Genomic DNA, 72089 nt, shown 5'->3' with positions numbered 1-72089 from the left:
CTCCTCTCTTCTACCTTCCAAAGTATTTAGATCAATGCTGTCTTGTTAAAATGTTTATTTTATTTTTATTTTTCCTCTAACTCTACTTTTCACTTCTCTATTACCCTCCAGGTACTTTAGTTAGATTGTGAGCCTTCGGGACAGTAAGGGAATTTTTCAAGTACCTTTCTTATTTCTAATCTTAATGTATATTTTCTGTAAACCGCTTAGAACCTAACGGATGTAGCGGTATATAAGAAATAAATTACATTACATTACATTACATCATCTACTATGTTACTATGTTAGAAAAAAGACTCGTATTCCATCCAGTCTGCCTGAAAGACTCTCAAAAGTCATCAGCTATAATCAAAAAACACCAAAAACATGGCATGTTTTGAAAATCGGCAAGATAAATGGGAAATTGGCGTCTAGAGGCAGTATTACTGTTTACTGATAAACATTGCTGCGCATTGAAAATATACTATGGAAAACATCTGCAGTATTACATGCATAGAGAACATCAGCGATGACTTTAACAACATTCCCGTGATGTGCTGAATGTGCATAGCACTACATGTGGAGAAATGTTTCCTTGTGGGAGTGAGGGGATAGAGCAGTAGAGGAGGAAAAGTGGAGGTAACGAGGCAAGAAAGAGGGGGAGAGATTGTGATACAGAGAGAAAGTGTGTGTGAGAGAGAGATAGAGAGGAGGAGGAGGGGATAGGTAGACAGAGGTCGGAGAGAGAAGGGACAAAATAGGACAGGAGAATGTCTCTTAGGAGTATAGGAACCAGCTCTGTGGGTGCTGTGGGTAGAACCAGTGTTAGGTGGGCAAACAGGGCAGCTGCTCTGGGCCCCACAACTCCAGGGGGCCCCATGGTCCTGGCAACACCAGCACTAATTCAAGTGACGAAGAGCCCTCCTCCTTCTTCCGCTCCCCCACTGCCTGCCACAGAGTCCAGAGTCCATACATGACCCAGCGCTAGCTTACATGATGAAGAGCCTTTGATTCTATCCACTCATGAGACCCAACTGCCTGCCACAGAGTCCAGAGTCCATACAAGGCCCGGCGCTAGCTTACATGATGAAGAGCCTTTGAGTCTATCCACTCGTGAGGCCTTGTTGGTACTGCCCCTCTGACACATACATTTCAAAGTGGTTGGAGGCTCTTTGTCATTAAAGTTAGTGCTGGTGCCGGGCCTTGTATGGACTCAAGATTCTAGGTCAGGCAGTGGTAAGGCAGCAGAAGAAGCAAGCTTAAAGGAGGAGAAATGCTGGGCTTGCCTGGGGGGAGGAGAGAGGGGGGTGATGTTGGACTGAGGGAGATGGGGAAAATGAGAGTTGGTAGGGCTGGATGGATGGGTGGGTGGGTGGGTGGTAGGGGAAAAATACTGGACATGGATGGAGGAGAAAGGGAGAAGGGATATGCTGCATATGGATAGAGAGGAAGGGAAGAGGAGAAAATGCACATGGATGGAGGGGGAGGGAAGGGAAACTAAAGAGAAAGGGAAGATATGCACATGGATAAAGAGGGTAAAGCTGGATGGGTGGGTGGGAGAGGAGAGAGGAGAAATGCTGGACATGGATAGAGGAGAAGGGACATGCTGCATATGGGATGGAGAGAAAGGGAAGCAAAAAAGGAAATACACATGGAGGGAAGAGAACAAGAACTGAAGCGAAAGGGAGAATATATACATGGATGAAGAGAGAGGAAGGAGATGCATGTGGATAAGTGGAATGGAAAGAACTAGAGGAAGGAGATGCACATGGATGGAGGGGAAGGGAAAAAACGCACGTGGATGGAGAAAACAGACAAAAGTTGGATATCCAGATCTGCTGAATCCATGGTAAACCTCCTCCAGGATCCAGTCACGTCGACAGAGGACCCAGCTTTTATTTATGCACTGCTCTGGATCCTCTGCTGTCTCTGACATGGGGCTTCAACTTGCCCTGCTTCCTCAGTCTGTCCCAGATCCTGTATCTGCCCTAGCCATATTTCTGATTTTTTTTTAATATTAAAGTTGGATCTGGGAATCTATGTATCCAACTTTATTACTGAAAAGTCAGATCCAGAGAAGACCTCTGGATCCAACTTTAATATAAAAAAAAAAACCCCAAACCCTAAAGCTCCTGAGCAAGGTAAGTCCTGCCGAAGCAGAGCAGATTAGGATGGAGAAGCAGCCACTGGATCTGGGACAGACCGAGGCAGCAGAGAATCCAGGGCTAGAAAGAGAGAGTCTATCTCTAGATGCATAAAGCATTGTTTTTGATGTTTAATGCCAACATGTTATCATTCAGCCAATTTCTGATTTGTTCCATTTTTGAATCAATCTCAAGTATCCTTTTAGGCTTATCTGGATCTATCTGATGTACTAATTGGATATCGGCTGTGTAAGCAAACATTGAAAACCCAATTGATTGACCTAAGTTACTGTAAGTAATGGTACTAGGAAGATATTGAATAGGAGAGGTGAAAGAATTGCTATGCCAAATTCATTGGGGAACCAGTCAGATGATGTTTTATTGAAGATAACCTTAGAAGGTATGAAGTAAACCAGTCCAGTACTTGCTCAGTTATACCTATTGTCTGAAGACGATTTAACAGTAGGTCCTGATCAAATCCAGATAAGTCCTGTGATATTAAAAGGGCTAATTTATGGTGATCTAAATGATATAGAATGGTGGAAGTCAGCCCTATCAGTGAGTATTCTGTCGAGTGATGTTGTCTGAAGCCCGTTTGATTGGGATGCGGTACCTTTGTTTTTTCCACAGATTATGAAACCTGGTTAAAGACTATTTTTCCCATGAGTTTTGCTAAGAATGGAATGTTGGATATTAGTCAAAACATGACATAGAGCAGTGTTCTCAAACTTGCGGCCTGGAGGCCACATGCAGCCCGCCAGGTACTATTTTGAGGCCCTCGGTTTGTTTATTATAATCACAAAAATAAAATAAAACAGTTTCTTGATCATATGTGTCTTTAGCTATAAATGATAATATTATTATTAAGACTTAGCCAAAAGGAAAGATTTATAAACTATAAAGAGTTTTACCTCATGCAAAATTGTCATTTCTTTAATAAGACATTAACTTTTTTCTGAGGCCCTCCAAGTGCCTATAAATCCAAAATGTGGCCCTGCAAAGGGTTTGAGTTTGAGACCACTGACATAGACAGTAGGGGATACTGAACCCAAGGTGAGAGGAGTTAGAAGTGGTGGAGACAGAGACTGTGTCTGATTTCATGAAAGTCTGGGTTAGTCACGTGGGATCTCTTAGAGAGAGGAAGAGATAATGGTTACTGCGGATGGGCAGACTGGATGGGCCATTTGGCCTTCATCTGCCATCATGTTCTCTATTTTTATGTTTCAAAGAGGTGGGCTTTTAAACGGGCCTTGAATACTGCCAGAGACGGAGCCCACCGTAGGGATTCGAGCAGCTTGTTCGAAGCATACGGTGCAGCAAGACAGAAGGGATGGAGTCTGGAGTTGGCAGTTACCAGCTGAGTGGAGTTCACGGGAGGAATCATAGGGGGAGATAAATAAAGAGAGATAGTGAGGGGCAGCTGAATGAGTGCATTTGTAGGCCAGTATGAGGAGTTTGAATTGTATTCAAAAACGGATGGGAAACCAATGAAGCAAATTTAGGAGAGGAGTAATGTGAGTAAAGTGGCTCTCCCAGAATATGAGTTGTGCAGCCGAATTCTGGATGGATTGGAGGGGAGCAAGATGGCTAAGCGGAAGGCCTGAGAGTAGTGAGTTGCAGTAGTCTAAGCGCAAGGTGATGAGGGCGTGGATAAGTGTTTTGGTAGTATGTTCAGAGAGAAAGGGTCGGACTTTGGCAATATTATAGCGGTAGGTTTTAGCGATATGTTGTATCTGGGTGGTGAAGGAGAGAGAGGAGTCAAAGATGACCCCGAGATTATGAGCAGACAAAACTGGAAGGATGAGAGTGTTGCCCACAAAGACGGAGAGGTAGGTTACGGTGGGAAGATGAGCAACTCTGTTTTAGCCATATTCAATTTTAGTTGGCGGTGAGACATCCAGGTGGCAATGTCAGACAGGCAGGTTGAGACTTTGATCTGGGTTTCAGTAGAGATATTTGGGGTAGAGAGGTAGATCTGGGAGTCATCAGCATAGAGGTGATACTGGAAGCCATGGGAGGAGAGCACCACTCAAAATGAGCAAGTATAGATTGAGAAAAGGAGCGGTCCCGGGACAGAGCTTTGAGGTACAACAATCGATAGTAGGAAGGCTGTGGAGGAGGAACCACCATTGCATACACTGAAGATATGATAGGAGAGATAGGAAGAAAACCAGGAGAGGGCAGAACCCTGGAATCCCAACAAGGACAGCATATCAAGGAGTAGGCTTCCAGTATCACCTCTATGCTGATGACTCCCAGGTCTACCGCTCTACCCTAAATATCTCTACTGAAACCCAAACCAAAGTCTCAGCCTGCCTGTCCGACATTGCCGCCTGGATGTCTCACCGCCATCTAAAATTGAATATGGCTAAAACAGAGTTGCTCATCTTCCTGCCGTAAGCTACCTCTCTGCTTCCCTACACTTTGCATATATAAACATATTTTATAAAGTACATTTTTACATTGCAACTGTGCCTCTGTTATAGCCAAACTGTGCTTCCAGGAACACCAGGGCTCAGATTATGTAAAAGTAGGTGCACACAAATTTAAAAAGACCCTTTTGTATATGTTAAATAGCTTTTACACATGGAAATGCTGTATAAAATTAATTCAGTGGGGACTGACTGAACTGGGATAATTATCTGGGATGTTTCTCTCCTTTCCCCCTCACCTTCTGGTCTAGGAAAAAAAAACATTTTCTTCAACAATGACCTTGAATGGCTTCCTCAAAGTTTTCTCTCTGCTACACTCTGTCCAGGTGAAAACAGGACATTGCATCAGAGGAGGGCCAGAATGTGGCAGAGAATGGTCCTTTTGAGCTCCAGTGTATTTACTGTAGATGACTTTGCAGAACACCAAGCTTTTCAACAGGTTTTTTGGCAGCCTCTAGTTACAGATAGTGCTACCAGTGGTGCTGAATATGCTGCTTGAATAGTGACTGATTGGCAACAATTTAAGTAAACCACAGCCATTTTACATAATGCTTTCCAGATGGTTCTTCTCTTTTCAGCCAAATATACAAGTGGGTACCCATTCTTCTTTTGTCTTTTTAATAGTCATTTTTGAGTCTTTAGGTTGAACAGCAGTCTTCTGCAGTGTCCTGTAACTGACCAACAGAAGTCTTATTTACCCTGCTGATGAATAGCACCCATGTCGGCTTTTCAAGGGAGCAAAATGAATAGAATCATCAGATAACGTACAGTCAATTTAATATCCAATTTGCAAGTTCTTCCGGAATTAATCCAGGTACCTCTCCTCCCTTGTAACCAAAAAAAAAACCAAACCCCAAAACTGTTGTAACTTCACTGGAAATGTCCAGTTAGCTCTTTTGTAATCCGCCTTGAACTGCAAGGTATAGGCGGAATAGAAGTCCCTAATGTAATGTAATGTAATGTAATATCATTGTGGAAGGAGTTCTTACATGTCATTAATACAGAAGGAAATTCATTATAGGTATTTCTACATCTATATCACACCTTTTAGAAGTGAAATGTTGTGGTGCCTGTGTGAGTCCACTTTCCAAGGTAATATAAAGAAATAAAACAAAGGGAATAAGGTGATACCTTTTTTACTGGACTAACTCAATGCATTTTCTGATGAGCTTTTGAAGGTAAACCTTCTTCTTCAGATCAGAAAAAAGCAAATGTAGACAAATGTCAGTATATATGAGGAAACCATTTCAGGGATAGGAAGAGGGAGGGGTGGGTGGACAGGAGACAGAAAAGTGGCAGAGCAGTTTTAAATGACTTTATAGTGGGAAACAAAGCCCAGATCTCTGTTAAGTTCTGCCTGGTAGATGTCAAAATACCTTTCGGAAGAAAAGGACAATAGGATGAATAAAATGTAATATAAAGATTCTAAACTTTTGCTCTCACCAAGGTTTGGAAAGTGGTTTCTGTACAGGGCATCATATACAGGTTTTACTAAACGGCGGTATAGATTTCTTCTGCGGGCCAATGAGGTAAATTCTCAGACGCTCATAGAATTCCTATGAGTGTCGGAGCATATACCGCGCTGGCCCATGGTAGAAACCGTTTAGTAAAAGGAACCCATAATTTTTTCTTCTCCGATTTATTATTCAGTTATTACTTGAAGGGCGTTACTTGAAATGAATCAAGCACGGTGTGTGTAAATAGTAAACTCAAAGATCAATTTCCTTCAAATTTTTATGTTGTAGGATGACCTCAACAATTTAAAAGTTAGATTTTTGCAAAGGACATTTGGGTCAGAAAAGATAAGCACAAGGCAGATTGATCAAAATTTCTCAGGCACTTCAGAAAGGACTCACTAAACATAGAGCCTTTTAGTTAATTAACTTTTAGCAATGTTCTGAGGGGTTATTCCTTGCATCTTTCTGCCTTTCCCTGACCTTCATTTTCTATGTATGCCCCTGAGGCGACTCAAGGCATTCTGCTGCCTGAGGTGAGGGATGAGATGGCACCCCCCCACTTCCGCTCACTCCTTCCTCAAAACTACAGTCAGGGGGGGGGGGGGTAAGGTGGGTGGGAGTGATAGAATACAGCAAACTGACAGGAGCCAAACAGTTAGGCTTATTACAAAATCATGAAACTATATAAATCATATATTTATTAGGGCTGGATATTAATTACATTAATCACAATTAAAATTTTTAATCGCATAAAGTGTCCCTCCTCAGCACTGCAAATATTCTAAATACCAGCACACCTCCAGGGATCAGGGGTGTGGGTCTTTTATTAAACACAGGGGGTGAAGAGCTCTTTTCCAGTTTGAAAAGATGGGGAAGGGGCAGAAGGCAGAAGAGAGAGTGAAAGAAGAAAAGCACAAGCCAACACTTAACAACAACAAAAAAATAAATATATATATATATATATATATATATATATGAGATCACAAACTAGAAACATAATATAGACAAAAAAATGAAATAGAAAACAAAAGAAACCAGACTGCGAGCAGTGGAACTTCAGAGATACAGATGCATATGGGATGATATGGGTAGGCAATTCCAGTCTTCGAGAACCAGAACCAGGTCAGGTTTTCAGGATATCGACAATGAATATGTATGAGATGGATTTGCATGCACTGCCTCCTTGAGATGCAAATCTATCTCATGCATATTTATTGTGGATATCCTGAAAACCTGACCTGGCTCCGGCTCTCGAGGACCAAAATTGCCTAACTCTGGGATAGGCAGACTGGATGGGCCATTTGGCCTTTATCTGCCTTCATTTTCTATGTTTCCACATCATACAATAGTAGCATTAATGCTATGATTCAAACAAGAACCCTACCTAATACAGACTAGCCCTACCTAATACAGACTAGAGATAAGAAAATAGAAATCCCCAAAAGTTAAACTGAACATATACTGCAACATTGGAGAAATAAAACAAAGCATTTCCTTTTTGTACTGCAATGCGTATTTCCTAAAGCATATTCCAGTTAATAAATTCAAAATAAAACAATTTTTCTACCTGTTTTTTCTCTGGGCATTTTATTTTTCCATCACATTGATCCCTTTCTCTTTTCTGCTTTCCTTTCCTGCTAATTCTGTTTCCAGTGACCACTATCCATTTGTTATTTCTCCCCTGTCTTATTCCATTCCTTCACTACACATGTTTCTGATATATTGATCTTTCTTTTAAAGCTCTCTCCTTTGGGTTTTTTTGTTTTTTTTCTGCCTCTATCTACTCAAAGTTCACCCTCTTGCTCTATTCTATTTATTTTTCATGTACTTCTCAACCTTCTATCTCCTTCTCTCACATTTTCCCATCTCACTCATTTCTCAGCCTCTTGTTGCCTTTTTATCTTTCATTTATTCCCCATTACCACATTTCTACTCTCTGCACACACTATCCTCCTCGTACTCATCTCTTTGTCAACCCTCCCATATGGATCCCCCATTCATAGCATCTTCCCTCCTTTACTCCTTGTTCCACCCTTGTAATCCAGGATCTCTCCCCTTCTACCTCTTCCCTTTAGTCTGACATTTCTCCATCCCACTTCTGCTCCCAATTCCTTCTCCCTACCCCATTTTGCTTCCTCTGCCTTTCCCTCTTCTGCTCCTCCTCTACCCTTCTGTGTCCCTCTGCCTTCTCCATCTCTCCCTCTTCCCATTTGCTTCCTCTGCCGTCCCCAAGTCCATTTCTCCCTCAACAACTTCAGCTCCCTCTGCCCTCCTGAGAACATTTCTTTCACTCCCTCTTCTGCCTTTCAACTCCTGAGCCCATCTCTCCCTCTTCCTCCCCTCCATCCTCCCATCTCTCCCTATCCCTCCCCACCTCCCTCTGCCCCACTCCAATTTCATCTCTCCCTCTCCCACCCCTCCCTTCCTTCTATTATCTTATCACTGAGTCTAACATCTATTCCTCCCTTCTACCATCCCCTCTCCTGAGCCCTTCTCTCTCTTTAGATTCTCATCTGCCATTTCTCCTTTTCTCCCTTCTACTCATCGAGTCTGCCATTTTTTTCCTCTTTACTCAAAACAGTTGAGCTCTTAATTAATGAAACCCCGGAATTCATTGAGCTCGGACCCCATCCCTGCCCAGTCCCCACGAGCTCGCTTCCTATTCTTGCCTCATCCCCGCAAACCATCTGATCCCATCCACACAAGCCTCGAATAGTTATGATTTTATACTGAACTTATTTTATTAAAGTATAAAAAGTAGTTGCAGTTGAAGCAGGCCATTCAGAAGGGGTTCCCTGATTTATCAGTATAGCTTGCCGGGCCTGTGCTTCCAAACAGATTTGCTAGGGCATCAGGCTGCCAAGTGGTATAAATTAATATCTCAATATTTGAACAAGAAACCTATAACTAGTCTAAAAGATATTTGGAGCATTGAGATAAAGCAGCAGATTTCTGCTGCTCAGTGGCCACGGATTTGGTCTTGGAGGATGAGATGTACAACGTCAGCATCTATGAGACAAACTTGGATTTTTCTGTTACATAGAGTTTTTTGGACCCCAGTTTGTTTACAGAAGTTAGTTCAAAATCTAATAGATGCTGGCATGGTCATCTTGAATTAGGGACACTGGATCATTTGTTGTTCTATTGTCCTTTGATACTCATCTTTTGGAAATCAATATGGGGACAAATCAATTTGATTTTGGAGTCTTCGATTCCGTTATCTTATGAGGTGGTTATCTGTGGCACATTGTTGTCACCTAAACCTCCATTAGATAGATATAAAAGCAGACTATTGTATTTGCCATAATGTCTGGGATAGCCATGCAAATGGTTACTAAAAACTGGAAAAATTGGGATAGACTTAGGGCTCCTTTTACAAAGCTGCGCTTAGCGTGCGCTAAATTGCCACGTGCGCTAGACACTAATGCCAACATTGAGCTGGCGTTAGTTCTAGCCATGTAGCGTGGGTTTAGCGCGCGCAATAATTCTGCGTGCGCTAAAAACGCTATCGCAGCTTTGTAAAAGGAGCCCTTAATTTTTCCTTTTGGTGGAATTCTTTATGCTCATGCTATAAATATGAAAAAATGGATGCAGAAATTTCATGTAATAAGATATTTAAATTAACATGGGGTCCATTGACAAATTTTGTTAACACTGATTAGCTGGATTATCCTATTCAATTTGCACATCCAGGGAGGGGGGTATTATATTTTGTTGTATTAATTGACCAAATGAGAGAGTTTGGGTTCTTGAATAGGGTGGGGGAAAATGTTTTGTAGTATTTCTTTGAACGATTGTAAGTGCTGTCTTGAAGTCAATTGTATGTATAATTCAATGCACTGTTTTCGTGTGGAAAATAAAAAAAAAAGTATAAAAAGAAGCAAATATTCTATACAATTGTCATTTTATAAATCACAAATAATACAGAGCAAGCAACAAAACCACTGTCTCCCCTCTCTTCCCCCTCACAAATATCCCCTCCACTGTTGAGAAAAATGAAGTCAAATCGGTACTACAGAATGCTACATAGAAAAATCAAGTTAACAGAATACTTCAGTCACAAATGGCAGGAATAGTGTTAGGGGAATGCAACTAGGGCAACTAGCCCCTGTTTAGAAAGAGCCCATATCCAGCTGGAAGCTATAGAAGCACAGCCTGGACTTTGCAGTCCCCAGTTATGTCTAACACCTGCTCTAGTATGATTCATATTTCAAATCTGATATATTCTAATCACAAAATTAAAAAAATAAATTTTTTCTACCTTTTCTTGTCTGGTCATATTATTCACATCACATTGGTCTCAGGCCTTGGTTTCTGTTTCCGTCTGTCTACTCTCAACTTACCTGCCAGGGTCTCCTGACCATTTGACATGTCTTCTTTCTCCATGCTCACCATTCATCTTCCATCTCTATGTATGCTTTTCCCCAATGTTTAGCAAGCATCTCCCTTCTCTGTCTCCTATACTTCCCTTTCTAATATTTCCCCTGTGCCCATCTCCCTGCCTTCATCATTAACACTATTCTGTGTTCCTATCCTCTCTGTGCCCAGTATTAATCCTCTGTGTCCCTATGGCCCCTTCCCAAGTCCATCTCTCTTCTGTGTTCTCTTCTCCCTCATGTCTATCCATCTTCTGTGTCCATATACCCTCCTGTGACTGGCATTGCCCCACTGACTGTATCCATATACCACCTCCATAAAGCGTTCCACCTTTATGTCCCTGTTCCTATGCTTTCATCCATGCCCACATCTCCATTCTTTTATAAGAACATAAGAATAGCCTTACTGGGTCAGACCCAGTAAGCCCAGTAGCCCGGTGGCCAATCCAGGTCACTAGTATCTGGCCAAAGCCCAAAGAGCAGCAATATTCCATGCTACAAACACAGGGCAAGCAGTGGCTGCTCCCATATCTTTCTCAATAACAGACTAAGGACTTTTCCTCCATAAAATTGTCCAAACCTTTCTTAAAACCAGCTACGCTACCAGCTCTTACCACAACCTCTGGCAATGCGTTCCAGAGCTTAAGTATTCTCTGAGTGAAAAAAAAAATTTCTCCTATTGTTTTTAAAAGTATTTCCCTGCAACTTCATTGAGTGTCCCTAGTCCCTAGTCCCTCCATTTTTCAATGGAGTGAAAAATCGATCCACTTGTATCCGTTCTACTCTACTCAGGATTTTGTAGACTTCAATCATATCTCCCCTCAGTCGTCTCTTTTCCAAGCTGAAGAGCCCTAACCATTTTAGTCTTTCCTCATACAAGAGGAGTTCCATCCCCTTTATCATCTTGCTCACTCTTCTTTGAACCTTTTCTAGCACCACTATATCTTTCTTACTCCTTTACACAAGTGTCTCTCACCCTCTCTTTCCTCCCTCCACCCCTCCTTTGTGTTAAATATTTCACAACGTTCATCCCCTTGGTTCAGCATCTCTTTCCCTTCCCTCTCCTTCTCCCTGCAGATCCAGTACTTCTCTCCCTTCTCTCAAAACTCCCCAAGGATCCAGCGCCTCTCTCCTTTCCCTCTAACCCCAGAAATTACATCAAGAAGGGGCTCGGTGGCTAAAAGAAGGTCTTGGCGCAGGCTTCTCAAGACTTTTCAGCATGCTGTGGCTGACTCAATTGGATAAGGTAGGCACAAGGGGAACTGTGGAGTAGATGCTGAACTGAGGGGATGTTGTTGCGCTGACCCTGCTGCAATTTTTGCTGTGGGAACAAGGTCGTTTACCATGCTAGCGGGGCGGTGGAAAACCTTGTTCCTGTTCCCGCTGTAAATTGACTTCATTGTTTCTCATTTTTGTGGGCTAACTGCAGGAATCCTTCACCGTGTCGTTCTCTAGGCTGCAGTGCAAATATGTGATGGCTCATAGGCTTCATTGATCTGTTTATTACAGCTATGTTCTGGAATAGAGAGTTGCGCGGGGACAGAAATCCCGCCTGTCCCCACCAGTATCCCATCTGTCCCCGCCAGAATCTCTTCCATCCCCACCCATTCCCACGAGGAATCCCCTCCATTCTCGCTCGACCCCATGAGGAATCCCATCTGTCCCCGCCTGTCCCTGCGAGGAATCCCCTCTGTCCCCGCCTGTCCCCCCATAAAAGTTACCTGTCCCCATAAAAAAGCAGCAATTACTTCTGACAGTTTTGATTTTTTTTAAAGTCTTAGTTTATTTAAACCAACAATAAAATTCAATATAAAGAAATAACAGTGAACAGAAATAAGATATGCATACATCACCAGAAAGAATTAGAATAGATATTAGGTCATGTGACTGTAGGCTTGACCATTTCTTGTTAAAAGAAATACGAGTTGGATTTTTTGGCAAAATAAAGCTCATATCTGTAGAACAAACAAATTTGGTTCCACCATCTGGCAAAGGTAACTTGTGAGAGGTCCATCCAAGATCTATAAATGGTTTTTAATGCAGCAATGAGTAAAGAATCAAACAATATAGAAACAAAATCATTCAAAGCAGAACTGAGAAGGCACTTTTCAGAACAATGGTTGCATAAGAAAAATGTGCCAAAATTGAACTAGAAACCCCAAAACAAATTCAGCAAGTACTTCATTTTGTACTAAACACAATTGGTGGCATAACCATGAGAGGGGGCTGGGCCTCTCACTTTGAGCTTAGCCTCCCTCAAAATGAACATCTCCCTTGCTGTAGCTGGTGGGACATTTTGTTTTTCCATCATCTTGGTTCCAGTTTCTGCTGTTGTCTATCTTCTACTAATTCTCTTTCCAGGCCTCTCCGTGGGAGTCCTGTGAGCCTGGGGTAGGGTTACCATATGGCTCCAGAAAAAGGAGGATGGATTGAGACATCTTGGCTTTACTTCTACTGAAAGCAATGAAAGTAAGGAGGACAGAGAGAAACATCTGAGCTTTACTTCTATTGAAACAAATGGAAGTAAAACTCGGATGTCTCAATCTGTCCTTGTTTTTCTGAAGCCATATGGTAACCGTACCTGGGGGGGGATCCCTGCGGGAGTCCCATAGACCTGGGGAGATCCTTGTGGGATTCCCGCAATCACAGTTCCCATGCAGACCTCTACTCTGGAAGTAAGGTGAGGAATCAAGAAAATGCAGGGCAGGGGAGGGCAGGGCAGGGCAGGAGAAAATGGTGAAGACCTCTAATGCAAGGGGACCCCATTGTACACATCAAATCTGGGTGGGGGGAGGGGAACATTCTTACCTGAGTGTGTCTGTGGGGAGCAGAGACTGAAATGTAGTCCTATGTGCCCACTCTAGGAAAGGGAACGGGATCGGGGCTTGTATACTTCCTTTTTGTAGTTTTACAACCAGGTACAACCGAAACGGTTTATATTTATTATATACCAGTAATTTCTCTGTCCCTAGTGGGCTCACTCACAATCCAAGTTTTGTTGTACCTGCTGCCCACTACATTAACCATTTCACTGGATTAAACATAAGACAGTTGTTCTGTAATATTAGGCACCACATACCCTGCCATTTACAGCTTCCTATATCTTATTACCTGTAATTTATTTACCTTTCACTCCCTCTTTTCTAGCATTCTATATGTGAGAATGCACAGACTGAAATTAATAAATGCAAAAATATATGTTAAAGAATCTTCTACTGCTGCTTCTTATCACTTCTACAATGCTACTCGTAGAGGCAAACTCATCAATTCAGAGCTAGGAACAAGGGTTTTCCTTGCTTTGGAGTTAGATACTAACAAGTCCTAGAGGTTATTATGAACAGATTGGTGACTCTTTTCACAGCTTTTGTAGAGGGAGGGGGGCCAAGTGCCTCAGCTCCAAGAATGAATCACCTCTTGCATAAATTCATGCTGGTTTTGGATTTGGCCCAGCAGAAAGATCTGGCTTTGAACAGGGGAGGGAAGCTTTTAGAAATGAGAATCTGTAGGGGTGCCAGACATCCAGTTTCTGGCTTCAGGGAGGCAAAATAAAGACTGTTGACAAAAGCAAAGCTACGAGCAGCAAATGTACAGTAATCAGAAAGAGAAGATTGCACAATGACAATAAGCACTCAAGAAAAGAAAAAAGCCGAAATGCGAAGGGCAATTCTTTAACTATGTGAGTGTAGTCATGCATGATATAGGTGTTACGCTTATTTGTGCACTACATGTTATTCTATAAAATAGCGCATAACTGCACAGAGGTGTACACATGAGTGGAGCATAGGCAGTATGGGGCATGACTTTCCTTTACACATGTAATTACAGACTACTATAAGTTACATGCGTGACATGTAGCGCTAAGCATACCCAGTTACTCCTGCCATTGACAGCATGAATGAGTATGTCTTTCTGTGAAGTGGGTTTATACCTGTACTAGACTTTAAGCCCATTACATTAACGGGTGCTAGAATAGATGTATCTTTCTTTCTTTTTCTCTCTCTCCTTGGCTGCTTGCTGTCTGTCTGTCTTTCTGTCTCTCTCTCTCCTTGGCCGCTGTCTGTCTTTCTTTCTTTCTGTCTGTCTCTCTCCTCAGCTGTCCACCACCACCCCTTCCCTGCTCCCCCTATACTGCAGTAGCCCTTCTCCCTTCCTTTTATCTCCCCCCTGTCCAGCAGCGCCCCTTCCCTGCTCCCCCCTGTCCTGCAATAGCCCTTCTCCCTTCCTTTTACCTCCCCCCTGTCCAGCAACACCCCTTCCCTGCTCCCCCTGTCCAGCAGCAGCCCTTCTCCCTTCCTTTTGCCTTCCCCCTGTCCAGCAGCACCCCTTCCCTGCTCCCCATGCCGCATGCACTGCAAACTGCCACAGGCCGGACGCATGCACGCGGCACACGCGCTGCATGCTGTAGTACTGTACCATGTTTCTGCCACAGAGCTACGGATCATGGAGGCAGGGATCACGGCATGTCAACTGCGCATGCGCGCTTAGGGTTTTATTATAGTGGATTCTTTAATGGTATCGGTGCACCCAGTTGCCATTATAGAATTGCCCTCAAATTCTATATAGTGTTCCCTCTGCTTCCTGTCCCTGTAGAGGCAGAATGTTACAGCAGAGCGAAAGCTTCCGGGGCCATCAAAGACAGTGTGTTCAGCTCATTAATGCTGCCGGCAGCCCGAAGCTTACCGGACTCTGGACTGGAGTACCCCCCTCCTCCGATGAGCTGTACCCAGAGCGGACCGGCCACCCCCCTTGGTATGCCACTGTAGTAGTAGTGCGTCTTTGGTCATATGAGGTCCCCAAAAATGCTTGGGCACCCACAGAGCTGGTGTATATGCGACAGTGCATACATTCTGCACACTCAGGCATCCATGATGCCTTCCAGAGGGAAGAGATCAGAGGTGGATGGCTGGTCAGTGAGTACCATCTTCCTACCAAAACAATCTTTGCATCATTGACCACATCTAAGTTTCCAAGTTTATTACATATTTGATATACCATCTATCAAAGGTTACCTAGACGGTTTATAATACTAAACTTTAAAAAGAAAAAAAAGAAAGAAAGGGGAGGCATTCATAGATAAAATATCAAGGACAGATCAGACATATGGTAACAAAGGGGCCCATGGGTAAGGATAAGTAAAGTACATTGAGATAAAATAAATAAAAGGGAGGTAAAAAGTGGTGGAGATAACAATAGGGAGGGGATAGCACTTCTTAAAAGCGGTTTGTGGTTAATACTCTGGCCAGGAGTGCTGATTTTGACATCTTTTTTTTTTAATAGCTGGTAGGCAATAAGAATGTCTTTAATTTGCTTCTGAATTTATCAAGGGAGTCTTCAAGTCTGATATCTGATGGTAGAACATTCCATAGGGAGGGGGCTGTGACAGAGAAAATAGTGCTGTGCGTGTAGAATAGTCCTCTTATGGATGGGATATTAAGTAAGTTTTGATTGTTGGATCGTAAGATACGTGATGGGGCATAGGGACTAAGGAGTTTATTGAGAAAGGCTGGAGAGTTTGTTTGTTTAATCTTAAAGCCAAGTAGAAGAATTTTGTATTTATGTCTCTCCTTTCAGCATAGGGGTATGAACAACATTGTCCCAGTGGACTGATGAATGACACAAGACATAGCTGTGGGAACTGAAAACACGCAACAGACAATGTGTGTCCTTTTTCTAACATATTCTGTCCTTTCCTATCCTCAATGCAGGTGGCCATGCCTATCCCCTCAGGACCTGTTTCATGACCCCCATTGTCTGTCCCCAGAGGAGGTACGCTACAACAGGGCACTCAGAACCACCCAGGTCATCATACAATGAACTTTTGGCTTACTCAAGTCATGCTTCAGATACCTGGATAGGTCTGGGGGGAGCTACTGTAGAGGCCACAGAAGGTGTGCCAAATATTCATTGCATGTGGCATACAGTGAATCTGGCCACTAGACGGCAGATACCAGAAACCCCATTCCAGGCCTCAGTAGACAGTGATGATGTTGAGGAGGAAGTAGTCATTGTGCCATGACAGTAGCTGCCTCCTCACCAGGAACATCAGAGAGGGCAGGAGATCTGGAACCACATCATAGAGACACTTTATTTGTGATCATAGAAACATGATGGCAGATAAAGGCCATATGGCCCATCTAGTCTGCCCATCCACAGATAACCATTATATCTATCTCTCTCTGAGAGATCCCACGTGCCTATCCAAGGCCCTCTTAAATTCAGACACAGTCTGTTTCTTAGTGGTGTGCTCATAACTGTGATTTGTCACAACCATTTTACTCCACTCCACTGTTGCTCCACTCCCATTATGCATTATAGTCAAATAAGCATCACTAATAAATACATGTAACCATAGACACTGGAACAGGAGGGGGAAGGAGAGGGCAAAAGAGCCGTGGCCTCCCCAAAAATTTAATCCCTGGTGGTCCAGGGGAGCAGCAGCCAGAAGCGAGCTTTCCGCGCTCCTGCCCGCTGCTAACCCGGTCGGTGGCAGCTGATTTCTTCTGCTGCTGAGCGGCAACCAGCAGGGGTGTGCTTTGGCACTGCCTGCTTGGCGCTCAGCAGCTTCTTTGACTGGCTCCTGTGAATTCTTGTGATTTGTGACTCGCAAGAATTCAAGGGAGCCAGTCAAAGAAGCCTCTGAGCGCCGAGCAGGCAGCACCAAAGCGCACTCATGCTGGTTGCTGCACAGCAGCAGAAGAAATCAGCTGCCACTGATCGGGAGGAGGTAGGAGGATGAGGCAGGGTTCACTGCAGAGCCTGGGAGGGAGGGGGGCTGGGTGCAGAGCCTGACAGGGGAGGGAAGGAAAGAAGGGGCTGGGTGAAGAGTCTGACAGGGGAGGGAGGGAAGGAAGGCAGGAAGGGGGTTGGGTGTAGAGGGAGGGAAGGGAGCCGGGTGCAGAGTCTGAGAGGGGAGGAAAGGAATGGGGGCTGGGTGAAGAGCCTGACAGGGGAGAGAGGGAAGAGGACTGGGTGCAGTGCCTGACAGGGAGAGGCTGGGTGCAGGGCGTAAAGCATTGGAAAGGCAGGGAGGACAGATGCTCAGGGGATTGGGAAAGACAGATATTGCACGTACTGGGAGAGGGTTGGGAAGGCCAAATGCACAGGCTGGAGGGGGGAGTTAGGAAAGGAGGAAAAGAGAGATGCTGCACAGGTAGAGTAGTGGGAAGGGAGAGAAATAAATGCTGCCGGTGGGGGAGGGAAAAGGAACGGAGAATTGTTGGACATAGGTGTGTGGCGTGAGAGGGAAAGAGAGATGATGTATATGGGGAAAGGAAGAAAGAGGGAGAATTGTTGGACATGATAATGGTGGAGAGGAGGGAGGGAGAAATATTACACTGGGAGGGAGGAGAGATGATCCAAAGAAGGAAGAAATGTCAGACCACTAGAATGGGAAGGAGAGAGAGAGAGATACCAGACCACAGAATGGAAGGGAAGGAGGGGAGAGAGAGATGCTAGACCGCAGAAAGGAGAGAGATGTTAGACCTAGGGAAGAGGGAGGGAAGGAGAGAGAGATGTCAGACCATGGGAGAGGAGAGAGATTCCAGGCTATGAGAAGGAGAGGAGAAAGATGCCAGACCATATGAGGGGGGAAGGGGGATGACAGAGATGTCTGACCATGGGAGAGAGATGAGATGGTGTATAGGGATGGAGGGGAAGGGGAGACAGAGGGAGGAGATGGTGTACAGCGATGGGTGCGACAGGGAAGAAATAAGAAGAAATGCTTCTTATGGATAGATGGGAGTAGGGGAGAAGAAAGAGGGAGGAGATGGTACACATGGATAGATGGGAAGGGAAGGCATGGAAAAGTAGATTTTGAGAAGAAAGCAGAAAAATGGAAGAAAGTTGAATGTTAAAAGTTAATGTTAAAGACAGATGTATGGCAGAAAGTGAAGGAGAGAAAAACAGCTAATGGATAAGGTGGCCCTGGATACACAGTTAAGAGCACTGAGAGAAGGATGTGCAGCCAGATACTGGGAAAGATGGTTTGAAAAGCAAAATCACCAGGCAACAAAGGTAGGGGAAATGATTTTATTTTCAATTTAGTGATTGAATTGTGTCAGTTTTGAGAAATTACATCTGCTGTCTAAATTTTGCACTGTTCAGGAAGAAATGAATTTGTTTCTATTTCTCTGGGGTTTATAATACCTGCAGAGTCTTGCATCTTAGGGTTTTATTTGTATAAATTAGTACTTTAGTTTCTGGTCTTGTATTTGCATAGGGGTTATCTGTGTTCTGCATGTGTGACCAAGGCCAGGTGTTCTGGTAGGAATGAATGTTGAGAAACATACAATGTGCTTTGTGTAGTTTAATTTTGTGGTTAACCTTTATGTATTGTTAATAAGATTATATTGTGTGTGTATATATGAAAAATGAATGGTATTACAACTAGTACTATTATGGGGGTGGGGTCTGTGGTGGAGACTGGGCAGGGTCTGAAGCAGAGCATGTGGGCCCCCCGAAACAAAAAAACATTTCGCTGCCTATGTTAGAAATTAATTTGGGGAGAAGCTGAGGAGTTGGGAGAAGGGATCAAAGGGCAGAAAGAGATTTGGAGCTGGAAGTCTGGTGACATCACACGGGAGAGGGCTGAGAGGCAGCCTTTTCTTCTGGCTCTGCCCCTGTTAGTGCTGATTGGTCAGAATGGGCCCTGGGGTGGGAAGAAGAGTAAAAGGGTAAGGCCCCTAGCAAGGAGAAGGTAGGAAGGAAGAGGAGTTTCAGGTCCATCCGGTGCTGCTTTTGCTGCCTGCCCTGCTGCTGCCTCCTTGCCGTTTAACTTCTTGCAAAAGCGCTGAGCCGCCCTGCTGCTGGACCGGCGTCTTCTCTCCACTGCGGCCCGCCCTCTCGGACAACTTCCTATTTCCGCTAGGGCTGGCCGCAGTGGAGAGAAGATGGCGGTCCAACGGCAGGGCGACGCATCATTTTTTAAGAAGTTAAACGGAGATACACGGTGGGCGAGCAGGCAGGTGTGTGGGGGGGAAAATAGTAGTAGTAGATGCAGGCGAAGGGGTGTGGCAGAGAGTGCCTACCAGCAGACATGCTGGCAGGTAGTAAGATGCTGCTTCCAGTCTCACAAGAAATGGGGGGTTTCCCCTCTACTGGATCACCCAAAGGATGGGCAATTTTTGGGGAGGCCATGGCCCCTGTGGCCCCCCTCCCCCATTCTGATGCCTATGATTTCTAATCCTGTAAAGAAGAAACTGAGGGTGGAGATTTCCCCCTCCCCCCAACAAACACTGCTGCAGCTTCCAACTTGGGATCCTGGGGCTGAGGAAAAGCACTTTGGGAGCCAAGGGAGGTTGTTGCCAAAATCCTGCTCTGGGCCAGTGAATTCTCTCTCCCTCTGCTCTACTAAATCCCAGCACTGGGAAATCTCCTGAAACAAGTAGAACTCTCCTCTGTGACTGAATTAGATACAGCCCAAAACAGCCCTGGCAGCGGCAAGGTGCCAGCAGCAGGGCGGCACAGCGCTTTTCAAAGAAGTTAAATGTAGACACGCAGCAACGGGCAGGAGGGAGAAGGGGAGAGAAATATATGCAGCAGGCACGCTGGTCAGTAGCTTGGTATAGAAAACCAGTAGAGAGGAGCTTATGGGACTGGGAGAAGGGAGAGATATTGGACTTAGATGAGGGAAGGAGGGTGGGAGGGAATGATGTCGGATGTGTGAAGGTTAGGGAGATATGCATTTGGGGATGATAGAGGGGGTAGGAGGAGTACAGGGAGAGGTGGCAGACGGGGACAGAAGAGGGACAATAAAAGATGGATTTGGAGAAGGACAGAGAGAGTAAGAAAGGGAGAGATGGACATGAGGGAAGGCAGAGGAGGGAAGGGATAAATGGATGTTGAGGGGGCAAAATGGGGAGAGGGAGACAGATTTGGTGGAGGGGGCAAGATGGAGAAAGGGAAAGAGATTCAGGGGAGGGATCAGAAAGAGGCGAGAGAGATGAACAACTTGGGGAAAGCAGAGAAGGATAAGAAGACATGGCTAGGGAAAGGCTGAGGGGATATGGGCTGGGGGCCGAGAGAGGTGAGAGATATCATGCTTGGGAGCACACCAGGACCTCTGGCCATACTCTGCTGTTGCTACCTGTGGCTTTGTGAAGAAAGCAGTGCAGCTGGAAAGAAGGAGGAGGAGGAGACCTACTTGGATGTTTTAGAGCAGTGGTCTCAAACTCAAACCCTTTGCAGGGCCACATTTTGGATTTGTAGGTACTTGGAGGGCCTAAAAAAATAGTTAATGTCTTATTTTCATCCCATCCATAAAAGAATTTTACAATACACGAAAAGTAAATTTTGCAGTAACTGCCCCAACCCTCTGGAACTCCATACCACTATATCTCCGCAACGAGCCACGAATAGACAAATTTAAGACAGGACTTAAAACCTTTCTCTTCCGCGATGCATTTGATATCATTTAGAGTCTCACTTATCCCCTCTTTTGTAAACAATAAATAGCTCTGAAATTATGACTCCCCCTCTATGTTTTATCCAAACCCCACTGTCACCCTTTTCTATCTCCAATATGTAACTTTTAACCTTCCCTCCCTAGCACCCTCACTTTCCAGTTTGTCTTGTAATGTTATTTATGTTCACACAATACTGCTAAATTAATTATATATATACTTTTATTTTATTTTTTATTTTTTAATAATTTTTCTATCCTGTAATCTTATTGTAAACCAGCTAGATATTAATTTGATAGTTGGTATATCAAAATCAATAAAACTTGAAACTTGAAACTTATTAAAGAAATGACAATTTTGAACATAAGAATATAAGAATTGCCGCTGCTGGGTCAGACCAATGGTCCATCATGCCCAGCAATCCGCTCATGCGGCGGACCTCCGGTCAAAGAACAGCACCCTAACTGAGACCAGACCTACCTGCGCACATTCTTGTTCAGTAGGAACTTGTCTAACTTTATCTTGAATCCCTGGAGGGTGTTTTCCCCTATGACAGATTCTGGAAGAGCATTCCAGTTTTCTACCACTCTCTGGGTGAAGAAGAACTTCCTTATGTTTGTACGGAATCTATCCTCTTTCAACTTTAGAGAGTGCCCTCTCGTTCTCCCTACCTTGGAGAGGGTGAACAACCTGTCCTTATCTACTAAGTCTATCCCCTTTAGTACCTTGAATGTTTCGATCATGTCCCTTCTCAGTCTCCTCTGTTTGAGGGAGAAGAGGCCCAGTTTCTCTAATCTTTCGCTGTATAGCAGCTCCTCCAATCCCTTAATCATCTTAGTCGCTCTTCTCTAGACTCTTTCGAGTAGTACCGTGTCCTTCTTCATGTATGACGACCAGTGCTGTATGCAGTACTCCAGGTGAGGGCACACCATGGCCCGGTACATGAGGTAAAACTCTTTATAGTTTATAAATCTTTCCTTTTGGCTAAGTCTTAATAATAATGTAATTTATAGCTAAAGAGACATATGATCAAGAAACTGTTTTATTTTACTTTTGTGATTATGATAAACATACCAGGGACTCAAAATAGTAACTGGTGGGCTGCATGTGGCCCCCGGGCTGCGGGTTTGAGCCCACTATTTTAGAACGAGCCAGAACACAGGTACACACTCTTGGGAGGGGGCATGAACTTGGGACACAAAAGGGAGGGAGGCAGAGAGGCACATTGGGTCACAGGAGGGGGGGAAGGAGAGGGGCATGTTGGGACACAGGAGGGAAGGACACATTCAGACAAGGAAGGAAGGGAGCATGAACTTCAGACAAATGAGGGAGGGGGCATGGATTTGGGACACAGAATAGAGAGAGGGGATGTGTTAGGACACAGAAGTGAAGTAGGGGGCATGAACTTGGGACATAGGATGGAATGATGGGGGAATGAGATGCTGAGGTGGGGGAGGAATAGAAAGGGAGAATTATTAAGCATGGGTATGAGTGAAAGGAAGAAAGAGGAGAATTAATGGACATGGTAATGGGAGAGGAGTGAGGTAGAGAGAGAGATAAGAGGGTGAAATGTTGGATGTAGTGGTGAAGAGGAAACAGTGGAACAGATGGAAATGGATGCAAGAAGGAGGAATGTTGGACATGGTGGTGGAGGGAATGGAGGAAGAGATGTGGCATGGAGCTGGAGAGGGGTGATAGAAGCAGAAATGTTGGACATGGGGCTGGTGGGCAGGGGTGAAAGATGCTGCACACAGTCCAGGGGATAAGAGAGGGAGAAATATTGGATGTGGCAATAGAGGGGCTGGGAGAGAGACACCCTGGATCCCTCTTTCTCTCTGTCCCCACTCTTTGCAGCAAGGGAGCGAATGAGAGAGAGAGAATAGTGGACAGTGAGAGAGAGGAAGACGTTGCACATGGGGATGGAGGAGAGGGGAAGAAATGCTGTGCAGTGGTGGGGAGGTGAAAAAGAGTGCACTTTGTGTAGTTTAATTTTGTGGTTACCATTGTATATGGTGGAGGACTATATTAGCAAGTCAGATGACATCAAAGAGCGATTCCGGGAAAAATCGGTGATCCAGAAAGCTTACAAAAGGGGGCTATTTGCAAATCGCTCCCTATTGTTAGAATCTCATTCAAAATTGGAAGAGCAACCTTTAGTGTGTGTTCTACCATATTCCCATCTCGCCTTTCATATTAAACAAGTCATTAAACAACATTGGCACGTCATGGAATACCATCAGGAGTTTCAAGACCCACCATGTTTTGCCAGAATGGATATTGAACTGGTCTGAATTACAGTATGGAGTTTGTTAAGAAAATCAGCACTGGTGTTGAGATGGGATAACACCAAGGCCGGATTATCATATCCAGAGAACTGTTGATGCAGACTGTTCATGCTGCATGTAGCTTCTTCAATTTATTTTTTTTAAACCTCTGATCCAAGGAAACTATCTAGAGACTAATTAAGGCACTTTATTGTCTGTACTTTAGTGCATTGTGCTAAATATATTTCCTCCTTTTGATGTCAACATCAAGCTAATTCTTTTGAGCAGCTGATACTACATCAGTGTTTCTAATCAAATAAAAACCTCCAGTTCAACAAGTCATAATACAGTGTGTGATATAGTGAAAATCTTTAAAAAAAAGCACTAATGATCATCCAGATTCAGGACTTAAGATGAAGTTTATTCTGAGACCGGACACGTGCTGTGTTTTGGTGAAAAAACGCCTGCATGGGGTCTAAAATAACAATATATTAAAAATGAATAATACAGAAAACATATAGGCCACCTTTTATCAAGCTGCGTTAGGGAATTTTTTTTTATTGCAGACCACGGTGGCAAAAGCTCTGACACTCATAGGAATTCTATGAGCATTGGAGCCTTTACAGCTGTGGCTGATGTTAAAAAGCCCTAACACAGCTTGATAAAAGGGGGCCAATAATGCACTGGCATAACATGAAAAGAGTATATAAAATAAAATTATTATATTCCACAAAAAGTAATAAATAAATGTCAATGTAAATAAATACAAAGATATGATTATAAAACACTCAATAAATCATGAACCAATACATTAATCCCCCCTTTTACAAAACCGTAGCACGTATTTTAGCGCTGGCCATGGCGGTAACAGCTATGATGCTCATAGAATTCCTATGAGCAATGGAGCTATTATCGCCGAAGTCAGCACTAAAACCGTGCTACAGTTTTGTAAAAGGGGGAGTAATATAGTAAACTAAAAAACTAATACAGGCGTTATGAGATTTAAAAAAATGAGAGGATATAAATTATTACATAAAAGAGTAGTCTTTGAAACATGCAGATCAATCTGACTATATTTGTATGCAGATAAAGAATTCCTTTTGAATTCACAGATCACCTGGGAAACACTAGATATGTATAGTTTATTTCAAGTTTTAAAATTTATCATGTGATATCCAAAGAATACTCAAAAGAAACTGGCATATACTGTATTAGAAGGTCATTCATATTTTAAGGATAAGAAACTGGCATATAATCTATCATAATAAAACCCTTAGCGCGCATGCGCACTTTAAACTCCGTGCCTCCGTGCTTTGTGCTTCCGTGCCACCACATGCACAGTAGAAGGAGCGTGTACATGCAGCGGTTTCATGTGGCGGTTTAATAATCTCGCCTTCTGTCGCCAATCACCCATGCCAGCGTGGCTTATAAAAATGTTGAGATGATTGCACCCTCTTTCCTGCCCACACCTGAATCTATTTTGTCTTGAGACACAAAACAGATTGTAATACTGATCAAGCAATATATATAACTAATCTTTAAGCCCGTTACATTAACAGCTGCTAGAATAAGAGTTTTTATCTCATGCAAAATTGTCATTTCTTTAATAAGACATTAATTATTTTTTTCTGCGGCCCTCACAGGTAAAGTTTAACATCTTTCCTTTCTCAAAACTGACACATTTCAATCACTGTATGGAAAATAAAATCATTTTCCCTACCTTTGTTGTCTGGTGACTTTATTTTTCTGTGCTTTTAACTATGTTTCCAGGGCCCCCTGCATTCTTCTCCTTTGGTCCTTCTTCCCTCCCCCAACCAACATCTATCTTTCCCTCCCTCCATTAGTCCAACTTTTCACTCTCTGTCCTCTCCCCCAGTGTAGCATTTCTCCTTCCCTCCTTTCTGCTCTCTCCATCTATCTCACCCTCTCCACATCCAACACTTTTTGCCTCCTAGACACTTTCTCTCTCTGTCATTGTCTCTTCCCTCAGTGGCATCCCTTTTTCCCACCCTCTCCCCAACCAACATGCTCTCTCCCCATGTACCATCTCACTCTCACCTCCAGTGTGTAGCACCTTTCTTTCCCTCCCTTTCTGCCAGGTCCAGCAGCACCTCTTCTCCCTTCCTTTTACCTCCCCCTTGTCCAGCAGTACCCCTTCTCCCCTGTCCAGCATCACCTCTTCTCCCTTCCTTTTACCTCCCCCCTGTCCAGCAGTACCCCTTCTCCCCTGTCCAGCACCACCTCTTCTCCCTTCCTTTTACTTCCCATGTCCAGCAGTACCCCTTCCCTGCTCCCCTCTGTCCAGCAATACCCCTTCTCCCTTCCTTTTACCTCCCCCCTGTCCTGCATCCGCTAGCTTTAGTTTAGCTTTAGCCGCGGTTTCATCAGGCAGCCTCGAGGCTTTAGCTAGGCCGGCCTACCTGCATTATCGAAGTGGGCCGGCCTAGCAAATGCCCCACTGCTGCTTGATGAAACCGCGGCTAAAGCTAAACTAAAACTAGCTGCCACTGCTGGTCCGGCAATGAGAAGAAGAGGAGTCCCAGTAGAAGGCAGGAAATCAGCTGATGCCGGCACGGGTGATCGGTGGCAGAAGGCGAGATGATTAAACCGCCACATGAAACCGCTGAACGTGCACGCTCCTTCTACTGCGCATATGGCGGCACGGAGGCGCGGAGTTTAAAGTGCACATGCACGCTAAGGGTTTTATTATGATAGATTATATGCCCTTGTCAACTTATTTACATTGGAAAAACAAAGAGAAAAGTGAAGGTTAGTTCAACATACTGTAGTATAGAACAGTTCTTCAACCGCTGGTCCATGCCGGTCTGCAAAAATTTCCTGACAGTCTGTGAAGAATTAGTGTCCCCTGCAAGCGCATGTCCGTCTTCCTTCTGGCTTGGCTGCTCCTTATCTTCAGCACCAGCTGCACTTGTTTGCTGGGACAGCGTACAGTGGCTCTTGCACGCTACAAGTGGCTGTGTGAGAGGGAAAGACGGTGCACAGGGGGAAAGGAAGAAAGAGGAAAATTGTTGGGCATAGAGAGAGGAGTGAGGAAGAGATACATGGGGAAGAGAAGGATGAGAGGGAGAAATGTTGGATATGGTGGTGGAGAGGGAACAGAGGGACAGATTGAAGGGGATGCAAGGGGGAGGAATGTTGAACATAGTGATGGAGGGAGAGGTATGGCATGGTGTTGGAGAGGGGTGGTAGGAGAAATGTTAGGCATGGGGCTGGTGGGCAATAGTGAAAAATGCTGCACATGATCCGGGGGATGAGAGAGGGAAAAATGTTGGATATGGCAGTAGAGGGAGTGGGAGAGATGCACCATGGATCTCTCTCTCTCTTTCCCCACTCCCTGTACAAGGGATGGAGATGGGGACCGAGTTCACGGGGAAGGGATGGGGACTGAGCTGCGGGGATGGGGTGGAGGCTTTTTTTAATTTCAGTTTTAATAGTTTGCCAGTCCAGAAAATAATTATTTTATTTCCGTCAGTCCATAGGTGTAAAAAGGTTGAAGAATACTGGTATAGAACATTCATCATGTATATTTGCAGACCTTAAGTTCCTAGTATTTAAGACAACTGAGATTAGGTGGCATGGTGGAGATAAAATTTTGCTTCAAGAGGAGCAAAAGTTGATTTTTAATTTAATTCTGTTTCTCCAGCAGGTCTTAACGCAGAATCAGATCTTTCATATTTTCTATAAATTGATATGTCATTTCACATGCAGCATACACAGTTCAGTCACTTCATTATTTGCATATTCATTATTATATTATCTTGGGTATATGGAACTACATTATTATTAATTTAATTAACAAACACTATCCTGTGACCTTTAAGATAAAGATCATTTTGCTTTAGACACAATTGTATTGGCCATACAGCCCTTTATTGATATGAAACTACATCATGTTGGCCAATCACATCCCACTGTCAAATATTAATTTTATTTGCCAATGAATTTTCAGATATGATTACATAATTTTTTTGGGTGTCCATATTGTTCCATTATTTTCAGGGTTAAAATTCTGCATAAATAATTACATCACTATATCGACAACTTTTACTAAGATGTGCTAGCATTTTTAATGCGCGCTCAAGATTACCACACATTAACCACGTGCTAAATGAAAATGATGACGTCATCAGAGACACGGAAGAGCAAATCGGGGCAGTAGAGGCCGCGAAGCAGCGTATTTACAGTGCTTCATCCGCTGCTCGAGCCAAGAGGTTTGTCGACCGCGGGAAGGGAAGAGGGTGGCGGCGGCGGCGGCAAGGGACTAGGGGAGCTGGCCAGACCGCGAGAAGAGAAAATCGGGTGGGCCACGAAGAGACAGGGAGGAACTGGGAAGAAGGAAGAGGAAGAGGGAGGAAGAGGGAAAGGGGCCTGCTTTGGGGGAGGGGTGTGCTTGGAGGCAGACAGCTTTGCTTGGGGGGGGAGACAGAAGGGGGGCCACGGAGATACAGTCAGGGAGGAACTGGAGCGGGAGAGGGAAAGGGGCCTGCTTTGGGGATAGGGGTGTGCTGGGAGGCAGACAGCTTTGCTTGGGAGGGGAGACAGAAGGGGGGCCACGGAGACACTGTCAAGGAGGAATTGGAGGGGTAGAGGGAAAGGGGGCTGTTTCGGGGGGAGGAGTGTGCTTGGAGGCACACAGCTTTGCTTGGGGGGGGAGACAGAAGGGGGGCCACGGAGAGACAGGGAGGAACTGGAGCTGGAGAGGGAAAGGGGCCTGCTTTGGGGAAGGGCTGTGCTTGGAGGCAGACAGCTTTGCTTGGGGGGGGAGACAGAAGGGGGGCCACAGAGAGATAGGGAGGAACTGGAGCGGGAGAGGGAAAGGGGCCTGCTTTGGGGGAGGGGTGTGCTTGGAGGCAGACAGCTTTGCTTGGGGGGAGAGACAGAAGGGGGCCCACGGAGACACAGTCAAGGAGGAACTGGAGGGGCAGAGGGAAAGGGGTCTGCTTTGGGGGAGGGGTGTGCTGGGAGGTAGATAGCTTTGCTTTGGGGGGAGATAAAATGGGGGGCCACGGAGAGACAGTCAGGGAGGAATTGGAGGGGTAGAGGGAAAGGGGGCTGCTTTGGGGTAGGGTTGTGCTGGGAGGCAGATCATTTTGCTTAGGAGGGGAAGACAGAAGGGGGGCTACGGAGAGACAGTTAGGGAGGAACTGGAGGGGGAGAGGGAAAGGGGGCTGCTTTCTAGCACCCGTTAATGTAACGGGCTTAAAGACTAGTATGGAATATACTAATATCCCAAAGACTGTCCTGCCTCAAATTTGATATTGAGACAGGAAACACATCCTAGGTCAAAAAAACTCCATTTAAAGTTCAAAATATTACACAAAAATTGAAAGTCAAAAAATCATTGATATATTGAAAAAAATAGAAGCACTTATCTGCAGATAGTCTAAATCAGTGGTCTCAAACTCAAACCCTTAGTGGGGCCACATTTTGGATCTGTAGGTACTTGGAGGGCCGCAGAAAAAATGGTTAATGTCTTATTAAACAAATGACAACTTTGCATGAGGTAAAACTCTTTATAGTTTATAAATCTTTCCTTTAACAATTAAAGGAAAGATTTATAAGCTATAAAGAGTTTTACCTTAAGTAAAATTGTCATTAACTATTTTTTTCAAGGCCCTCCAAGTATCCTATTTTTTTCTGCAGCCCTCACATTTAAAGTTTAATATCTTTCCTTTCTCAAAACTGACACATTTCAATCACTATATTGAAAATAAAATCATTTTCCCTACCTTTGTTGGCTGGTGACTTTATTTTTCTGTGCTTTTAACTATGTTTCCAGGGCCTTCTTGTCCTTTGACTGTTTTTCTTTCCGACTTCACTTTCTGCCTTGCATCCATCTTTGACATTAACTTAATATTCAATTTTTCTGTTTTCTTTTCAAAATCTATGTTTTTTATGTTTTACCTTCCCTTCTATCTCTCTCTTCTTCCGTCCCTATTTCCATGGTCTGACATCTCTTTCTTTCTTTTCTCTCCCTCCTTCCTTCCTTCCTTTCTCCTGGTCTGGCATCTGTCTCCTTCCCTCCCCCAACTTTTTATTTTTTTTCACCCTGCCCCCTTCTTTCTTTCTCTCTCTCCATGCCCCCTTTCTATATGTCTGTCTTTCTCTCTCCGTGCCCCCTTTCTTTTTTTCTTTCTCCATGCCCCTTTCTGTCTGTGTCCCGTCTCCCTTCTTTCTTTCTGTTTCCCTGTCCCCCCCTTTCTTTCTTTCTTTCTCTCTCCCTGCCCTCCCCCAAGCCACCATTGGAGAACAGGCCGGCGCCGAGTTCTTAGTTCTCCCTAATTATCTTCCCCAGCACGGGGCTGACCAATTCTCGCCACCCGTCGTCAATTCAAACATCGGAGAGGAAGTTCCGGGCCAGCCAGGCAGCGATTGGCTGGCCCAGAACTTCCTCTCCAACGCTACAATTGACATTGGGTAGTGAGAATTGGTTGGCTCCACGCTGGGGAAGATAAGCAGGGAGAGCTAAGAACTCGGTGCCAGCCTGTTCCCTGATTGCGGCGGTGTTAGCCTATTCCCTGATGGTGGCGGTGGTAGCCTATTCACCGGCTGTGGTGGCGGCCTGTTCCCAATGGCGGTGACTTGGAGGAAGGCAGTGAGAAGGGAAGCATGTTGGGGATTCCTGCTTTAGGTGAGCCGCGAGCCGAACTCAAGTGGCTAAAGAGCCGCAGTTTGCTGACCACTGACATAGGCCAATGTGAAGAAACACCACCACAGGTGAAATCATAGGGGGGGGAGATTAAAAAAAAAAGTCTGTGTGACAGACAATTGTAATAAATCAAAGCCTATGTGAAGAAACACCACCACAGGAGAAATCATAGGGGGTTAAAAAAAAAAATTTCTGTGGGACAAATAATTGCAATTTCCAAAGAAACACATTTTTCACATACTTGCCAAAGGCCTAAAGCCCTACACTGCAACCGCCACCACAGCCTGGGATGCCTCGTTGCTTGGTTCCGGTGCTTGTGGGTGAGCTGCAGGGAAGAGTGAGCCGTGCGCTCCGGATCCGGGCTGAGAGGGACGGAGGGAGGCTGAGATCGCAAGATGCACAGCGCAACCCGGAAGCCACTAATGCTGTGTAGAGATGCAAGCCAAAGCGGGTGGAGGGAGGCTGAGGCTGGGAGAAACACAGCGCCACCAAGAGGCCGTTTGCTGACATTCTCTCTGACGCAAGAAATTTACAGCACTTGCGGTCTGTACGCGATTGTCCTCTCCACAATTGGAAAACTTGTGTGGAGAGGACAGATCGTGGGCTGCAAAATAGTCCCTGGGGGGCCACATGCGACCCACAGGCCGCGTGTTTGAGACCGCTGGTCTAAATGATCATCAGCACATAGAGAAAGTGGCAGAATTCCAAAGTTCTGGGACTTGAACAATATATTCAATCTTTGCGGTAAAGTAACATCACTATTTCCAAAAATACAAGCTCCACATAATAGGATTCAGAGCAGGGCCCCTGTTTCGCGATTGCTTTGCCAAGGGAAACACTTTCAAAGTAAATTTTCTGCTTCACCATCATCTCCCTCCTTTCTGTCTCTGCCACCCCTACTTTGAAAATGTTTCCCCTGGTGAATCAATCGCGAAACAGGGGCCCTGTTGGGAATCCTATTACATGGAGCTTGTAGTGTCCAAGAAAATTTTGCAATATGTACTAGCTACCCTGAAGAAGCCGGTGCGATTAGGTGAAATGGGATCTGTAAGTTTGAAATTAACTATAAAGCTAAGTAGATTTCTTAGAAGTGCAATAATGAAATTTTAAATGTATAAGGAAAAAGAAAAACAGAGGGGTTTTTGGAAACTGACAGATATATTTTTTATTTTAATCTGCAGTCTGGTTTTCTGAGGTCCTTTCCCCTAGGTCAGGGTTTTCCGGGCCTACATTTTTGACACCTGTCTTTGCAAGAATCATGCCCAGATAGGTGCTTGAGGTGCAATTCTCTAACCGGCACTGTCGCATGATTGACATGCGATTGGTGGCCGCTTTTAAAGTGGCCATGGAAATGGTTGCCAGTTAGAGAATCCGGGGGTAAGTGCTAATATTATGTAGTCATCTCACGCTGAATATTAACACCCAGTTAACTCCTATATAAGGGAAAGGGAATGGGGACTTATATAATGTCTTTTTATGGCTTTGGCATTCAAAGCGGTGGGCACTAGAGGATTGAGTACCAGCTAGAAGCCATTCGTGGCTAGTTAAATGTGCTGAATATCAGGTGGTTTATTTTTTTCTCTCTCCACCCCACCCTAATATCCTCTCTAGAAGATCACATGTGCTTTTACCTCCTCCCTTAGCCACTCGTCGGCAGGAAGAAAGTCATAATTCATAGTCCTACTGAGCAAATTCACTTCCGTGGTTTGAATCCTATATGACATTGTTGATATCACACTGTTTTTGTGGGACCTACTAGTATAAAACACAAAATGTTTTCTATGAAGTGTTGCTGTCCTCCTGTTAGCTGGAGGAAGGGGTATGATCCTCAAAGATTGGGATAGTAGGCGGGTAGAGGCTCAGATAGAAACTGCGGGGATTTTTTTTTGGGGGGGAGTGAAACGTAAGAGAAGGCCAAGAATTGGGAGAGAGTATAGAGGAACTTCATATATAGCTGATGGGTAGGGAAAAATTATACCGCAAGTGGAAAGGGGAAGGGAAAAGACAGGGAATCAAGAAGGGAAGAGAGCTGAAGATGAAGATACTAGGAGGTGTAGACTGGACATATACGTATCTCTATATAGCCCTGCATTTTCATTATCTTGGTTCAGCCTGTGGACATGGGATTAAAAACACCCAGATATTGGAACAATGAGAAGAGACAAACAGAAAAAGAAAGGAAAGGAAAGCAAAAAAAGATAAAAGAAACAAAGGAAAAAAACATAATGTTGGGTGGACAGCAGTAAACAAGAAAATGGGATGCAGAAGAGCAGATAAAGCAGAACAGAAAAAGATGGAAGGAACAGAGGCAAAGGGGAACAATGAGGTAGGTAAAAAAGGAGGATCAAATAGATTAAAGTGGGAAGAAAAGTTTCATGGAGGATGGGAAAAGAGAAAAGGAGAGGTGATAACAGACAAGAAGAGACAGAGAGGTGATGTGATTAACAAAGCATCTAGCCTGTGACATTTTTTTTTATTGTGGGTCTCTCTTTTTCACGTGATGTCTTTATTTTTCATGTAGTATTTTGTTTGCCTTAAATTTTTTGGCATGAAACTGTTCACAGCACATACCCCAGACAGAATATGATACCAAACAGCAATCTCAGAACATAGACACATTAACAGGCATTTTATAATCATTTCCAAAATTTCATTTTGTATTAACCTCTCCATTTGTTTGACAAGTTATAGTTCAGAAAACTTTAAGAAGCTGCAACAAGCATGATATACAGGTCCTCAAAACAATACACATACTCTTGGGTCACAGGATTTCTGGACTGTACAGGATTCTGGACTGCCCACCTCTGTTGGTTGATTGTGCCATGATATTGGATTTACAGACCCATAAATCTATTACATCAAATAGTTTACATATACTAGAGACAGTGCCTTATCTGATTACACATGCTTTATTAGCACCAGTGTTGTCATAATAGAAATTTGTAAAACAGCAAAAACATAGAACTGACAGATATCTGAAGGAGGTTATAGAAAAGCCAAGTTCCTAAAACCAACTTCTCTGTTCGCTCATGCAGGAAGAAAGTTGGATCCAGTTTTACCTTCAGATCTTAGTTATTGAGTTTTATAGTCAAATCCTGTATTAGAAATGTAGATTCCAACTTAACAATGCAATTTCATACTGATCAAGTGATATCTACATCTTTTTTCCAACTCCGATTACTTAGTAAATTGAAAGCTATGTTGCTATTGTCAAACTTAAGGATGGTGGTAGTTTAGTATTGACAAGAACCGATTATTGTAATTCTTTGCACTTAGGGTTGTCTTCTGCACATTTTCAGGCTTTACAGATTATAGTATTTGAATGCAGCTGCATAACCAATTGTTGGAATGACAAAATCCCAGACTTTACATTGGCTGCTAGTCATATTTAGAGTGTAAGTTAATATCTTAGTTTTGATCCATCAAATAATTTATGCAAATGTTCCAATGTATGATGCTAAGACTATGAATATTTATACTGTAGATCTAATTGTTCTCTATGCTCTGAAGACAAACAACAATTGATTATTCCAAACACTGTATCTTACCATTACAAAGGGGTGCTGACATTCAAAACAGAATTAATACACATGGCCCTTATCACCTCTGTAAAATGAATACATACTATGGAAAACTTCACATGTTTTAAGCTAGATTGAAATGTGCCAGTCCACAGAGGCAAGCCTGGAAGAGTAAAAATGAATGTGCACATGTCATTTTCAAAAGTATGCACACTATTTTAACCTCCTGGACTGCTCATTCAAAATAGCAAAAGCGAAATACATGTAGGACCAGATTCTATAAACAGCACCGTTATTGGTGGCTGTCTAAAACAGTGTTCTTCTACCACCGGTCCATGGACCGGTGCCAGTCCACAGAAATTTCCTGCCGGTCCACAGGGTCAGCATGTGCATCAGGCCCATAACTGTGTTCTTCAACTGCCGGTCCGTGGTGCGATCGATGCGTTGTTAATCTATATATATAAAATCGGAGGTATGTATGTGTGTATGTATGTATGTGTGTGTATGTGCCGCGATCACGCAAAAACGGCTTGACCGATTTGAACGAAACTTGGTATGCAGATCCCTCACTACCTGGGATGATATGTTCTGGGGGTCTCGCGGCCCACCTGCACACGTGGGTGGAGCTACAAACAGAAAATCAGATTTCACCCATTCATGTCAATGGAGAAAATGTAAAAAGCTGCCATTCTCACAGTAATTCAAAAACGGCTTGACCGATTTGAACGAAACTTGGTATGCATATCCCTCACTACCTGGGGTGATATGTTCTGGGGGTCTTGCGGCCCACCTGCACACGTGGGCGGAGCTACAAACAGAAAATCACATTTTACCCATTCATGTCAATGGAAAAAATGTAAAAAGCTGCCATTCTCACAGTAATTCAAAAACGGCTTGACCGATTTGAATGAAACTTGGTATGCAGATCCCTCACTACCTGGGGTGATATGTTCTGGGGGTCTCGCGGCCCACCTGCACACGTGGGCGTAGCTACAAACAGAAAATCTGATTTCACCCATTCATGTCAATGGAAAAAATGTAAAAAGCTGCCATTCTCACAGTAATTCAGAAACGGCTTGCCCGATTTGAACGAAACTTGGTATGCAGATCCCTCACTACCTGGGGTGATATGTTCTGGGGCTCTCGCGGCCCACCTGCACACGTGGGCGGAGCTACAAACAGAAAATCTGATTTCACCCATTCATGTCAATGGAAAAAATGTAAACAGCTGCCATTCTCACAGTAAATCAAAAACGGCTTGACCGATTTGAACGAAACTTGGTATGCAGATCCCTCACTACCTGGGGTGATATGTTCTGGGGGTCTCGCGGCCCACCTGCACACGTGGGCGGAGCTACAAACATAAAATCAGATTTCACCCATTCATGTCAATGGAAAAAATGTAAAAAGCAGCCATTCTCACAGTAATTCCAACTACCTGGGGTGATATGTTCTGGGGGTCTCGCGGCCCACCTGCACACATGGGCGGAGCTACAAACATAAAATCAGCTTTCACCCATTCATGTCAATGGAAAGGATGTAAAAAGCTGCCATTCTCACAGTAATTCCAACTATAAAACACTTTCTATGACACTATAACCACTAGGGACATCGTTTCTATTCTACCACGGACACCATACATATAGAGTTTGTATGTTCTAACTGTGTTTGTAACTGTTTCCTTCATGCACCCCAGTTCATAATGTTATTACATGACATGAGTACTCACATATCCTGAACTAGGAACACAGGTTCCATTCTGAACCGGGAACAAACTGCATGGAGTTTCTTTTCAACCTGAGTTTCCACATATTGAGTTGTTTAAATCAATACTGAAACTTTTGGATGCCACTTATTCCAACAGATCTTCCTTTTCACTTTAAGAGATTGCAAATTCCAGTGAGACTTGCATTCTCTATCACAATCAACAAATCACAGGGACAGACTATTACATACTGTGGAGTGGATTTAGGATCCCCCTGTTTTTCCCATGGACAACTCTATGTTGCTTGCTCAAGGGTGGGTTCACCCAAGAATTTATATGTTCTTGCTCCTGGAGTTGAAACTAAAAATGTTGTTTATAATCAAGTTTTGTGTTAGTTGTATTGTATTCATTTTGTCAAATATTTCACATTATAATTTGAATATTGTACTTTTTATAAAGCTGTTAAAAAATAATTTCATTCACCACTATAAAGTATCTTTATTTGAATCCATTTACAGTGTTATTGCTATAATTAAATACCCGTGCAACGCCGGGTCATCAGCTAGTAAGATTATATTATGTGTATATATGAAAAATGAATGGAAAAAACAGTGTTACAATTAGGACTATGGGGGCAGGGTCTGGGGTGGAAATTGGGTAGAGATGGGCAGGGTCTGGCCCATGACTTAGTCCAGTGTTCTTCAACCGCCGGTCTGCAGACCGATGCTGGTCCACAAAATAATTATTTTATTTCTGCCGGTCCTTAGGTGTAAAAAGGTTGAAGAACACTGGTCTAAAAAATGGTCACTTACAGCATGTCAAGCACACAACGGCGCCATTTACAGAATTGCAGATTTTGTCAAAGATAGGAGCCAGAAATGAAGGCCATGGTTTTAAAGGCCTACATTTCCAGTGCCTACCTTTGATGAGAATTGTGCTTGCGGAGGTGCCTTCTTAGAATGCCTAAGGTCATTCTGCCTACTTTGTCTTTAGAAATTCTAAGGCGCCTCCTCTGACACAATAAAGGCTCTGTTTTTCTAGGCACCTATATTTTTTTAAAATGATGTTTAAAATGGCTTTTACCAATTAATTCTCTCTTTTACAAAAGTGTGGTAGTGGTTGCCGTAAGCCAAACTCTCTGACATCCACTGAATTCCTATGGGTGTCAGAGTGATTACCATGGCCCGTTGCTATAATTGCTTTTGTAAAAGGGGGCCTAAGTTAGGCATAGGAAGAGCACCTAACTTTAGAAGGCACCATTTATAGAATATGGGCTGTGGTGCTTTTAGCACATACAGGGCTCCTTTTACAAAGCCGTGATAGTGATTCCCCTGCGGAAAATACACTGAAGCCCATTCAGTTCCTAAGGGCTTCGGTGCATTTGCCACAGAAAAATCACTACCATAATTTATTGCTGATTTTCAAACGGTTTGCTTATACTTTTCCCTTATACTGTAGACACAGAATGGCAAAAAACTTTAGTAAATCAGGGCCAAAGAGAAACCACCCAGGTAATCCCACTTTGAGAGCATGTATAAAGCATGAGCATTGCAACTACGTGAGCTATTCAGAAATTACCCTGGAAGCCTGATAGTATTCTCTACAAAGGAGTCAATAAGGCACTTTTTCTTTTTCACACATTCATTCAGAGAACTAAAAGTTCAACCTTAAACTTAACTTTTAAACAAAATAGTAAAAATGTAAAATTATTTCCTGTGATTAATACAAAGTAAAGTTTTAGAATTAAAAGCATATTAAAAGTAACACAGGAGCCACTGTTTATTGCAATCTACTATTCTATAATAATAAATAAGAAAAAAATATTTAAAAAAGCATCTACCAGGTAAGTTGATTCCATTTTCTATCCTACAAACACAGAAACCTATACAGAAATTCTAAATTTTCAGCTTCACGAGGCCATGCAATCTAAAAACTCATGACATATACACTGACAAAAGCCATAAACCATGAGAATAACAAGGCTTGAAGGAACCAGGCTGACAAAGACGACCCCAAGGGTGACTTTCTTGGATACCAGTAAGTAGATCCCCAAAGGCAAAGAACTAAAGTACAGCAAACCTAGCAACCAAACAAACACTCGAACAGAGGTTTGGCAGATCAGAGAGGTACAGTTCCAAACTGTCCAGTGGTAAGGCATTGGAGGTGCAGAGTCAAAATTAGAGGGTCTGTAGAATTCTACCACAGGTGTAGAGTTCAGAGACTGGGTGCTTTCTCTCTGTACTTCCATAATAGTTATAACCAGGCAGTTGGAGGAGCTATGAGAAGGGCTCACAAGGGTGGATAGTCTGTTGGGGGTCAGCACTAGTTCTGAAGGATTTTCTGGTGTGCCTTTCTTCCCTATGCCCCCACAAGTCAAGTTCACCAGGATGTTGTTGTCATCTGGAAGGCTGCTAATCTCATCATCAGGCAGACAAGTTTCAAATCTACAGAAAGGACATACTATAACACCCTGTGGAGAATCTCCAAAATCTATGATTTTGTAAAGACATTTGGCACAAACTCTATGACAGCACTCCAGCACTTTTGGTTTCCTTTGTCTAAGGTTGTAGCGGTTGTAGCAGATCTTGCATTCAAGTTCATCTGAGTTGAAACCTGGAGACTCCACAGTTTCATCTGTTAACTGACCAGTCATTTTTTTTTTTATTGTCAGTTTTTGTATGGATGGTGGAGAGTCTGTGATGATATGGTGCCAAAAAATCAGTCTTCCAATAATTTTAGTTTAGAGTCATTCTCCTGAATCATTTATCCTGGAGGTGATAGTAAAAAAGAAAGTTACAAAAATGCCTCATATCTCCATTTAGTCTTCACTTCTACCTGAGATTCTTTTCGTATGCAACCATCTGATAAGTTAATGTAGAGCTCCTACAGAGGAAATAGAGAATCATTTGTTAGCGTGGTATTACAACAGCTACATAAATGTCCATCACTGATAAACAAACAAATTGTTTTTTTTGTTCAGTTTTCCAGTTGGCATCCTGCTTCATAGCACTGGTTTCGATATAGTTGCAAACACTAGTTAGAGCTCTGAAAGCCACATTAGAAGTGTTTCATGCAACATTTATAGAAACACTAGGCAGCTTTTAACAATGAACAGTCCCCTGTTGGCTTTACACAGTCTGTCACTTTGCAACAGAATGCTAACTGGTAAGCTGTTGATTTGTTCTCACTTTCAGCTTTTCATACATGGGAATCCCTCTAGGAATTCTCAGGATGAAAGATGAAATATTTAGAGATTATTTTTTTTTGGCTTTGGTTTATATCTCTGACTCTGTTTTCCTATTGGGATCCTTCTACTCCTAGTTTTTTCAATCAGGCTGCATTGACATTTTAAATATGAGTTAATTTTCTGTTGTGCTTTTCACCCAATATTGGATCTGTCTTAAAAATCTGTATGGCACTTATGAACAAAATGTGATTATTTTGGAGCATTATGGTAAGTGACTTATCAAACTTGTTAATTAAAAAAAAATACCGACATATGCTACATGATAAATTTTCAAAGTGATCCAAAGCCATAATTGGGAAGAAATGAAAATCAAGCATCCAAATGGTAGATGAAATTCAATGTGGACAAGTGCAATTGATGAACATAGACCCGAATAACCCAAATCATAGCTATACAACGCTAATTTCTACATGAGGGAGGTATTCTAAACAATCATCTGGTTATGTTCTATTCCATAAGATGTTTATATCTTAGATAGCATGTACTTTGCAAGTGGGCATTCACCTGGGCATAGTGTCACCAAATCATAGGGTGCCTGGGGTAGTGGAAAAACATGGCTCACAGGCTTGCTTTTAAATTTCCAGCACCCCTCCCCTTCTCTTCCACAAGAACAGTGTTAGGAGCTGCAATGCATGTATGTGCATTGGTCACTGCAGCGGGAATTCCCCTGGGGATGGCTAGGTTGCCAGGAAGGAGAAAGTGGGAGGAGCACTCCTTGCTGGCACTTGCCCTCTGCCATGTTAATGGCCATATCCATCAATGTGTGGCCCTTCCCCAGTTTAGATGCCTTATTTGTGGTCTACATTTGTAAGTTGCAGTAGGGCTACTCTTTATGTTCTTATGCTCTTAAATATCAGCATATACAGGTGTATATCAAATAAAAATTGAAAACACAGTTTTAGAAACTGGGATTTGCATGTGCAAACCTGCAATATGGGGGCAATTCTACAACTGGGCAACTCCATTTAAGTCAGTGTCTCAAACTCAAACCCTTTGCAGGGCCACATTTTGGATTTGTAGATACATAGAGGGCAACAGAAAAAATAGTTATTCTCAAAACTGTAACACTTCCCCCCTCTTAGGCCTCTCACCTTCCCCCTTTACACCTAACTCTTTAATCTCTCCACTGTAGTTCCTCTCTCATCTTTCTTCCTGTAAACTGTGCCGAGCTCCGCATTCGTGGAGATGGTGCGGTATATAAACCCAAGGTTTAGTTTAGTTTAGTCTTATTAAAGAAATGATAATTTTGCATGAGGTAAAATGTCTTATTAAAAAAATGATAATTTTGCATGAGGTAAAAAAAACTCTATAAATCTTTCCTTTTGGCTAAGTCTTAATAATAATATTCTAATTTGTAGCTAAAGAGAATTATGATCAAGAAGGAAAAATTATGTTCTTACCTGTTAATTTTCTTTCCCCTAGATGCAGCAGATGAATCCAGAGACTAGTGGGATAGTACACATCTACCAGCAGGTGGAGATAGAGAATTAATTAACAGGTGGTCCTATTGGTTGGTACGCTCCCTGTATCTTCAGTATTGCCCAAGCAGACAGAACCAGACATATGGCCATCCTGTAAAAACTTCTTTCCCACAAGAAATTGCAAACATAAGAACAGAGAAACAACTACCAACAAGAACAAAACCCCTGAAAAAACTCAAAACCGAAACCGAGAACCAATAGCCAGAAAGGGTGGGGCTCTGGATTCATCTGCTGCGTCTAGAGGAAAGAAAATTAACAAGTAAGAACATAATTTTTCCTTCCTCAGCAACAGCAGCAGATGAATCCAGAGACTAGTGGGATGTAGCATAGCAATCCTTAATCAGGATGGGAAGTGAATGCCGCCTCTGCAATAACCAATGCACCAAAGGCAGCCTCAGCCCGCACTGCCACATCCAACCGGTAATGCTTATAAAAAGTATTCTTAGAAGACCGAGTAGCCGTCCGACAAATCTCCTCCAAAGAAAATCCTCTGGATTCCGCCCAAGAAGTAGCCATCGCCTTAGTGGAATGCGCCTGTAGCTTCTCCGGCAACCACTTACCCGAAGTCAAGTAAGTGGAAGTGATGGTCTCCTTGACCCATTTAGCAATGGAAGCCTTAGACGCAGCCATACCCCTGTTTGGCCCGCAAACAACACAAAGAGGTGATCTGAACGGTGAAAGTCGTTAGTAAGGTGGAGATTATTGAGAAGTACCCTACGTACATCCAGGAACCGTAGCGAAGAGAACTTCTACCCCCAATCCTCTCTCCTGAAGGCGGAAAGGAAGATAGACTGATTAACATGAAAGGACGATACCACTTTGGGAAGAAACGAAGGATGTGTACTATCCTACTAGTCTCTGGATTGATCTGCTGCTGTTGCTGAGGAAACTGCTTGATTTTACTTTTGTGATTATGATAAACATACTGAGGGCCTCAAAATAGTACCTGGCGGGATGCATGTGGCCCCCAGATCGCGAGTTTGAGACCACTGATATAAGTGATCTTGAGGCTATGCAGTGTATGTGTGTGTGTGTGTGTGTGTGGGCGGGGGGGGGGGGTATTCTCTTAGAGAGAGGAAGAGAAAATGGTTACTGCGAATGGGCCATTTGGCCTTTATCTGCCATCATGTTTCTACGTTTCTATAAATAGTGCCAAAACTTAGGCGCTGGTAGCTATCCTACCAGCACCTGTTAATTGAGAAAGACCATTTAAAATGGCAAAAAAATGGTAACAATAAAGCACCTACAGGCACCCAAATAAATGGTGCCAGAATCGTGCCTACGTAGACGCTTTAGGCCATTAAATGCCAAAGTAGGCATGGCCAATACTGGAAGTGGCTCTAGGCGGCTTAAAGTGCCTCTACACAGGTGCAATTCATGCAGACAGGTGCCGGAAATGTAGGCCCGGTAAACCCTGGCCTACATTTCTGACACCTATCTTTGCTGGAGACACCAAAAATAGTGCACAGCTTGCTATCAGCTGATTGCAGCAGGGGAATGTCCAATCAGCTGAGCTGACAGGACTCCCCGAAACCATGGCTTCGGTGAGTCTACCAGCTCAGATGATCTGAGATTCCCCTGCTGTGATTATCTGAACTGGTAAGGAAATCCCCATTTCCTCTCTTCCTCCCTCCCACCCCACTGATCCCCTCAGCCCCCTGGATGAAACATCAGCAAGAGGGATGCCCACTTCCTCCTGCCATTAGAGCATATTGGGATGCACTGAGAGGGGGAAGGGCCACCATTTTAAAGGGGATTCCCCTGCCGCAATCAGCTGATGGCAAGCCCTGGACTATTTCGATTTTTGAGGCGCAATTCTCTAACAGGCAGCATCGTGTGATTGACACGCGATTGGCAGCCACTTCTAAGGTTCATTCATTGAAGTCTGTACATACTCTACACAATCTCAGAAACTGTGAATACAGTAAGTTCTTTTCAGTGTAAATAATTAGGTTTGCAGTAAATAGTTTTTATAAAACTATATGTATCCTGGTATTCAACCATATATAAAAGTCCTGAAATGTGTTATATCTTCATAACACAGCATTAAAATGTCATTTATGTAGCATGTCCACATTTTAACTTCATTCAGAAAGGGATGATCACTCAGAAATTGCTCCTCAAACCATACAACTTACAGATTTGCTATATTGGGTTAAAGAGGCTCCAATAGCTGTGCAACCTTTCACAGCAGCTCGCAGTACTACAGGAAATGCCATGAGCAGCTGTGAGAGGTTGTGGCAGCTATTTTAGAAAGCAGCCACGAGGAGGCAGGAGCAAGAGGACCATGCTGCCGCCACAGACTCCCACTGGACCACCAGGTACCTCGGAAGGCTGGGGGAGGGGCAAATTATGGAGTTGGAAGGAAGATTAAAGGTTTGGGATCTGGAGAGCTGCAGTCACATGCTAGAAGAGCTGCATGTGGCTTATGAACCGCAGGTTGCTAACTCCTGCTCTATTTTCTGAGGGTATGCATAAGTGCTATAGCACAAAACTGCAAAGGAGGCTTACATGTGAGTAGAGCATGGGTGGGACAAAGGTGGGGGTTTAACTTATGTAATACCCATAACTTACAAAATACTGTGGGCACAAATGCAGCAATGGCATGTGTAACTTATAAGTTATGCATACCAGGTCTGACTATGGGTGTCTAAATTTTAGGTAGTGATGCTAGGTTACACTAGTATTCTACTGTATAATAGAATCTGAATACCCAGGTGTCATTATAGATTAGGCACACAGAATCAGAGCACCTAAAAGGAGGTGCCTACTTATAGAACTGCTACTGTATTGCATGAAAGCACAGTTACTTACCGGAACAGGTGTTATCCAGGGACAGATATTCTCACTGATGGGTGACGGCACCGACGGAGCCCCGATAAGGACACTTCAAGAACTTGAAAAAAGCTCTTGACACTTGCACCTTCCCGCCCGACGTAGGCACGCGGTCCCTCAGTTAAGATAAGCCAGCTAAGAAGCCAACCTGGGAGGTGGGTGAGTTGTGAGAATATCTGCCTGCTGTCCCTGGATAACACCTGTTATGGTAACTGTGCTTTATCCCAGGACAAGCAGGCAGCATATTCTCACTGATGGGTGACCTCCAAGCTAACAGACAGGGGATGGTGGGAGAGCTGGCCAAAGAAATACAATTGGAAAACATAATGGCCGAAGTGCCCATCCCGTCTGGAAAAAAAAAACCGAGACAAGAGTGAGAAGTGAAGGAATGAACTGAGGACCAAGTGGCAGCTGTACAGCTGCCAGAACTTGAACTTAGGGCCTGGGACACGATAACCCCGTGCCAGGCCAGTCTGAATAAAGAAGAACGAGAGAGAGGCAACAGCCAAACGAAAATTGTTCCCCTGAATATAGGATATCCAAACTGAGTTGAATCAAAAGAAAAGGTTGGAAGAAAATCACTGCGACTCCGACCTGCGTAACAAGGAGGACAAAAAATTGCTGACAGGCAAAACATAGAAAGCCAGGATCCTCGTAGGAAAAATGAGGTGCAGGAAACAACACAGACAGAAGACTGACTGAGCGAAATGAAAATAGGAGAAGATACTGTGGACATGAACACAGAATCACCTGTGCTTGATGAAAGACTGTTAAGGATGAAGCTGCTAGCAGGGCATGAAACTCACAGATCCCCCTGGAAGAGGTGAGAGACATAAGGAAAAACCATTTTCCAGGTAATAAACTCAAGTGGAGCTGATGCCATTGTTACAAATTGTAGCATCAACAACCAGGAAGAACCACAGGAATAGTCCAGACGACAGAAGAAGGAAAGAGGTGTGGTGACACACATGAAAAGACCCCTGTCATGAGCCTGGAAACCAGAGAAGAAATCAGAAAGAGTTTATCAGCACAATCAGACACCCCCTGAATAAGCTGGGAGGAAAAAAAACCCAAAACTTGAAAAACACAGCTCGAAAGCCATATGAATTGGAGCCTGTAGCAGCTGCCCGGAAAAGCATGCAACAGAGCCATGAGGTCTGAAATCCAGAAAAAAACAGTCATCCAGTGGCCTTGACAAGTAAGAGAAAGACTAGTAATCGAAAAGCACCCTTCGATGGGAATTAGCAGGAGAAAACAAGAAGAACTGCCTAAGATCCCATGCAGACACTTAAAAGAAAACAGTCTTAACAGCAGGGTGAAAAGATGAAATGAATAAAGCCTCCACATGAAGAAAACTCAGAGAGCCTAGGTTCGTAGGAGTACATGAAGACTGATAAGACAGCCACTGTGAAAGTGAAAACTGCTACACATATGCAGCCAGAGAAACTCACCAGGTCCATAATGTAGAGGAAACATGTTCCAGTACAGCCCCAGGTACACCTCCCTAAATAAAGACATATACAAGAACCTGTCCTGGTGAGTAACGATAAAAACAAACATTCAGACGCAGATCAGATCCGCAAAGAAATAGATCTGCAAAAACAGGGACTGAAAGTGAAAAGTGGCTGCATGGAATGTGTACACATGCCAAGGAAAAACAGACAGGCAATAGAGGAATCTAGGAAGCCCATTTGGCTAACCAGCCCCTAGCCTTGTCCACTCTGCCTAGAAAGACAGAGGCCTACACACTAGCCAGGAAAAGGAACTCCACCAGGAGGGAAACAAAGACACATGTAAATTGCTTCATAGGGCGTGTCAAAAAAGTCCCGATAGAGATCAAAGAAGAAAAGCAAACCACCCTTGAGGAGATAAGTACAAGGAAGGAAAAAAGATTCAGTAGGGAAAGAAATGAATGTACAAAGTCAACTCCCAAAGGAATACATTTATTGAAAGTTCCCTAATGGGTCTGTAAAAAAACGATATGTCATGCCATTATGAAGGCTTTGTGAACCCCACTCAACGGAAAAAAGCACATGTGATGAAGAAGCACCCACCACTTCAGAGAGAGATGGGGCGTAGTTCCAAAAGACACTCCAAGCCTCTCAACCAGTCAGCTTGATGACTGCAAAGCCTTTCCATACCGGAACAATACCGACACCGGTAACTGCAATGACAACCGGTGTCACGGGAAAAGAGACGGCATAAGCAGAGAAGACTCAAGTGAAAATGTCCCCTGAAGCAAGAAACTCAACCGGGCAGCACTAGAAGAGATGGTGTCAACAGGGCTGACCACCCAAACAACTGGAATCACAGTTGAAGATGTCGTTGATAAGAAAGTCCGACATCGACCTGGATGTCGATATGGACTTCGACACCAATCAGAAATTACAACATTAATATGACGTAGATAAAGAAGTCGACATCGAGCAGGGAGATCGACACCAATTAGAAACGTCGACATCACCGACAGGAACAGTGAAAACATGCTGAAGGCGATCAAAATCGTGGCATGAAAGAAACACTGTGAAAAATGAAGAACCGGTACCAAAGGATACAATGCCCAGTACCAAGGTGCAACACTCTGGTATCAAGGCACACAGCACCACTGGAGCAGACGGGAAAGCACACCGGTACCGTTGGTCCATGACCAGTACCGACGGTGTCATTCCCAAGCAGAGAGAAAAGGACCCCGGTACTGTTGGTCCATGACCGGTACCGAAAGTCGTACCCCAGTAAAGAGAAAAAGATGCCAGTACCATGGGTCCATGACCGGTACCAATGGCATCATGCCCCAGCAAAGAGAAGAAGACACTGGTACGGTTGGTCCGATGGTGTCGTTCCAGAGTAGAAAGAAAAAGCACCGGCACCCAGGGCCCATGACCGGTACCATCGGTGCCGTCCTGGAGAAAGAAAGAACACCGGTACCCTTGGTCCCCAACTGGTACCATTGTTGTCGATATGGAGCAGAAAGAAAAGAACACCGGTACCCTTGGTCCATGACCGGTACCATAGGTTTGGTCCAGAATAAAAGAAAAGGACACCGGTACCCTTGGTTCATGATCGGTACCATCGGTGTCGCTCCACACCTCGACGATGACCATGCCCATATCAAGACAGTCATTGACGTTGAAGCGGAGCCAGAGACAGGACTGAAAAAGGTCGGCAGGACTAGACTCACTAATATAATGACCAAGGTCGGCAGGATTAGACTCACTGCTACCATGACCTGAAGCCTAAAGGAGAAAACCAACTTACCAAAGGAGAAGCATCAGAGGCGGTGCGGACTGGAGAAGCGGTGCCGGAAATACACTGGGTACCAGATCACTGGCGTTGACTGGTGCCGGATTCCTGGCGGTGTTGATGGGAAATTGCTTCTGGAGAATACACATGAAAAGGTGCTGAAGAGGAAAAAAGCAAGGGAAGAAAAAACCGGCAAGGCCGAGGTCCCGAGATTGCTAAGACAACAGAAGGATGTTGGTGAAGACAAGTCCCATGACAAAACAAATGCGTGGAGTTAAAATGGGCAGGAAAAATGAGCCCAGGACAAGAACCATGCAGAGGGGAGAAAACAAAATGGTGATCCATAAGGCCCCCCCTAGGCCAAACTGACAACAGTAAAGAGAAAAAATAAAGTATAATTGTTGAATTTTTTTATTTTTTTTTTAATAAAAAAACCTATCTACGAAAGAAAAGAAGAAACTGAGAAAAAAATCAGTAAATCGCGAGAGCAGGAAGGCAGCGAAACAAAAAATTTTCAACAGCCGTTGAATCGTGACTTAGCTCCACAGAAACTAAGGACTCCTTTTACGAAGCCGCGTTAGCGGTTTAATGCATGTAATAGCGCGTGCTAATTTGCCGGCCGCGCTAGCTGCTACCGCCTCCTCTTGAGCAGGCAGTAGTTTTTCGGCTAGCGTGGGGGGTTAGCGCGCGCTAAATAGTTGTGTGCGATAAAGCCGCTAACGCGGATTTGTAAAAGGAGCCCTAAGAAACTGAGGGACCATGTGCCTACGTCGGGCAGGAAGGCACTCGCGCATGCGCAGTGCGGGTGTCAAGAGCTTTTTTCAAGTTCTTGAAGTGTCTGTACTGGGGCTCCATCAGTGCTGTCACCCATCAGTGAGAATATCTGCCTGCTTGTCCTGGGATAAAGTAGATTTATGATTCTGAGTAGCTTCTTTTAAGTGAATACTGTATATACCCAGGCAAATGTATATGAGCCTTCCTGAGCATGTGAAATGCTCTATGTACTTGTAAAATTCTCTCCTAAGTGACAGTTTAATGCATACTTTGAACATGGCTAGTGAACGCATGCTACAAAAATTGATGTGATGAGTTTTCCTACCTAGGCCCCAAATGAATGAAGCAATGAGCTCAATGCTTGCTGATGTAATTTGTAGTATAATGAAACTACCTTATTAAAAGGATTGTCCCAGTTGGAATGTTGCCTTGGCTCAAGGCTGCTGCAGAGGAACTTTCATCTCACACTGCTAGCAAATCCCTGAGTGATTTATAGGTTTATTGTATTCTTCCCACAGGTAAGCATGAACAACAGCTGGTGTATATTATAATGCTGTGTCTGCTACTTGTAATCAGATTTCAAAGCCACTGCCACTGTAAAATTCTATTTCTTTCTTCTATTTATTTAAAATAATAATTCTTCCTGTAAATGGTTACAAAAATGCTCTCAACCCCTGAAAACACTCTAATTCTTTTTTTCCACTCTAAGAGATAAATTGTTACTAGATTCAAAAGATTACTTTAAAAAATGGTTACAACTACCATTGCCTTACACACAAAAATAATTTCACTATCTTTCAAGAACATGAGAAGTGAAGGTATGAATCGAGGACCAAGTAGCAGCCTTACAAATCTCCTCAATCGGTGTCGATCTGAGGAAGGCTACAGAGGCTGCCATTGCTCTGATCTTATGGGCTTTGACTTTACTGTGAAGGGGTAATCCAGCCTGGGCATAGCAGAAAGAGATACAAGCCGCCATCCAGTTGGAGATGGTGCGCTTAGAGATAGGGCGTCCCAACTTGTTCGGATCAAAGGAGATGAAAAGTTGAGGAGCAGTTCTATGTAGCTTGGTGCGTGCCAGGTAGAAAGCCAAAGCACGCTTACAGTCTAGAGTATGAAGAGCTGATTCTCCAGGGTGAGAATGAGGCTTTGGAAAAAATACTGGAAGAACAATGGATTGATTCAGATGAAAATCAGCTTGGTTCCTCTCAACGTAACACCCCTTCAGTTTTCCCAAGCTGTGAGGGATGTTTTAGAAGCTTCCCGGAAGCCTGCTACCAGACAATGCTATTCCCAAAAATGGACTAGATTTTCTGCATGGTGTTTTTCTCATCATAAGGAGCCTCAACATGCCTCCTTGTCCTCTGTTTTGGATTATCTTTTGCACTTATCTCATCCTGGCCTCAAGTCTACATCGATCCGAGTCCATTTAAGTGCGATTGCTGCTTTCAATCAGCCTCTGCAAGGGAAACCTCTCACTGCTCATCCTGTGGTTTCCAGATTCATGAAAGGACTTTTCCATGTCAATCCTCCTCTCAAACCGCCTCCAGTGGTTTGGGACTTCAATGTTGTTCTTTCTCAGCTTATGAAGCCTCCATTTGAACCTCTTAACAAGGCTCCTCTGAGGTATCTCACTTGGAAAGTGGTGTTTCTCATTGGCCTCACTTCTGCTCGTCGAGTCAGTGAGCTTCAAGCTTTGGTTGCGGATCCCCCTTTTACAGTGTTTCATCATGACAAGGTGGTTCTTCGCACTCATCCAAAATTCCTCCCCAAAGTGGATTAAGTTGGAAGGATACTCTCTTGGAAGATGTTCCGGAGGAACTTGATGGAACTGAAGAGAGTATCCCTCTCTTACGATGGAAAGGACCCAGAGGTCGGTGGTGATAGTCGTCCATCGATGGTAAAAATAATGGAGACGACCTCCTATGGGAAAAACAGGGGAGGGCAGAATGATGGCAGTTATGCTCTCTATGAGACAGTCAAAAAGGCTGAGGAGCCTTGGGAACAGCAGAAGTCGAAGGTTTTTGCTGCTGCTTCGGCGTGCGCTGTCTCTTAACAGGCTGATGGATGGCAGGGGCCTGTTTCGGTAGGTAACGCCGCTGGTAGATCAAAGGCGGGCGTGATGGACGAGGCGGAGCAAGCTTGGGCTTCGGATGGAGAATCGACTGGAAAGATTTCTCGTGGTCCGACAGCTTCTTGATCGCTGCCTCGATGGATTCATCGAAGAGATCGGTTCCAGCACACGGGACGTTAGCCAGCCTGTCCTGAAGATTCGGGTCCATATCGATGGTCTGAAGCCACGCCAAGCGTCGCGTGGCTACCGAACAAGCAGCAGCCCTTGCCGAGAGCTCAAAAGCGTCGTAAGAAGACTGCATCATCTGGAGTCTCAGTTGGGACAACGACGCCAGAACCTCCTGGTACTCGAAACGAGCCTGCGAGTCCAAATAGGGCAGAAACTTATGCAGAATTGAGAGGAAAAACTCGAAGTAGGTGGCAAAATGAAAACTGTAATTCAGGACTCGAGAGGCCATCATCGAGTTCTGGTAGATGCGCCTGCCAAATCTGTCCATGGTCTTGCCCTCCCGGCCAGGTAGAACGGTGGCATAGACCTGGGAAGGGTGAGACCGCTTCAAGGATTCCACCAGGAGAGACTGATGAGAGAGCTGAGCCCCATCTGTGGTGAACAGTGCGGTACCTGGCATCCAATTTCCCTGGAACAGCTGGGATGGAGTAAGGAGTCTCGAAACAGCGCATGAAGATCTGGTCCAGTAGCTTATGCAAAGGAAGCCGGAGGGACTCAGCAGGTGGTTGAGGGAGTTGCATCGTCTCCAAATATTCCTTGGAAAACTTGGACCCCGTGTCCAGGGTAATGTCCAGATCTACAGCCATCTGTCGAAGGAAAGAGGAAAAAGACAGCTGGTCAGCCAGAGCAGGGCCTCGAGAAGAACTCGAGGATGACGAGGCCTCCGGGTCCAACGAGGCCGGGGATCGGCAGGGAGAAAAAGATCCCAAAGTGAACTCGAGCTCCGGTAGAGGAGGAGGTGAAGACTCCGGAGGCAAATATTCGATGAAAGGCTGCTTTCGACAAGGCGAGTCATGCCTCGAGCGATGGCCAGAATTGTGCCTGGAAATCGGCCTCGATCGTCGAGGCGAGCGAGGCACTGACGAGGCTTCCAGCGATTGAATGGGACTGGAGGCGGTGGATCGAAGCAGAGGTGGCTGAGTAGATGCACCGCGAGGCACCCAAGCCTTGAGGCTTGGCATCAATGGCATTGGGTCCTGAGGAGGCCCTCGCAAAGACTTGGCTCCTGGCATCGAGGGAATCGGTTCCAACGGAGGCATTCGCAAAGATTCTGCTCCTTGCATCGAGTGAATCAGTTCCAATGGAGGCATGGGCAAAGACTCTGCTCCTTGCGATGCATGCATTGATACCAGACCAGACACTCACAGAGACTCGGCTCCCTGCAGCGAGAGTGTACAACGTGGAGGCACCGGAGGCAGCTCGACCTCGCGGGAGGCCCCCGCGTGCCCAGGCTGGATTTGGGAGAGAAGCTTCGGCCCCATAGTAGTAAAGAGCTCGATGAACTGCTTCTCCAGAAAAGTCTGGAATGACGCCGGCAGGGAGGGATCAGAATCCGCAATGGGACCTCCTGCACAGACATCGGGATCCCTGGCGCCCAGGTGTTTGGGCACCTTGAGGACCACAGGGGGAATGGGCTGCTTAGCTACCTGACCTGAGGAGGCAGAGGAAGGCACCGCAGCAGGCAGCGGAGGCGAAGCCGGCACAAACGAAGCAGGCTTGAGGAGACTCGGGGCCGCCGAGGTGGAAGATGGAAGAGTCGAGGTGGAAGTCGAAGGTTTGGCGCTCTTCGATGAGGTCAGCTCCGATGAAGCCTCCATGCTGAACAGCGACTCCCACAAGACGCAGCGACGCTTGAACGCACGTGCTGTAAGTGTGGAGCAAGGCCGGCATGATTTCGGAAGGTGTTGAGGCCCGAGACACTGAAGGTAGCATTGATGAGGGTCCGTCAGCGACATCGCGCGCTGGCACTTGACACACTTCTTAAAACCTGTGATAGGCCAGGACATAGGCCGAAAAAGCTCCGCCGCTAGGTCGAAGCCGCAGGGCTGCGGCAATGTGGCCTGCCCAGTCGAACGGAAGGAAAATTTTTTTTTATTTTAAAAACAATAAAACATGATGAAAATCAACGATAAAGAGTAAAAGAACCCAAAACCGTGGACTTAGAAGGCACAAGTGAAGTTACTTCACGCAGAGTCGAAGACGGACTTCTCGTCTCCGTGGAAAAGAACTGAGGAGACATGCCCGGTGCATCGGGCGGGAAGGCACTCGCGCATGCGCGGTGTGGGTGACTTGAAACTTCTAAAGTTTCTACAAGCAAGTATGCTTGTGAGACATCCGCATCAGGGCTCCGTCGGATGACGTCACCCACTAGTGAGAATACCTGCCTGCTTTGTCCTGGGATAAATATTTTTTCATTCCGAGAATAGTTAAGCTCTGGAAAGCATTGCTAGAAGTTGTGGTAAGAGCAGATAGCGTAGCTGGTTTTAAGAAAGGTTTGGACAATTTCCTGGAGGAAAAGTCCATAGTCTGTTATTGAGAAAGACATGGGGGAAGCCTCTGCTTGCCTTGGATTGGTAGCATGGAATGTTGCTACTCCTTGGGTTTTGGTCTGGTACTAGTGACCTGGATTGGCCACTGTGAGAATGGGCTACTGGGCTTGATGGACCATTAGTCTGACCTAGTAAGGCTATTCTTATGTTCTCCCCAGGAGCCCAGAACAGGTTACAAATATTTCTTCTTTTTTTGTTGTCACTTCATATACTGTATACTATTACATCATGTGCAGGGTTTCATGCAACATTATATTTATGTATCACATCGCAAATGAAATTTGTTTAATAGATTTTTACATAACTGTAATCTTGTATACATGTAATCAACATATGGTATTATTTTAGTGCTTCTGACTCTTGTCACAGGCTTTCACAATGAAACAGAGTCATGTTTAGTTGTGCTTCTTCAGTTGCAAGCTCCTACTTTGTTAGATGACTTTTTATTTTATGGAAGGTGAGTTGCCATACCAGAGGTTGGCAGGGAGATCGAAAGAGAGGTAGTGACTGCGAGGGGAGGCAGACCATGCTCTGATGCAGCAGGAATGAGCACCGATAGCAGGCTGGCCTGGCAAGGGGACAGCAGAGAGCAACAAAGTGTTGAATATACAGTATGTGTTGCTTTTAGAGTCTTCTTTCTGCTTACCCACTCATTTAGGTCTTTTCTTATAATAACATAGTAAATTACAGCAGATAAAGATCTGAATGGTCCATTCAGTCTGTCCAACAGTCACACACTGTAAATTTATTATTAAATTGTCTTTTTTTATTTCTGGGACATATACCATAGAAGTCCATCCAGTAATATCTTTAGTTTCCAACTACTGGAGTTGCTGTCAAAGCTCACTCCAGCCTATTGAGACTGAAATCTGAGGACTTTCTTAGAGATCAGACTCCACAGGTGACCCTTGAGGGGAGGAATGCTGGCCTAGTGCCTAACCCTCAGTAAGCCTAGTTCTAACAGAGAGGTTATAGAGGCTCAGCATTAAAGATAGTTTTCATATTTACGTAATAGTGTAGCTGTTAGGGCTTCATAAAAAAACAGTGTTTTAGTCTCGATCAGTATTTTAGGTTGCATTTCAGGGCATAAGATCAGATTAGGGCACAAAACAGCTGTTAAAGAAAGTCTGTTTAATGTTAATTCCCTCCCACCTACCCCAAGGCAGAGCTTTTTGATGTATAGGCTCTTCAGCCAACCAGGAACAGGGCATTGCTTTGGTAGGATTTTTCTGCCCTTTCTTTATTCTTCCAGGTGTAAGTACTTCTGCAACCACAGTATGACTATGAAACATCGTGTCACCAAAACTGCTGCTCAGGTTACAGCTTTTGTCTTTGTGCAGACAGAAAATGTTAACCAATCAGAGGGAGTGGCTCCAGTTGCAAGTTGTCATCAGCTTGAATCCCTCATGAAGGAAGGAATTGAGAGAGGAGGTGGCATCCATGAGAATGAAAAGCATCTGTGAGAATGAGAGGTACATTACATTGGTGTCTTCTATCCCGCCAATTCCTTTCAGTTCTAGGCAGTTTACAACAAAAGTTGGCCTGGGCATTTCCAGGGAGAATACACGGTTAATGGATGTAGTATGCGTTGGGATCTGTAGAGGGTCGATCAGGTTTAGTTAGATCATTTGACAAATTTCTTGAATAGAAAAGTTTTAAGTTCTTTCCTGAATGTTTGTTATTCGTTACAGTTTAGGTAAGCATATGAAGCTGGTAACTTTTTTTTACATGTTCTCACATCGATGAAATGGTTCATGAGGTGTCAAAGATTTCAAGCAGTGGGGAAAAAGAGGCTGTGCTGAGGGAAGACAGCTGGATTCAGATTATGGAACCCTGCAAGATTGGTACTATGACTCCACCCGCCCTTGAACTTTAGAATCGGTTTGCTGCCCTGGAAGTGGAGGATATGAGAGCAGTAAGAGGAAGGACCAAAGCTTGAAATCCCCAAAATTACTGGATTCTTGACCACTTGGAGGTAAGGTAAGGTAGTGGCAGTTGGCGAATCCCTTCTGAGAGGTACAGAAGTGTACATCTGCAGACCAGACATGAAATCCAGGGAGGTATGCTGTCTGCCTGGTGCCAAAATCAAAGTTGTTATGGAGAGCTTGCCGAGACTCATCAAGCCTGATGACTATTATCTGCTGCTGCTGGTACTGGAGGACTGGAGAAGTACAGATTAAGAATGACACGGTGACAAAATTCATCACCGTTCCTGTCCTGCGGATAACCGCGGGAAACCATCTTCATGTTATTCTTTAAGGAGAGAGGGAAGAATCAGAGTATGAATGGCCACAACCACTGACCCTCAACCTTTGCTTTGAAGAATGCTGGAGTAGAACAACCTGAGGTTGAAATAGACACTAAAAAATGACACGGGATTATTTCCCGCGGTTATCTGCGGGGACGGGGACGGTGATGAATTTTGTCACCATGTCATTCTCTAGTACAGATACGGTCCCTTTCCACAAAAGTGGAAGTAAAAAAGAAGTAAGGAATTACAGACCACTAAGTATGACTTCTGTGGTAAGCAAATTCATGGAAACACTTTTAAAACAGAGAATGGTGAAGTTTCTGGAATCAAGTGGATTACAGGACTGGAGGCAACATGAAATCACCAGACCAATTTTTTTGACTGGGTGACCAGAGAACTGGATAGAAAAGATGTGCTAGATGTGGTGGTATATTTAAATTTTAGCAGTGGTTATTAAGATAATTAAATTGTTTAAAGATGTTGATTTTTAACAGTACAATGTTATTATTTCTTGGCTGTATATGGTAAACTATATTTTATGTAATCCACCTTGACCTAAAAGTGGTAAAGTGGAAAATAAATGTCTGTTTTAAATTAAATTGCCATACTGCACAGTCCTTCATCCCTTCTTTGATGCTTAGGGCTTGAGGAGTAGTGGCTCCTGGCTAGTAGGGGGTGATGTTTATGGGACGGTAATGGATACCAGAACATGATAGTGCAGTATTTTTGTGGAGTTTTTCTACAAAAGTGCCTGTTTTTCGTATGATTCTGGGTAATTCTAGTTAGATACAAGCATATGTGTTAGTTAAGGCCATGCCCAATAGAAGCGTACGAAAAAAGGTGAATAAAAATCTAAATATAAATGTAGCTAAAGCCAGAAAAACACACTACAGATTAATATAAGGGAAGGAATGGTGTTCTTTTTATGTACTTTGCTGTTGGGCCAGATCATGAAGGAAACCAGAAGAATCCATTTTGGTTCTCTGTCTTTTCTATATCTTCTCAGTCTTTGGAATCCATTTTGTTTTCCAAGTCTTTGTTCTCAGCATCGTGGTGTTAATTAATACCACATGTGCTTGCTTTAGACTGGTTAGGAAGATAACGTGTCCCAAACTAAGATATAACAGGAATTAAATATAGTTATGAATGAAAATTATGAATGAAGGCTTGGCCAAGCAAGTATGACTAAAGTATGTGATTGTATGACTGTGTATTGAACAAAAGAATGGGTTTTGAAAAACATATGATATATCTTTGCAACCTAAAGAAATCCTAAAGCAACATCTGGAAGTAATTAAGTCAGAAACTCCTGCTCTAACATAGGAAGGCTTCTGTGTGAAGCTGTTAGCTCAGGGGAAGGCAGCCCCTCCTTCAGGCTGACAACTTTTCAGCACTGTGTGAAGATGAAACTTAGCTGACAAGCAAGCTGACCAATTTTCAGCATGGTTCATAGGGCTGAGAACATTTCAGCATCTTTTTAACAAATAATTTCTCTTAATATACTTTTGTGAAAATTATGATTTATATTCAGAAACGAAACAAATGTACTTTTCTGAAACTTTTGTTTTTGTCTAACTTTTAAACACCTCCTTTGTTAATTGTTATTGGTTGTCAAACTGATGATGTCACTGAGCCAAAAGTATATAATAGAGCAGGGAGCACACACTTTTTGGGCTTGCAAGCTACTTTTAAAATGACCAAGTCAAAATGATCTACCAACAATAAAATTTTAAAAAAACACAACGCACACTGTACGCATAGAAAATGTTAATTATCATTCCTATTCCAGGGTTTTTCAAAGAGGTCAAAGCAGATGACTCTATGCACTATCACCTCAGTAACAACCATACAAAAATAGACAAATATACCCCCCTCCCTTTTTACTAAACCACGATAGCAGTTTTTAGAGCGCAGGGAGCTGCGCTGAATGCCCAGCGCTGCTCTCGACGCTCATAGGCTCCCTGCGCTAAAAAAACTCTATTGCGGTTTAGTAAAAGGGGACCTTAGTGTAAAATATAGACAGCAGATATAAATTCAGACACATTTTGATCACTAAATTTAAAATAAAATCATTTTTCCTATCTTGTCTGGTGATTTCATGAGTCTCTGGTTGCACTTTCTTCTTCTGACTGTGCATCCAATCTTTCTTCCCTTCTTTTAACCTGTATGCTTCCTCTCCTCCAGACCTCATTCCTTTCCCCAACTTTTCCTTCCTCTCTACTTGCCCTTTCTTTCTCTCTGCCTCCCTTTCTTTTTTTTCTGTTTCTCTTCTTTCCTTCTGTCTCCCTGCCTGCCCTTTTTCTTTCTTTCTCCCTGCCCTCCCCCAAGCCACTGCCACTGCCATCGGGGACCAGGACCCAAACCACCACCAATAACAGGTCCGAAAGCCGCCGCCGCCCCAAGCTGTTCCTGCTTCGGCGGACCAGCATTCCTCTCCCCGACGTCAATTCTGCTGTCGGGGAGAGGAAGGCTGATTGGCCCAAGATCGCGATCGACCTATTGGGGGAAATGCTGCTGGGTCCTGCCTACGCGGAAACAGAAAGTAGGCAGGACCCGGCAGCAAGAAGAGCAAATGCTTCACTAAGCTGTCTCCCGCCTTAGCCCATAGCGAACGCTTGTTTCAGGGCTCTCAACATGTGCGTACCGGCTTCCCTTCTTCCCCCCCCGGACATAACTTCCGGTTTCGGAGGGAAGAGAAGGGAAGCCGGCATGCAAACGTTAGAGCCACGGAGCATAAGTTTGCTACGGGCTGAAATCTCCAAGCCGGTTTTTTTTGTTTTTTTAAAATGTTCAGCAGCGGCGGTAGCAGCAGATGACAGCTGGGCGGACCGCCCAGCTAAAAGGCCCAAGAGAGAACCCTGGAGAGGAAGGCTGATCGGCCCGGTAGATCAGGACGGCAACACGAGTCTATCACGGAGCCCGGGATGGGCTCTGCGATCGACTTGCGTTGCCTTCCTGAGCTACTGGTCGATCGTGATCGACGTGTTGGGCACCCCTGTAATAGAGGGTCATGAGATCCTGAGGTGAGCTTGTTATCAGAAGGCCAGCATTTGGCAACTATAACAATCTCCCATTAGCGCAACTGTTAATGCAAGCAATTATGCTTTATTCTTTTGATCTCATAATGGAAAAATAGAAACAATAACTCAATAAATCTTAATTATAATTTTTAAAACCTTGTGCTGGTGTCATTTTGCATGTTTTTTAATTATTTTTCAAACCTTGAGCTTTCAAGAGGCGTCATGTCCCTTGCTCAATTGGCGTCCCTGGGTGTGCTCTGCCTCAAGCTCATTTGGTCATTCATAGAAACTCTAGTGAATAGATATTTCACATGGTTTGTGAACCAAAAGGGAGAAAGTCTTGTTATCATAGAAAAACACTGACTTGTTTATGCGCATGGGGAAAAATAAAAATGGTGGCAATCGGAAAAAGAAAAACCGTGAGTATACGCCTGTTTTAACTATTAAGATGCATCTTTAAGATATAAGCAGGAGAGGAAAACCGGAGAAAAAAAACCGTAACAGTAAGTAGCATGCTTGTAAATATGTAAATTACTGTATAAATATGTGGTAGAGGAGTGTGAAGTTAGTATAAATTAAGTTATGTTAATGGAAAAAAAATTAGAAAAAAAGTAAAACAGAAAACAATGTAAAAGCCCAGTGGAACGACAAATGTGGCTTGTAGCTTTTTCAGCTGGTGGTCCACATTGCTTTTCCTCTGTGAAAGAGAGAAGGGAAGAAAAAAAACCACGTGTTCCCAGATGCCATCCCGATGTCGGATGATTTTCAAAACCTGGACAAAGTGTTGAGTTTTGAAAAGCCGTCCGGACTCCCGGACATGTCCGGAGAAATTTGGACATCTGGTAACCCTATTTAAGGTCCCTCCTATTGGCCTCCTATGGGAGGGGCCTTAAACAACCTGGACCTATCAGAGCCTCATGGCCCCTCCCCGGTGCTTCTCAGGATGCAATAGGGAGGGGAAGGCCCATTTTGAAGATGTGGGCCAGCTAGCCGGATGGAGTAGGCATCCCTCCAGTCAGCCATCTAATTCAAGGTATGGGGGATAGGGGTTAGAGGTGGGGGGGATGTTGTGTGGCAGCGGGAGAGAATAGGCATCTTTCTTTCCCACTGCTGGGGGTGTGTGTTTCACTTGGCAGCGGGAGAGTGGGCATCTCTCCCACTGCACTGGGGGGGGGGTGTTGTGTGGCAGCAGGAGTGGGCATCTCTATCGCTGCTGGGGGAGTGTTGGCTGTCAGTGGGAAAGATTGAATATCTCTCCCGCTGTTGTTGTGCTTTAGCATTTTTCTATGCGTGTGCCCATTGTTATCACCAGCGATGGGCACATGCAAATTTAGCGAGTTTTCACTACTCTCTGCCAACTCATTTACATGAGTGTTTTTTGGAGAATGACTCAGAACGGCTGCGATAGCTGCCCACTGTTTTGTAACGTGGTTTTGAGAATCTAGGCCTAAAAGTTTTGTTGACTTTGGGCAGGATGCACAAGCTCCGGCAACCTGTTAAAAGTACTGGGTTGGGAGCGATTTTAATTTTCAAATTATATGCTATTTGTGTTGAGTATCCCAGAGAAAGGGGGAAAGAACTGTGCCTGCGCACAAGAGTTAAGCGGTAGGCAGAGCTCTTCTGCGCAGCCCTAGTATAGTTCCTGATTTGCCGGAGCTGCAAGTTCATTTCTTGTTTTTTTTTTTGTTTTCATAAGCGATATGGATGTAGCTGTTGTGCATGTGTTGTGTGTGTGTCCTATGCCTAACAGCTGTGTTTACTTCTGATCATAGGACATACACTCACACAACAGACACACAAACAGCTATCAGCAGCTCCAGACCTACTGGAAACTTTTGCCCAGTAAGAGGTGGATGTTCCCTTCTGAGCATTACAGGAGTGCTCACTGTAATGCTAATTAGCTCCTTGTAATACATTTGCAAAAGGTTTTCAGTGGCTGCTACCACAATTGGTAGACCCCCCTCTCCCCCAAGAACCTTTTTGACCCTCAGAGGCTGAGCTGCCTTGCAAGTAAGACTGGCTACAACCAGCCTTATTTGCAAAGCAAGCTTTTGAGCACTGGGGCTTTTGTCTAGACAGTAGAGAATGACACGGTGAACAAACACCTTGGTGAGCCGTGGTTTGCCCATGGCTATGGAGACACCAAAGCCTGATTTGCTACAGACACGGGAAAAAAAACTTTTCAACGCTTGGGGGGGGGGGGGGTATGCAGAACTGCATGGGTCTCCCACCCCCTTTCTCCCAAATGTGAAGCCACTGTTGTTTGCCGCCAGCGCTGGGGATCCCATTTGTACACAGGCCTCCTTCCTGCCCTCCAGCTGCATGACCCCCTGTGCTGAAGCCAACCCGGAAGGCTTTCCTCTGATGTCAGAGCTGTCGGAGGGAAGCCTTCCGGGTCAGCCGGGGATCCCAGTTACCTCAACAGTCCTCCTTCCAGGTGGACTGCTCTTTCCTGGAAGGTGAGATATTGAGGTGAACATAATAAACTCATCAAAATCTTGAGGAAACTGGGTTTGAAAGGTAATTAAGAACATAAGAATAGCCTTACTGGGTCAGACCAATGGTCCATCTAGCCCAGTATCCCATCTTCAAGGAGGCCAATCCAAGTCACAAGTACCTGGCAAAAACCCAAACAGTAGCAGCATTTCATGCCATTGATCCAGGGCAAGCAGTGGCTTCTCCCAGGTCTGTCTCAACAGCAGTTTATGGACTTTTCCTCCAGGAACTTGTCCAAACCTTTTAAAAACCAGCTATATTAACCACTCTCACCACATCCTCTGACAACGCATTCCAGAGCTTAACTATTCTCTGAGTGAAAAAATATTTCCTCCTATTGGTTTTAAAAGTATTACTCTGTAACTTCATTGAGTGTCCCCTAGTCTTTGTAAATCTTGATGCAGTAAAAAACTGATCCACTTTGTACCCATTCTACACCACTCAGGATTTTATAGACTTCAAACATATCTCCCCTCAGCCATCTCTTTTCTAAGCTGAAGAGCCCTAACCTCTTTAGTCTTTCTTCATATGAGAGTAGTTCAATCTCCTTTATCATCTTGGTCACTCTTCTTTGAACCTTTTCTAGTGCCGTTATATCTTTTTTGAGATAAGGAGACCAGAACTGAATGCAATACAGAGGCATTATAACATTCTTAGTCTTGATTATAGCAGGTTTCCGGATCTCACTGCATCTGTGTAGAAAGAACCGATGTTTCAGTCATCATACTATGGCTTTTTTTAGGTGCATAATGACTGAAATGTCGGTTCTTTCTACACAGATGTGGCGAGACCTGGAAACCTGATACAATCATGATGTCAGCTGCGGAAGTGTAAGAGAACATTCTTAGTTTTGTTTACCATCCCTTTTCTAATAATTCCTAGCATCTTGTTTGCTCTCTTGGCCGTCGCCACACATTGGGTGGAAGGTTTCAGCTTATTGTCTATGATGACACCAGTATCTTTTCCTTGAGCGTTGACCCCCAGGGTGGATCCTAGTATCCAGTAACTATGATTTGGATTATTCTTCCCAATGTGTATCACTTTGCATTTGTCCACATTAAATTTCGTCTGCCATTTGGACGCCCAGTCTTCCAATTTCCTAAGGTCTTCCTGCAGTTTTTCACAGTCCACATGCATTTTGACAACTTTGAACAGTTTAGTGTTATCTGCAAATTTAATCATCTCTCGTAGTTCCAATTAAGGTGGTGTAGGGCTAAAGTTTTGCTTAGGGACCTTGTACTAGCCCTGCCCTTCCATCTATCAGGACCCAACTGAATGGCTTATTTCCAAAACCCACTATGTCGACATTACTTGCATTGGACACGACCCTTAATCGCCCCCCTCAATGAACCGAAACCCACCCTTCCCCCTCTTCTGTACTACCCCCAACCTACACTCCCCATACTCCTCCTTGACCTACTCGTTCCCTTTCTATCCAATCCTCAACTACTTCATTGCTTGCAACTTTGTTCAATTGTCATGAACCGCTTGTAACTTTGACTAACAAATGTGAACCGCCTAGAACTCCCTGGGTATGGCGGTATACAAAAATAAAGTTATTATTATTACTTGCATTGGATTTACAGGGTTTTGGAAATAAGTCCTGTCAATTGCTGAGTTATTCAAATTTATTTTGTAGACCTACAACATGATTTTACACTTAGCTACAGGTTCTTGTTTGTTTGGGTCTTACCTTCATATCATTAGCCTATACTGATTGTTCTGGAGCAGTGACAGACCTGTGATGAGTAATATTTTCTTGCAAAAAATAAAAGGTAACATAACCGATGCTATGCTGTATAATACTGAATCCATAAACCAGCTGGGAATTCTTCTTATGCCCAAAGTTTCTTGCTATGCTGAATAAGAGATCAAATTCCAGTTTTGATTTCTAATGAAATGAAAGAAGGGAGGATTGGGACTTGTATACTGCCTTTTTGTAGTTTTACAACCACACTCAAAGAAGTTTACATACAGGTACTTCAAGCATTTTTCCTATTTGTCCTGGTGGACTCACAGTCTATCTAATGTACTTGGGGCTGTGGAGGATTAAGTGACTTGCCCAGGATCACAGGAAGTGATGTGGGGTTTGAACACACAACCTCAGAGTACTGAGGCTGTAACTCTAACCACTGAATCCACACACTTCTCCAACACAATAGCAGAACGGAGCCAAGTATAGAACAATGAAGCCATTGTGACATCACTGATAAGATTGACTCTTATTGGTGGAATGAGGGAATCAGGGAAAGAGATTGGGACTTGTATAGTGCCTTTTTGTAGTTAAACAAACACACTCAAATACCTCTATCCCCTTTATTTGGGAAATCTTATTGTCATGTAGAGTCTGCTCCCAATGCTTATAAATACTCAGGAAAATTACACATGATTTATCATTCCCCTTTCTTCTGTTAGCTCCCATTCTACAGTCCTAGCAGATCTTTCAGTGGAAGTAGCAGGTTACATCATATAAGTTTGCCTGACAATTTCAGCTAACCTCAGAGGCTCATCAGTTCATCAACAATACACTAATAGGTACTGAAATCCCACAGAGAGATTGCCAGTGAGAGGCAGAGATAGAGAAATATTAGAAGACTACTTGTTTAAAATGCTGCCTTGCTCTCCATGCTAATGTTAACTTTTCCTATTCAGAGTTTCTAATATCCTATGTTCAATTAGTGCTACTGTTGTGTTCATTCAGTATCATTTTGTTTCCCTCAATAGCCTCAATGTAGCTTTCTACAGTTGTGGTGCTCTGTGTCCTACTTCACAAAAATAGGTTATTCTTACTCCCAGAGATCTGAGGCTCAGGGTTTGTATCGACTCATTAACCTATTTACTAAAGTATATTACAGCAGATGCAAGCATAAAGGCATCTTGATGTTTGCATTATTTAATGCAGTTTAGCATGTTAATCTGTGTAAATGTTACTGTGTCATTAATAAGGACTAACATGAAAAATATGCTGATGAACTCTGATGCATGCAAATTAATGGAAAATCTCATAAATACTGACATGGACTAGTGCATATCACAGGACTGAACTGGTGGAGGCCTCATTTGAAATCCTGGGGAGCATAGAGTGGTTGTTTGGGAAATTATGCTAGCATGATCTTTATTTTGAGAGGGAGCGATAAATGGCCTTGTCTCTGCAGTTAAGGGAGGGAATGCACCCGGAGCCCTGCCAGCTGAACATCTCTTTCTCTAGTTCAGCAGCCAGAACTTTGATTTATAAAATGACAATTCTACAGAATATTGTTTCTTTTTATACTTTAATAAAATAAGTTCAGTATAAAACTATTCGAGGCTTGTGTGGATGGGATCAGATGGTTTGCAGGGACAATGATGAGCTTGTGGGGATGGGGCGGAGAATTTTTCCCCATGTCATTCTCTAGTTGAGACCAGTAAAATGGTCTTTTGCTGTGTGGGGGTCAAACTGTGGAACTCATTTGTCAGTCAGTTATGAAAATGTTGTGACAAAGGTAGTTTTAGAAAATTACTTAAAACACAGTTATTTGTAAATGCATTTTTCTAGATACCAATTATCGTGATTGGTTTTCTGCTGGGCAATTTTTACAGGATTATTTGTTCATGTTCATTTGATTTTATCTGTTTTATTGATTTATGTATGTTAAGATATGTAAACCGTTTAGGAAAAGTTCTTCAGTTTTCTTTACTCTGTGTGAAAACATGTGAGGATCTGCAGAGTGAGGATCTGCTAAGGGGGAAAAAACGCTACTGGAATATCTTACCTGCTGGCATTCAAACTAGGAAAAAGTTGCAAGTACTTCTGCAAGCACAGCATGGCACAGAAGCATCGTGTGACCAAAGGTGTTGTTCAGGTTACAGCTTCTGTCTCTGTGCAGACAGAAAATGTTACCCATGCAGAGGGAGTGGTTCCATATGCAAGCTGTCTTCAGCTAGAATCCCGCATGAAGTAAATGAATTGAGAGAGGATGTGGCAAGACTGAGAACCATCCGTGAGACTGAGAGGTAAATGGTTCATGAGGCATCAAAGATTTCCAGCAGTGGTGAAAAAGAGGCTGTGCTGAGGGAAGACAGCTGGATTCAGATTACGGAACCCTGCAAGATTGGAACTGTGACTCCACCCTCCCTTGAACTGAAACACCAGTATGCAGCCCTGGAAGGAGAGAAGATGAGAGCATGCCAGGGAAAGGAAGGACCAAAGCTTAAAATCCCCAGAGTTCCTGGATCCATGACCACTAGGTTTAGTGGTGGTTGGTGATTCCCTTCTGAGGGGTACAGGGACGTCCATCTGCAGACCAGACATGATGTCTCAGACATGATATTTTTGATCTGCCTGGTGCCAAAATCAATGATGTTACGGAGAGTTTGCCGAGACTCATCAAGCCTAATGACTATTATCCATTGCTGCTCATCCATGTTGGCATTAATGATACTGGCTCTGAGAGAGAAGGTGAAGCAGTCAGGTGTGGTATTCTCGTCGATCCTCTCTGTTGAGGGTAAAGGCCTGCTTAGAGAAGCTCACATCCTGGAGATGAATGTGTGGCTGCATGGATGGTGTTGTTGAGAGTGTTTCAACTTCCTTGACTATGAGATGATTTTCCAAGGGCTGCTGAGCAGGGATAATGTGCATCTATCAAAAAAGGGAAGAAGTGTCTTCAGCAGGAGGGTTGCTAACCTGCTGAGGTGGGCTTTAAACTAGAATAGTTGGGGGCAGGGTTATTTATCAAAGCTCCCAGGTGAGTATAAGCCCTCAGGTAAGTAAAACACTAAATACCTCTACACAAAACGGAAAGGGGGTCAGTGTCTGGAAAGCTGTATATACTAATGCATGAAGTATAAGAAACAAGGTTCTGATCTAGAGGCTGTGATGGAAAAGGCTGAGTTGAATTTAGTGATGATCATAGAAATGTAGTTCATGGAGACCCATGATTGGGATATAGTTATACCGGGGCTATAATCTGTTCAGGAAAGACAGGGTAGGAAGAAAAGGAGGGGGAGTGGCATTATATTCTAAAGATCATATTAAAGCCACACAATTGCAAGATTTGTGGGGTAAGGAGGCATTATGGGTTAGTCTGGAAAGAGGGAATGGAAAACGTATTTACATTGGTGTGATATACAAGCCTCCTTCACAGACAGAAACATAGAAACATGATGGCAGATAAAGGCCAAATGGCCCTTCTATTCTGCCAGAGAAGTGGGCAGAGATTTAATAGTAGACATTCAGAATATAGCTGTAAAAGGGGAAGTATTACTAATAGGTGATTTTAACATGCCAGGTGTTGATTGGGTCATCCCTATAGCAGGGTCTTCTAGGAATAGGGAGATCTTGGATTTTCTACAAGGAGAACTGTTGGTAATGGAACCCATATGGGATGGAGCCATACTGGACTTAGTGCTTACAAATGGGGAAAGTGTTTTCGATGTTACAGTGGGTGATCACCTGGCATCCAGTGATCACAGCATGATATGGTTTAATATTAAGACAGGTGTAGAGAGGGCTCATTCGAAAGTAAAAGTTCTAGATTTTGAAAAAAAATAACTTTGTTCAGATGGGGGATTGCATCAAGGAATTGTCTGGATGGGAACATCTGGAAGAAGTAGAAAAGCAGTGGGCAAAACTGAAGGGAGCTATTGAAAGGGCAACAAACCATTTTGTAAGGAAAGTAAATGAAAGTTAAGAGGAAAAGAAGGCCGCTTTGGTTCTCAAAAGAAAAAGGTAAGAGAAAAGAGGTTAGCTTTCATAAACTAGAAAAGATTGCAGAAAGAGGAAGACAGGCTAAAATATCTGGAAAAATTAAGAGAAGTTAGTCAGAAAAGCATAGATACAAATGGAAGAAAAATATAGCCATATAATGAGGGGGGGACAAGACATTTTTTAGGTATGATAGGAAAAAATGCAAAAGTGGCATAAAGAGACTCAAAGGTGAAGGGGAGAAATATGTAGAAGCCGATAAAGATAAAACTGAATTGCTTAACAAATATTTCTGTTCTGTGTTCACAGAACTGGAAGCAGGATTGTAGTATACAAATGCAAATAGTGATAGAGGTGTGGTAGACCCTGATCAATTTTCAAAGGATTGTGCTCATGAGGAGCTAACTAAACTGAAGATGGATAAAGCAATGTGGCTGGATGGTGTACATCCAAAGGTACTGAAGGAACTTAGGGAAGTTCTGGTGGCTCTGCTGGCTGACCTTTTCAATGCTCTCTCTAGAATTGGGAGTGGTACTGGAGAAGGGTAGATGTAGTCCTTCTCCACAAAAGTGGAAGAACTAGGGCAAGTAAATTAATGGAAACACTTTTAAAGCAAAGAATAGTGAAGTTTCTAGATTCTAAAGGATTACAGGACCCGAGGCAACTTGGATTCACTAGAGGCAGGTCTTGTCAGACAAATCTAATCAGTTTCTTGGACTGGGTGACCAAAGAATTGGATAGAGGGAGTGTGCTAGATGTGGTATATTTAGATTTTAGCAAAGCCTCTGACAGTGTTCCACACAGGCGTCTAATAAATAAACTGGGTGACCTCAGGATAGGTCCCAGAGTGACAGACTGGGTCAGGAACTGGTTGAGTGGAAGGTGACCCGCATTTCTTGATAGACTCCTTATACCCTACACTCCATCCAGAACATTAAGATCAACTGAACACCATCTTCTTTCCATTCCTTACTTGAAAATCATTAGCACAAGGTGCGTTGCTATTTTTTCGGTTACAGCCCCCACAGCTCTGGAACGCCCTACCAGGTTACCTGCGAAATAAAACAACATTGGATAGATTCAAAGTGAAGCTTGAAGAATGATCTGAAATTTGGCAGGTAAGATTTAATGCTAAGAAATGTAAGGTCATGCATTTGGGCTGCAAAAACCTGAGGGAATGGTACACGAAAGAGGAGCGGGACTTGCGAGTGATAGTATGTGATGATGTTAAGGTGGCCAAACAGGATGAAAAGATGATGGCGATAGCTAGAAGAATGCTAGGGTGCATATGGAGAGGTACGGCTAGAAGGAAAAAAGAAGGTATTGTACACAGTTCTGGAGACTGCACCTTCAAAAAGATATAAACAGGATGGAGTCATTCCAGAGGAAGGTTACTAAAATGGTCAGTGGTCTTCATCATAAGGCATATGAGGACAGACTTAAAGATCTCAATATGTATAGTTTGGCAGAAAGGTGGGAGATAGGAGATATGGCAGGGCTGCCCAATTCCGTTCCTCGAAATCTACTGGCAGGCCAGGTTTTCAGGATATCCACAATGAATATGCATGAGAGAGATTTGCCTGCACTGCCTTCTTGGTATGCAAATCTGTCTCATGAATGTTCATTGTGGATATCCTGAAAACCTGGCCTGCCAGTAGATCTCAAGGACCGGAATTGGGCAGCCCTGAGATATGGCATAAATGTGCATGAGGTGAGTCTCTTTCATTTGAAAGGAAGCTCTTGAATGAGAGGGCATTAGATGAAGTTAAGAGGTAATAGGCTCAGGAGTAATCTAAGAAAATACTTTTTTTTTACAGAAAAGGTGGTAGATGCTTTGAAAGGCTTCTGGTAGAGGTGGTGGAGACAAAGACTGAGTCTGAATTCAAGAAAGTGTGGGACAGGCAGATGGGATCTTTAAAGTAGAGGAGGAGATAGCGGATGTTGTGGATGGGCAGACTGGATGGGCCATTTGGCATTTATCTGCCATCATATTTTAATAATTCTATTTTTTCTTTTGGTTGAAAATGAGGGGCACTGGCACTTCCCTGCCTACTTTGGCTGAGTATTGTGCCTCTGATATAGAATAGTTACGGTGAAGAATTGTCAACGACTATTAATAAGGAATGATCTGGGAATCCCAAGTTTCACTTAAGAGTCAAAAGTCAGTTCAGACTTAAATTTCATCCTGCAAATGAACAACCACTCTCTCAGTCCTTTCTTAGGATGGAAACTCAAAGCCTCCCCTGCTCATTCCTATATACTGTATTCAAGAAACATCAGCAAACACAGACAAACTGAAAGAAGCAGAAGTAAAAGATGTACAAGAGAGACGATAAAACTGGGATTCATTTTTATTTCAGCAGTACCTCTTGGCAACTCCAACATTTCTGAGTAACAAATAGCAACCATGAAAATAATAAGGGAACGAAATCAAGTGCTACAAAGTAACATTTGTTTCTTTGGCGTTTACAGTTGTTGCCAGAGCAAAAAGCCAACTTGTCAGATTGGAGGCATCCATCAACCCCACAGTGAGGTGGCACAGGCTTGCCAAACCTTCCTCACCCTTAGGACAGAAACAAGAAGTGCTCCCCTTCTCAACCTTTTTCTCCTTTCCATGGTACACTTATTTATGTATGTATGTATGTAGGTATTAGGTTATATTTACCACCTTTTTGAAGAAATTCATTCAAGGTGGTGTACATGATCAGTCTGGACATAAGCAAAAGACAGTGTCGAATATTCAAATAACAGTATATATTTTGACACAATACACAATAAAACACCTTAATAGACAGGTATAAGGGGAGATAGAACACAGAGACAGAGTAATGTATGTATGTATTTTATTATTTATATACCACTTATATCCTAAGTGGTTTACATTCAGGTATATTATTATATTTCCCTATATGTCCTGGTGGGCTCATAGTCTATCTAGTATATCCTGGGTAATGAGGGATTAAGGGCTAGATTCACTAACGGCCACCAACCGTGTCCTGACCACTTTGCGACCCGATTTTCCTCCGACCCGATTCACTAACCTCGTGGCCCATCATCCTATGATCTGATCCGATCCGCGCATGCAAATGAGGGGAAACGGCATACAAAGTAGGCAGGCAGCGATTGACTAAACAAAAGCTGCAACACCGACTGGGCTGGCCGATCAACAAAGAAGCGGCTGCTGGGGACAAGTCGCTCATGCCCTTTCCGATTGCCCTCTCCTGCTCTCTGCCGCCCTGCTCCGTAAACTCCCTGCCCCGACCCGATTCTCCGCTCTCTGCTGCCCCGCTCAGTAACTCCCTGCTCTCTGCCCCTATTCTCCGCCCTCTGCCCCGACCTGATTCTCCGTTCTCTGCTGCCCCGGCTGCCCTTCCCCACAGTGCGAGACCAAGCTTTTAACCCGTGGGTTTAAAGCGGGTTAAAACCACGGGCTCGCGAAGTATAAAAAAGTTTTTTAAAAAATAGCAGCTCGCAGGTCTGTAAGCATGCGCAGACCACCTACAGCCAAAGAAGATGGTTTGTGCATGCTTCAGGAGCGCTCACCAACAATCCGTGTGGTCGGAGGGGGGCATTCATCCGATCGCCCCCCATTTGCATGCTGACCCATTGAGAATTCATCGGCTTGCCGCAGATCGGTCACAGATCTAGCCCTAAGTGACTTGCCCAGGGTCACACATAGCTTGAACGCCAGCTTCTTTATATGACTAAGTTTTGTCAACATGAAACTTTATTTTCTTTTAATGATTTGCTAGACGCTGAGGGCATTCACTCTGGCACTGTACTTCTAGTTTTACCTTCGTGGGCACATTTCTCCCTCCAATGTCCCTTCACACACACACATGGCACCAAAGCAAACACGAAGTCAGACACCACCGACTATCAGCCCAGCTCTTTCTCCCTCGTGCTCCTCTCAGGGAACATGAGGTGCCGTGTCAGGCTTAAGTGACACGCCACGTACAGTACACACAGAAATTCGCAGGGCACGCTGAATAAAAGCGTAAGAAGAGCCGCTTTGTGTTTGCTCACCTGAGGGAAGCTTCGCTGCCGCTCGCGCTCTGCAGCTCTTCCTCCTCTTCCACGAGCTGGGCCGGGAGAAATGACACCTCGGGCGCCACCGCAGGGAAGCCGGGCCCGATGCCTGCCAGTCGCCATAGCAACAGTAACTCGAGCTGGAAGGAATTGGGAGGGGGGAGTGAGGAGGAGGGAAAGGCTGATACCTGATTGGATAATATCCAGCCCCGTGTGTAGTACCCAGGGTCCCCAGTCTGACGAGAAAAGGAAATGTGTGTGGATGGCTGCTCTGTGTTTTTCTCCCCCCCCCCACTCTCTTACCCATGCCGATGTTAATATATAGTTAAGCAAAAAAGCCACGACAGAACGCCGTTGTACAGAGTGAAGTGTTCTTGGAAGCTTGCAACTAGTTTTGTTTCGTTTTCTGATTCTGAATGCAGCTTCGGTGTATGCCCCGTATTTTCGTTCCTATTTGGGGATGCATGACTGCCCACTATTAATATTATAGGCTATCGTCAGAGATAATTGTGTGTGTGTGTGCTTGCTAAGTTCTAATTTATATGACTAACCACTCCAGGCTTTGTTATCTCTGTTAACAATTAAAATATTTTTTGAAGTGTAGGCAGGACGGTATAGGTCCTAGGTTGAAACATAAGATTTAACAGATATCAGGGGAAGACTGATGGCTTGAAGGCTAAAGTGAGTTTAAGAATATGGAGAAAGTGAAGAATATGGAAGAGTGAGACCATTTCTCCATGCTAATCAACAAATTAAAAGTGTTTAAATTAATTGCTAGATAGACAGATGCTGCTGACTGCGACAAGTAGAATGTGTTTCTTTGTCTTCTCACTGAAGTAGCTTACACTGCACCCACTTATATCTACCATGAGGATGGGCTAACAAAATTGCTCTGATCTTTCCCATAACCAAATGATTCTTATCTGCCAACATCTGGTTTTCATGCTTGCATCACTTAGGAAACATGCAATATCTGCGTAAGTCATGTAACTTCCAGCCTGATGCTATAACAATGTACTGAAAATCCTCATAAGGTTTTGAATATAATATTATTTCAACATTAACATTTTCCTTTGGATGGTGTAAATGCTAGTACCTACTGACAGGCAAATAAACGACAATATTCTATAACATAACATAGTAACATAGTAGGTGACAGCAGATAACGACCCGAATGGTCCATCCAGTCTGCCCAACTTGATTCAATTTACATTTAAAAATTTTTTCCTTCTTAGCTATTTCTGGGCAAGAATCCAAAGCTCTGCCCGGTACTGTGCTTGGGTTCCAACTGCCAAAATCTCTATAAATTTGCACCTAATTGTTTGGCATGCCGCCAACCCACCCATACCCCTCCCAGGTCCACACCCCATTTTGAGTTAGTTGCATGCCATAGAAATTAGCATGCAATCAGGCCTAGATGCACTAAAGTCAGTGATCATTGCTAAACCAGTTTTGACTGCTTTAGCGACGATTGCATTTGCCAACCCGATGCACAAAATGACTCACCGTGTGTTTTCCCCCTCGATTGCCCATTTTACGATCTGGCCATGCAAATTAGCTATTTAATATTAAAACCCCATGCAAACTTCCCACGTAATTGATGCACTAACATTGCTTGTTGATGCACAAAAAAAGCGATTTTAAAAAAAGTGACTCGTAAAGACCAGTTGCTTACCTGTCTTACCGGCACTTTTTTTAATGGGCAGAGATACTCTGCATGTGTTACACATGCACAATATCTGTTCCATTAAAAAAGAAAAAAAAAGCACCACTCTACCAATGACGGCCCTTCTTGATGTCTCCCCAGCCAACCGGCACCTAGCGCCAGTTAAAATTGGCAGGAGGGATGCCCACTCCCTTCTGCCTTGCTGACCCCCCCCCCCCCCGTGAGGAAAGAATTGGCAGGAGGCTGTCCACTCCATTCTGTCAATGGAGGCCCCCGTGCCAGCTGTAACCCCCTGAACCATCCCCTCCCTTCCCCCAAAAGGCAGGAGGGATGTCCTCCAAACCTACCCCCAACCCCCCCCCCCAATATCATTGTGTGAAGAGAGCAGGAGGGAGGCTCGGTGGCTCGCTGATCCAAAATGGCAGACCTTCTCCTCCTCAGTGCATCATGTGATACACAGGGAGGGGCCTAAGTCCCTGATTGGCTCAGAAACCTAAGACCCATCCCAAGAAGCCTAAATGAAACATTTAAATGAAATGTTATTGTTCGCCTAAAGCAGTGCACAGCAGCAGCGATTGTAAGTCCTATCCAAAGTACCTTGGTCAGACCACTTACTCCTAGAATCCACCATACAGTGGTACCTTGGTTTACGAGCATAATTAGTTCCAGAAGCATGCTCGTAAACCAAATTACTCATATATCAAAGTAAGGGAAACTCGCTTGATTTGTTCCCCCCACTCCCCGAGGCCAGTGGCACTGCTCTACCCCCCCCCCCGAGAACTGGCATTGCTCCCCCCCACTCACGAAGGCGTGATCTGCCATCCCCCCGTGCGATCCGGCACCCCCACCGCCGCGATCCGACATCCTCCCCGTACCCATCACCCACCAAAACACATCACTTACCCCCCATCTGGCACCCGGCACCGGCACCAACGCACAGGACATGCCGGTGCTGGTGCCCAAAGATCTGTCCTGTTCGCTGGGCCTTGAGCATCTGCGCATTTTTATCTTCAATTTTTATCTTCAATTTCCGTGTGAAAATTTTATCCTATGAGGCACTCCACATTTCTTTGGTGACTCCACATCTATTTTATTAGTTTTATTTTATAGCTTTGTCCATTTTTAATGGTTCTTTAGTCAGATTCAATGTTGTTTAATGTTCCTTTTAATTTCAATTCAAATTTTAAAATACTTACCTGTTTTGATTTATTTATCATTTTTAGCATTCTTTTATCCAGTTGTATACCAAATGGTTCCCTAGAATGTGGGTTTAATACGTACGTATGATTAGTCGTTTGGTGTTTTTCAATCTTTTGTGCCCTCATCGTGCCACCTCTCATCCCACTGATTCACTTATTTCCATGCTCACAGTTGCTCCACTCTCACCAGCGAAAACCGAAAAAACTCTGTGGAGTGACGATGTTCCTAAATGGACTTTATTTGAAAGTATCAAAGTTCTAAAGGTACACTGAAATCATCCACATAAAATAATTCCATCCACATAAAAATAAATCATCCACATAAGGCCTTTCCATTGCAAATGCAAGCAGTGTCTCGCTTCCGGCTCACCACACAATTGTTTCCCATGTACTCACCTTTATAGGACCCCCAGGGACCCCTGAAGAAGACTTTTTGCTCGAAACGCGGACCGTGTTGGGTCCTGTATCCCTAGCGGACTAGGTCCTTTAAGGCTCTTATGCGGCTGATTTATTTTTATGTGGATGGAATTATTTTATGTGGATGATTTCAGTGTACCTTTGGAACTTTGACACTTTCAAATAAAGTCC

General features: G+C 43.9%; 1 protein-coding gene across 1 annotated transcript; it reads right to left on the bottom strand.

Annotated features, from left to right (window-relative positions):
• Positions 1-35688: 35688 nt before the first annotated feature.
• RNF182 (ring finger protein 182) lies at positions 35689-68757 on the bottom strand. The gene is made up of 2 exons (XM_033934507.1): positions 68634-68757; positions 35689-37831 (listed from the first exon to the last, which is right to left on the bottom strand). The coding sequence occupies exon 2, from the start codon at positions 37599-37601 to the stop codon at positions 36858-36860; it is 744 nt and encodes a 247-aa protein (XP_033790398.1). The 5' UTR covers positions 37602-37831; positions 68634-68757; the 3' UTR covers positions 35689-36857.
• Positions 68758-72089: the final 3332 nt, after the last annotated feature.

This window comes from Geotrypetes seraphini, chromosome 2, assembly GCF_902459505.1.
Source record: "Geotrypetes seraphini chromosome 2, aGeoSer1.1, whole genome shotgun sequence".
NCBI classification, from domain to species: Eukaryota; Metazoa; Chordata; class Amphibia; order Gymnophiona; family Dermophiidae; genus Geotrypetes; species Geotrypetes seraphini.
The sequence above is the reverse complement of the archived record's forward strand: the minus strand, read 5'-3'. Positions and strand labels throughout refer to the sequence as shown.

What these genes read in the sequence shown, in the direction of transcription:
- RNF182 (XM_033934507.1), bottom strand. Translation starts at nt 37,601, where the DNA reads ATGACTGGTCAGTTAACAGATGAAACTGTGGAGTCTCCAGGTTTCAAC.